We start from the raw sequence: 70,003 nt of genomic DNA, 5'->3' as shown, positions 1-70,003 counted from the left end.
GATGGCACCAAATTGAAAAGCTTCTGCACAGCAAAAGAAGCAATTAGCAACGTGAAAAGAGAATCTACAGGAATTGGGAAATTCTTTACCAGTTACTCTTCCAACATACGGTTAATATCTAAAATATATAAAGAACTCAAAAAACTCCAAAAAAAAAAAAAAAAAAAAAAAACCAGCCCCAAATAACCTATTCAATAAATAGGCAAAAGAACTAAACAGACACTTCTCAAAAGAAGAAGTATAAATGGCCAACAATTAAATGAAAAAATGTTCAACATCTCCAACTATCAGTGAAATCCAAATAACAACTACACTTTCATCACTTAACTACACTTTCATTTCTCTCGAAGTTAGAATGGTAGTCATCAAGAATACAAATAATAGGGCTGGGATTGTGGCTCAGTGGTAGAGCACTTGCCTAGCATGTGTGAGGCACTGGGTTCGATTCTCAGCACCACATATAAATAAATTAATAAACAAAATAAAAGCCCATCAACAATTTAAAATATATATATATATATAAGAATACAGATAACAAATGCTGGTGAAGTTGTGGGGAAAAGGAACTCTTATATACTGTTGGTGGGATTGTAAATTACTACAGCCACTGTGGAAATCAGTATAGAGGTTCTTCAAAAGATTAGAAATGGAAACACCTAATGACCCAGCTATACCTGGGTATTTATCCCCCCAAATTAAAGCCAGCATACTGTAGTAATAAATGCATAACTTTGTTTATAGTATTGCAATTCACAATGGCCAAGTTATAAAACCAGTCCAGGTGTCCGTCAATAGATGAATGGATAAACAAAATGTGATCTATGTACCCCATGGAGTTTTATTCAGTCATAAAGAAGGACGGGCCTAATGTGGTGGTGCCTGCCTGTAATCCCAGCAGCTCGAGAAGTTGGGGCAGGAGGATTGCAAGTTTGGCAACTTAGTAAGACTTCCAGCAACTTAGTGAGACCTTGTCTCAAAATAAAACACAGAAAGAACTGGGGATGTAGCTCAAGGGTAAAGTGCCCCTGGTTAAGTCCCAGGACCCCCTCCAAAAAAATTAATTATGTATTTTCAGGAAAATGGATAGAACCTAAAAAGTATCATGTTAAGTGAAATAAGCCAGACTCAGAAAGTCCAAGGTCATATGTTTTCTCTCATATATGGAGGCTAGAGAGAAAAAAGAAAAGAAAAATAAAAGAATCTCATGAAAATAGAAGAGAGACAGAAAGGACAGAGGAAGGAGACCGGTGTGGGCAGGAGGAAAGGGAGGTAGTGACAGAGGGAAATTGATCGAATTACGTTATTCACAAATATGCCACAATGAAACCCACTATTCTGTATAATGATTGTGTGCCAATAAAATATTTTTTGAAATAAGAGTTAAGATATTAATCTGACTCTCCTCTTAATGTCTGCGGAGTCTGTGGGGATAGTCTCTTTTTTATTCCTGATTCTGGAGATCTGTATCCCCCTCCTAGTTAGTCTTGTTTCCCAATTTAACTCATCTGTTCAAAGAAGCGGCTGTTGGTCTTTATTGATTTTGCTCTTAAGTTTTTTTAATTTCAATTTCACTGAATTCTGCTGTTTATTATTATTATCCTCTCTCTGCTTATTTTAGAACTATTCTATTATTTATTCTTTCTTTCTTTTTTTTTTCTTGGTACTGGGGATTGAACCCAGAGGTGCACTATCACTGAGCTATATCCTCAGTCCTTTTGATTTTTTATATTGAGACAGGCTCTTGGTAAGTTGCCATAAACATAGCTTTACCTACACCCAAAAGGTTTTGAGACTTTTTTTTAAAGTTAAAAGTATTTTCTAATTTCCCTTGAGGTTTATTCTTTGACCTACGGGTTATTTAGAAATGTGTTGTTTAAAAGGGTACACTTGTACATTGCTGGTGGGACTGCAAATTGGTGCAGCCAATTTGGAAAGCAGTATGGAGATTTCTTGGAAAGCTGGGAATGGAACCACCATTTGACCCAGCTATTCCCCTTCTCGGTCTATTCCCTAAAGACCTAAAAAGAGCATGCTACAGGGACACTGCTACATCGATGTTCATAGCAGCACAATTCACAATAGCAAGACTGTGGAACCAACCTAGATGCCCTTCAATAGACGAATGGATAAAAAAAATGTGGCATTTATACACAATGGAGTATTTCTCTGCATTAAAAAAATGACAAAATCATAGAATTTGCAGGGAAATGGATGGCATTAGAGCAGATTATGCTAAGTGAAGCTAGCCAATCCCTAAAAAACAAAGGCCAAATGTTTTCTTTGATATAAGGAGAGTAACTAAGAACAGAGTTGGGAGGAAGAGCATGAGAAGAAGATTAACATTAAACAGGGGTGAGAGGTGGGAGGGAAAAGGAAAGAGAAGGGAAATTGCATGGAAATGGAAGGAGACCCTCAGGGTTATACAAAATTACATACAAGAGGAAGTGAGGGGAAAGGGGAAAAAAAACAAGGGGGAGAAATGAATGACAGTAGATGGAGTAGAGAGAGAAGATGGGAGGGGAGGGGATGGGGGATAGCAGAGGATAGGAAAGGCAGCAGAATACAACAGACACTAGTATAGCAATATGTAAAACAGTGGATGTGTAACAGATGTGATGCTGCAATCTGTATACGGGGTAAAAATGGGAGTTCATAACCCACTTGAATCAAAGTGTGAAATATGATTTGTCAAGAACTATGTAATGTTTTGAACAACCAACAATAAAAATTAAAGAAAAAAAAAGAAAAAGAAAAAAATAGAAATGTGTTGTTTAATTTTCAAATGTTGGGAGATTGTCCTGTTATCTTTCTGACATTAATTTCTGTTTTTGTTCCACTATGGTCTGAGAACACACTCTGTAATTTCAGATCTTACCATTTTTTTTTTTTTGCTTCATACCTTTATTTTACTTATTCATTTGTTTTTTTTACATGATGCTGAGGATCAAACCCAATATCTCACGTGTGCTAGGCAAGGGGTCTACCACTGAGCTACAGCCTCAGCCCCAGATCTTATACTTTTTTTGAGGTTTCTTTTGCGACCCAGGATAAGATTGATCTTTGTAACCCACAATAAGGGGGAAGAGAATAGAAGTTCATTAGATTAGACAAGGGGGAATGAAGAGAAGAGAGGGAAAATGAGAGTAGGAAGGGCAGTAGAATGAATTGGACCTAACATTCCTGTGTACACACGTGAATACATCACAACGAATCTCACCATTGTGTACATCCACAAGACCGGAATCCTACTTAGAATAAGATATATGCCATGCTTGTGTAATTATATCAAAATGGACTCTACTGTCATGTACAACTAAAAAGAAGCAATAAAATAAAAAAAAATTCATTCTGACAATCTCTGTTGTTTAATTGGTGTATCTATACAATTCACATTTAATGTAATTACTGATATGTTTGTATTTAGGTCTACCATTATAATATTTGTCTTATGTTTATTGTATTTCTTTATATCCTCTATTTTTATGGCTTTATTTTGAGTAATCATAACATTCTTTAACATTGCATTGTAATTTATTTATCTATTGTGATTTTATCTATTCTGATAGCAGTTTTTAGCAGTTGTTATACAGATAATAATATGTATACCTAATTTTTCAGTTTATTTAGTCTATCACTTCAGGTGGAATGTAGAAACTTTAACAGACTATTCAGCTCTTTACTAATTACTCTTTTTTTTTTGTATTAGGGATTGAACTCAGGGACACTTGGCCATAGAGCCACATCCCCAGCCCTATTTTGTATTTTATTTAGAGACAGGGTCTCACTGAGTTGCTTAGTGCCTCACTTTTGCTGAGGTTGGCTTTGAACTTATGATCCTCCGGACTCAGCCTCCTGAGCTGCTGGGATTACAGGCATGTGCCACCGCACCTGGCATTAATTACTCTTTATGTTATAGTTGTCTTATATCTTACATCTACATACATTCAAAATCCCATCAGAAAAATTGTTTCAATCATTAAATATGTTTTAATGAACTCAATAGAATAGTCTATTATATTCACCCAGAAGATATTGACCATTTTTTTTCCTCTTCCTTTAGTCCTGATGTTCCAAAGTTCTTTCATGTATCATATCCATCTGACGATCTCCCTTTACAGCAGGTGCACTGGCTATAAATTCTCTTAAGTTTCCTCTCTGAGAAAATGACTTTATTTATACTCATTCTTGAAGCATGATTTTCTTCTGGTTATAGAATTCATGGGCAAGTACCATTTCTCCCAGCCTTTAAAATCTTGTTTCATGCAGCACTCATTCTGTGAGATGCTCCTAAGCAAAAGGGTCACATAAGTTGGAAAACAGCTACCCAGAGCTTTGTCCTCTTAGGGCCATTAATATATTATAGGTTCTGACAAGTTATCTAAACCAGGGCTCCCAAGCCTATGTAAATGTTGGCGTGGTACTTATTTATATTTGGCAGAAGGAAGCATTATGGAAAACGTATTGACATATTAGAAATGCCACAATTTTCTAATGCTGAGGAACTGACGGGGGAGGGAGGGTTAGACCATTAAATCTGCCAAAACCTCAGACTTATCCTCGGGGTGGACCTTGCCACTCAGCTACGCTGGTTCTTCACACTGGCCCAGCATGTGTGGTTTTCGGACGTCTAACATCGGTTCCTCAAGGGCTCTTCCTGGGAACTCATTGTGTGTTTAATGCCACAAGGTCCTAGAAGTCACAAACAGTATTTCTTGGCTAGGTGACCAAGGGCAGTTATTCTACCTCTTTTAGCTTCAGTTTCCCCACCTGCAAAATGGATTGATGATGTAGTTGCTATAATAGAGGCTGAATGTTCCCCAAAAGTCCATCTGTAAAAGCTTGGTCCCCAGGGGGGTGCTCTTAGGAGGCAATGGACTCTTTAGCAGGTGGGGCCCAGTGGGAGGCCTTCAGGTCATTGTGGACATGCCCTCAGAAGGAACTGGAACACCCCCTCTGCTTCCTGGCTTCACTCCAACATTCACTCCTTTTGCTGACCACTGTCTTCATCATCCAAAACCAAAGGGGCCACCCAATCTTGCATTTGAACAGTGAAAACTCTGGGGCAGATAAACCTTCTTTTCTCCACAAATAGCTTGTCTCAGGTGTTGCATTTTAGTAATGTGAAGCTCACCAATACAGGAATCTATCTCATGGGGTTATTGGACACAGAGCTGGAGAAGAGGCTCGGAGTTGATGCTCAGCATCCATTAGCTCTATCAACCAGTCCTATGAAAGTACAACTTTGCTACAAGAGATGGGGCTTCCCCACTTTAAAAGAGAGGACTTTTGCTTTCTCAATGAGGGAGGAGGAGATGAAAGTCTTCCACAAGGCATCAGAGCTGAGTGGCTGGGTACAGAGGGGAGGCTGTCTTCCCTTGAAATACCACTTCCTGTGTGACCCTGGGTATTCTGACCCTCCCTGCCCTGAGAGTGGAAGCCAAGCTGGCTCTGGGGAAAGTGCCCAAGTTTCTGTCTTCAAGCCTGGAGTCCAGGGCAGGTGTGACCTAAGTGCTATGCAAGTGTGGGCTGGCTCGCCCATTCTGTAGTCAGAGAATCTTATACAGGTCTGTGACCACGTAGTCACAGGACCTCAGACTCAAGAGGGCCCTGCACTTGGCATAGCGTTCTGCTGTCACCATCCTGTGATTCCTAACACTATTATCTTTGAATCTGTGTTTTGTAAGTGAAGTCGATAGGACCATTATCATAAGCTGGGGGTGCTTAATGGCTCTGCCACTGCTGCCATCCTGCCTCCCTGGGACAATTTCTTGGTGGTTCCCTCCCCCTTTCCCTGGTGCCCCAGGCCCTGCCCAGCCTTCCCTCTCAACCTGGCAACAAATCCTATCCTCTGCCTAATGCAGTAACCACATCTGGGGGGTCAAGGGAGGCTAGCGTGGGTGCTGGAGGCCAGAGTCAAGTGTGCACACCCTGGGCATCTGGGGAAGGGGCAGGCAGCTTTTAGTTCTGAATCCCAGGGGTCACCTGTGGGGGTGATGGCTGTGGGCAGTGGGGAGGCTGGATCAGCTAATCAGAGCCCCCTGGGCTGGCAGGGGGAGCCCAACAGCCACAGATCCCGAGTCACAAGGTGGTGGCTCCTTGTGAAGGTCTGGATCTTCTTCGAGAGTGTCCCCGCGTCTCAGAGCTGGGACATCTTGACCTTCTACCCTTCTTGACTCCAGCTTGTGTATGCCTCTTCTGTCCAGCCTGAGGTAACTCTGCCCAGAAGGAGCTACTAAACACAAATAACACAACTTGGGTGATCCTGCCGACAAGTTCAACACGCTTATGCGTGCATTTAAAACTGGCATCGCTCGATGTAAAGAAGAACAGCAAAAGTCATGCTAATGATTAAAGTTTTTAATTTTTAAAAAATTTTGAATGAGGCTAAATAGCAAATATAGGACACCATGAAAAGTTGAGAGAAACCTTGGAATAAAGGAAAAAGTTGATGTGCTTCTCTTTTGCCTTGTAAACATGGGCTTGGCCCACATCTGCCCTTTGTACCAGCCCCTGCAAATCCTGGAACCACCCCTCCGTGCCTGGCAGAGACTAACCTTTGGAGATTGGTTGTTAAACTCCATTGAACTTGGAGAGCTGGTCTTATTCTAGCCAGGTCTGAGGCCATCCCTGCCCATAACTCGGGGAAGAGGGCACAGCTATCCTGGCCCAGGGCTGCCACTTCACAGGGACAGGGCACATCTTGCAGAAGGATGCTTTGCTGGAGCCTGACTGGGACACCAATTGCAAGGATGTTGGGAGCAGTGTCCCCCAGGATTGACTTGGGAGCGGGTGAGGCTCCAGGAGGATGGTGCCACCGAACTCCAGACATTCAGGCCTGCAGTCCAAGGCGCCAGTGTGAAAGCTGAGTGCTGCCCCGACTCTGTCCTGTCCAAGTGCCAAAGAAGGGCTGTTTTTTTGTTTGTTTTCTTTGCTAAAGAGAAACTTAAAAAAAAGAAAGAAAAGAAACAAAACCCATCTGATCAGTTCCTATTATGGTTAAAAGTCTTCAGGGGTTGGGGGGAAGGTCTGTAGAAACAGAGAACTGCTCCATAATGGAAAATTTTAGGTTTATGTGGGAATTGTTTGTTCCTGTAAATGATTATTTACTGCTAAGTTTCATTCTCTTTCGCTCTGTCAACACTGAGTCATTTTTACTTCAGGCTTTGTTTTAAGAACTGTGTCATCAGAAAGCTGCAGTTTCCTCTAATCCACTCTTGGGCCCCAAGCTCCTCCCTCCTTCCCCAGGGAAAACCATGAACATGCATTGGCCCTCTCCACAGCTCATGCTTTCTTAATTTTTCAGCAGATGTACCTGTAAGCTGATTTTTAAGTTCATACAATTGCTTTCAAACTGTATGAAAAGTTATGTTAGTCAACTTTCCATAACAAAATACTTGAGGTAATCAACTTAAGAAGAGGAGAGGTTTATTTTGGCTCTCAGTTTTGTAGGCCTCAGTCCGAGGTCAGTTGGCCCCATTGCCTTTTGGCCTGTGGTGAGGAGAACGTCATGGGAGGAGCATGGGAGACCGCTCCCCTCATGGCAGAGGCTGGGAAGCAAAGAGAGAAAGAAGGGGGTATGGCCCTGTTATCCTCTTTAACATGCCCCCATGACTTCACTTCCTCCCACTGGGCCCACTTCCTGAAGGTTCTGCCACCCACCACAGGCTGGCAACCGAACCACTAGCACAAAGGCCTTTGGGGGACACTTATCCAAACCATCCTAAAGTTCTGGAATTTTCTTCACTCATTCAACATTATATTTACAAGTCCATTCATTTTTGAAATGTGTAGATTTAGTTCATTCATTTTTTTCTGTATTATTTTGTACTCCAGTGTATTAATTCCTTCTCCAAGTCACGAACATCCAATGTTTCACAATTGTCAACAAAGGTTCTTGTGCCAGTGGCCTTGTAAGCAAGCGCTGCTTGTTTCTTCTATTTTCCTATTTACAAGAGGGACAATTACAATAAACTGTTTTCTAAAAATTAAAGAAAGCAGAGCTGAGGGTGTGGCTCAGTGGTAGGGCACTCCTCAGTGTTTGTGAGGACCTGGGTTCAATCTCCAGCTTTGCAAAGAGAAAAAAACAAATTATTAAAACTATCTTTATGCCCACAAATTTGCAAACCTACATGAAATAGGCAAATGCCCAGAAAAAATATAACTTACTAAACTGACTCAGGAAGAAATATTCCTCTAACCACTAAAGAAATAAAATCATAAAATATTTTTTTAAAAATCTTTCAACTCTGAAAACAAATCAAAAAACCAAAACAAAAAAACTAAAGTCCTTTCATGGTTTAACAAGAAAGTGCTTCCAGACTGGGAAGGAACACATGATTCCAATAGTTCATAGGGTCTCCAGGATATGGAAAAGGAAAAGATGCTCCCAATTCATTGTATGATGCTCATGTAACTTTAATACCTGACAAGGATTATGTGGGAAATGCAAATTACAGATCAGTCTTTTCATGAACAAGGCTACGGGGCTCCTAAGCAGAACATAAAACCCAATTCAGCCACGCACAAGATGATCTCTTGAGCTTATCTCTACAGGTTTACAACATTAGATCTGTCCCATGATCAGCTTTGTTCCACAAGTGAGCGTTCCAGGGAGTTCTGGGTTTATTTATCACTCATCTATGCCAGTACATCATCATCCATAACATCTTGCAATCTTATGGGGCATGTTCCCCTGTTGGATTTCTTCCTCCCTTCCCTCCCTCCCTCTGTCTCTCTCTTTTTGGTACCAGATATTGAACCCAGGGGCACTTAATGACTGAGCCACATCCCCAGCCCTTTTAAATATTTCATTTAGAGATAGAGTCTCACTGAGTTGTGAAGACCTCGCTAAGTGGCTGAGGCTGGCTTTGAACCCGTGATCCTTCTGCCTCAGCTTCCTGAGCCCCTGGGATTGCAGGTGTGCACCCCTGCATCTACCTGTATTTATTTCGTGCGGCTTCTATAGTCAATTACCACAAACTTAATAGCTTAAATAACTTAAAACAACAGGAATTTATTCTCTCACAATCTCAGATATCCAATCAAGGCATTGGCCAGCAACACTCCCTGTGAAGGTGCGAGAGAAGGCTCTGTTCTGGATTTTTCTTCAGCTTCCGGTTCCTTGGTTTGTGGCTTCCCCACTCCAATCTCTACCTCCGTCTTCACCCTTGATGTGTCTCTTCTTTTTCTTAAAAGGAAACCAGTCATTGGATTAAGGGTTCATTCAAATCCAGGATGATCTCATCTTAAGAGCCTTCATTTAATTACACCTACCAAGACCAAAAAAGTTCATGTCCACCGGTGGGAATGGGAACTAGGTCTTGGAAACATCTTATTTTTTGGTAGTAGTGGGGATTGAACTCAGGGCCTCATGCATGCTAGGCAAGCTCTCTGCCATGGGGCTATATCATATCCTCCGTCCCTGAACATCTTTTGGGGGGACCCAATTTAACCCACAACATCCACATTGATTTTGTTTTCAAAATTGAGTTAGTACTTGGACTTTTACTATTTTAGATGGACTTTCAAATCAATTTTTTCTAGTTGTAAGAAAAATCTCAAATTAGGGCTGGGATTGTGGCTCAGCGTTAGAGCGCTCACCTAGCACGGGCGGGACCCGGGTTCAATCCTCAGCACCACATAAAAATAAAGGCATTGTGTTGTTTCCATCTACACCTAAAAAAAAATAAATATTAAAAAAATTTCAAATTAGTCTTCTATTGCTGCTATCCACAAATTACCACGAACTTGTGACTTCAAAAAAGACGAACATCTTTTTAGAGTTCTTTAGCTTAGAAGTCCAATTTGGGTCTTGCCAGGCTAAGATCAAGATGTAGGCGGGGCTGCATTCCTCCTGGAAGCTCGAGGGAGGATCTGTTTCTTGCTTGTTAAGGGTGTTGGCAGAATTCATTTCCTCCTAGTTGTAGGACTAAGATTTCTGTTGTTTGCTACCTGTCAGCTGAGGCTGTGCCCAAAGCCCCACTGGCTGCCACATTTCTTGGAGTCTAGGTCCCCGATGCTCTCCCCTAAGCAGAGGAAGTGAGTGAAATTGAGTTTTCTGAGGAAGAGCTAGTCCAGGTCTTGAACATCCTAGTCCAAGAACATGGATGTGTGCCGTCACTCTCACCGCCATTTCTGTTATGCCCTGGAAACACCAACGGTTGCAGACAAGCTGGGTTGGAAACATGGCCTGTTTCCCTATGTCCAGGTCACCAGGTTTGCAGGGCCGGCTGTGGGTTGTGGATCAGAGGTGTGTCACGAGAGCACTGAAGCGTGCACAGAGCTGGAAAGGAGCCAGGGAGGCCTAGCTGCTGCACAGATGTCATTTCATAAACTCCTGCAAAGCCAAGAGTGGGGTCCTCACAGAGGTAGCAATGCAGGTGTCAATGAAGTGTCTTTCCCCTGCCATGGACGCAGCATCAGCAGGGTTTAGCATCTTGGCATCCCTGACCCCGGCCTCCACAGCCACCTCCACACCACGCTGCCAGTGTCCTCAGGTCACAGCTCCATGTTCCGGGGGCCGCCACACCTCAACTGAGTTCCCAGTTTCACCTCAAGATGAAAGCTATTGCCATTCTAGGAGGATCTGGAAGACTGGGAGATGGGGGACATTCCTGTGAAAGGGTTTTCTTGCTCAGGTATTCCCAGGTGCTGATGGGACCAGCCAGGGATCAGCCAGGCTGGAGTCCTGGGGTCAGCCAGGGAGCCAAGCATTGGCCTTCACAAACCAAGCAGGGAAACCATTCATGGAAACTGTCACGACGTCCTGCAGTTTGGGAGACAGGGTCTTTCTTTATCCATTTTGTTCATGTGTGTATTAGTCAGGGTTCTCTAGAGAAACAGAATCAACAGGAAGTATGATTATAAAAAGGGGATTTACTAGGTTGGCTTATGCGACCAGAAGCTGGATAGTCCACAGTGGCCGTCTGCAGGCTGGAGAGCTGGAGGAACCCTTAGCCGCTCAGTCCAAGAGGCTGAAGCCCCAGAACAAGAGGGATCAACGGTGCTACCCTAGTCTGAGACCAAAGGCTTCTGGAGAATCATTGGCAGAATCATCTTTGGAAGAATAAAGAAGCCAGAATCCAACATCCTCAGATGATCACAGCAGCAATCAAGAACCCATTCAAGAATCCAGCTTGTATCTGCTGCTTCTTTGTTCTTCCAACTTTATTCCATCCAAGCCACCATCCTATTGGATGGCACTTCCTACCCTTAGGGAGGGTCTCCACTTCAGGTGGCTATCCCACATGTCAATCATTCCTAGACACACCCTCATGACACACCCAGAAGCCTCTTAATCATTGGCATCTCTTCATCCAATCAAGTTGACAATTCAAATTAACCATTACAATGTGTCTTTAGTATCTAAAACATTTTTTTTTCTGCTTATTTTTCTGGGTATGTTCTCTTGGTAAATTCTGGGTTCCTGTTGGGAATGGTGGCACATGTCTGTAATCCCAAAGACTCTGGAGGCTGATGCAGGAGGATAGCAAATTGGAGTCCAACCTGAGCAATTTAGTAAGGCCCTGTCTCAAAATAAATTAAAAAAAAATTTAAGGGCTGGGGATGTAGCTCCAGTGGTAGAAAACTTTGAGTTCAATCCCTAAGACCAGAAAAAATAAATGAAAGAAAATTCCAGGTTTGTAGTGGTAGAACCATAGATTGAGGAGTACATGTAAGGCACGTGTGCATGTATATGTGTGAGTATACACATACACATGTGTGCAAGCATGTGTCTTCACATGTTTAATAAAGGAATCCACTGGGATATCTTTAAACCCAATAGATAAAGCTTGGAGTTAGAAAGTGTTTGACACAGACATGTGTGTGGACAAGTGAATGAAAGTATTTGGTTAAATGCATGACAGTCCCATGGTCCAGCTCATCCTGGCCATCAGGATGGGAGCCTCAGTGGCACTCAGGTGGGCTGGCTCCAGAACCTTCCAGGGCTGGAGCTGAGGTCATTGGGACCAGGAACCAGGAAGGGGAATCTGGAGCTGTGGTGTGGGGGGACCCTCACCACTCACCTCACCTGGAACTGCTGTTCTAGAAGTATCCTACATACTGCTGATGGGGATGAGCCCAAGCAGGGATGAGGAATCTCGTGATTGGGGCGCAGAGACTGCCATCAGGCACTGCCCCCTGCCAGCCGTGTGGCTTTAGCTGAGCAACTTCCCTCTTCTGAGCCTCGTGGACTAGAATAGATGAGACACCTTCCTGGGAGTCTATGACCTCCTTATCTGGTGGCCTGGCACATACAAAGAGTTTAAAGCTGTTCATTCATTATTTATTCAGAATGGAAATATTTAGTAGGCAATTTGTATTTAATTTTGTATTAACTACATAACAATACATTAGTCCTTCTTTGTGACCAGCTCATACAGAAAACAAATGCTGTCTGAGGCAGGTTTTCATCTCCAGGGAATTGCCTGGTCTGTCTGTGTCCAGGCAGGTGGATTTGGCTTCTAGGAGGGAGACTGCCATTTCTGGACAACCGGCTGGCAGGTCTGACCCACATGGGCCTCATAACTGTGCCCGGATGCTCAAGTGTGTTCCCAGCTCAGCTGACTAACGTGGGAGTTTAGAATAGGTTGGGGCCACCACCTGCTCTTTTTCTTCCAAGTTGGATACAAAAGCGGGTAACAGGGGAGAGAGCATGGGGCTGAGTTTGCTGGGGTAACAGGAAGTCCCTACTTATGACTCCCCTAGAAAATGTCAAAAGCATGTGGTAACTGCTGGAAAAAGAAAGAAAGAAAGAAAGGACAGTCAGAGTGTTTGGCTCTCTAGGGACAAGGCATTTTCAGCCTTTGTGTTCCTTGATAGCAAAGGCGAAGTGTCCCACAGGCACGGGCAGCTTCTGGGATCTTTAAACCCAGCATATAAAGCTCAGAGTTGACTTTTTTTCTTCCTCCAGATTTTGTATAGGTTTAGGTTTTCTTCCACATTTTTTATTTGGTGCATTATCATCCTATCTAACATTTTTCTGCATGCCACAAGAAGACCCTCACCATTCAAACCTCAAGGAAAGACACTTTTTCTTTGCTGAGGCTTTTGAAGACCAAAGTCCACCACAGGATCAGGCCTTCAGGGCTGAGTTCCCGGTGACACGTGGCCAGCACCCCTGGTGGGGGTAGGGCTTCCCTGTAGGGCAGCACTTGGGGTGGATCCTGGAAATGTGGGAAACCCTCACGTCGCTCCCTCTGAAAATTTTTGGACTTGTGCAGCAAACTTTGTCAGAGGCGGCTCAGCGTTACTTTTGGGTAAAAAAGACCTGTATTTGAACAATTAAAGGAAGCCATGTAGGGAAAGTGCCTAGAATATAACAAATGCTCTGAAAACAGAGGAAATTCCCTTCTTCCTTGGTGCTTGTTTCTTATACTCTTTTTCATCACAAAAAGAGGAAAAGAAGGACATTGGCAAACAGTCCCCCATCTGCTCCGCCCCCTTCCCACTCCCCTGCATTTCCAGAAATGGTTTTCACCGAGGGGTAGCCACAGCTTCTACCGTTCTGCCTTCTTCCTCTGTTGCTACATAACCCTCCTGTTTTTTTGGCAGCCACATAATACTTGGCACCCCAGCTCTTCAGGAGCAGAAGGCTTTTGAGGAGACAAAGGCATTTATCCTGGACCACAAGCCAATGCTTTTATTTGCAGGGATTTCCCGGGTACAGCAAAGGCCAGATGGGGACATCTAAAGCTAGCCAGAGCTGTCTCTAGGGGAAGGGATGAGAAGAAAGCATTTTCAGGGTGCCAAGCCCCTCCCCTAGGCGTGGCCTCCTCTCCTAACACTGTGTGTGGAGTTGCCTACTGTGTGAGCCCTTTAGTGACTGAGACAACAGCCTGGGTGGGGTTGGCACTATAATATCAACGTGCAGGCCACCTGGCCCCACTGCCTGTCCTTCCCCAACACAAAACTCAAGAACAAGTCAGAAATGTGGACCTGCGGCAGGGACCCCAACTCGACAGACCCATGTTCTGGGTGTGTAAAGAACATGGGATCCAGAGGGGCGGAGGTCCCCACGCCGTGGGCGGTGTATGATATCCCGGGCTTGCAGAAAATGTTCCATCTTTAAAATAGCTGTGTGTGTGTGTGTGTGTAAAAGTGAGTCATTTTTCAAAGTCATTATCCAGAACAGCAGCTAGGGCTGTACCCATTGGAGAAGGGAGAAAGCACTTAATCACTAGTTTTCACCCTCCTCGCTCCCTTTAGGGGCTGAAGGGGTGGAGGGTGGGGAAACCCCACAAGAGAACCAACCAGGAGCCTAAGAGGACTGGGTGGGAAGTCTTCCTGGCCATAGGAGTAGTTATTAATAGGGAAAGTTTGTAATAGGCTGCAGGGTGAAAAAAAATACGTAAAACAACATGCAGGTTAGATTCTAGTTAAAAAACAAAAAGCACATGTGAATGATGGTCGTAAGCTGGGCTCTGCCTCAGAACCATGGGCATTAGCATCCCGTGGAATCCTCCAGTAGTCGTAGGAGGCCCCACCAGAAGACCTCCACTCCACAGTGGAGGATAAGAACGTTGCTTGCTCAGGCTGGGTGCTGAGGCTTGGACCTGGTTTCTCCTGCTTTTAGGGACATCCTTTTCCTTTAAAATGTTTTCTCTTCATTGAATTTATTTTTAATTGCATAAGTACTTTTGCAAGGTCTCTCTCTCTCTCTCTCTCTCTCTCTCTCTCTCTCTCTCTCTCACACACACACACACACACACACACACACACACATACACTTTGTAGAAGTAAAGACTTCTGAATTGCTGATGTCCTCCATGCCCTATCAGCAATCCTGTGGAGGGTACCACAGTAGATCTTTGGACATTTCTCTGATGACTTCTGAATGTTCAGTGAGGTGGTGGTGCGAGGATGAAGGGATCACACCTGGGAAGTTCTGGGATTGGAGACAGACAGCCAGACTGCTCTGGTCACCTAGAGCTGCCACTTTATGACCTCTTTTGATCAGCTGGCAAGCACTGTGGGGGTGGCTTCCTACAAGGACAACTTGCCTTCTCCACTTAAAACAAGTGCACGCCATGGCGGGGACCATCAGGGCTCCTCACACACACTCCACACCCTCCACACGCATCACACACAGATACGCACTCGTATACAGCTTCCATACAAAAATCTCCTAGACAGAAGCGCATTTCCCACGACAGCCAACCTGGCCCGGGGTAAAGTGTCCACACTCTATGAAAGGGCTTCCCTGCAAAGCAGGAGTATTTACAGATACCTGCAGCCCCGGGACCCTCTGAAGAGTCTGCCAGAGGTGGAGGTAGTGGTGGGGCGGTGGTGTCAAGATAAATAAGTAGCCTTCCCTCCAGGATCCTCCCTGAGCCCAAAAGCCACGAGGACCCTCCCTGTTCCTCCAGACCCCTGGCGCCTGCTCACCGCCAGGCCAGCGCCTGCCTGCTGGTTACCATGGGGACCAGTCTGTGGCATCCCAGGCTGAGTGCCCGCCCCTTCTCACTAACTCTCCACGTGCAGGCTTTGTCAGGGCGCAGTGTGTGTCTGCAGCTGTGGCCAGCAGAAGACAAGGGGGCTGCCAGGGAGGCAGGACCACCCCGCAAGCCTCCAGCCGGCTTCAGTTCTGGGCTGATCAGCACCTGGAAGCTCCCTTCAACCCTTGGCGTCCCTGAAAGACGCCCCTGCATCCTACCCCCTGGTGACCCACTCAGGACTCCTCCGGAAACTGTCCCTGGGCAGGAGCTCTGGCCAGCCTCCAAGGTTCCCCTGCTCAGGCCCGTGGGGAGCCACCCGCTCTGCTTGTTTTTTAAAAAAGATTTTCATCCCCAAGGGAAGGTGGTGAGTCTGTTAGATTTCGGGTGGCTTTGGGATACTGTGGGGGTCATTTTGTCTGCTGCTGATTTTCCAGTGGGTGGAACTGGTGGGACCCTTCCTCAGGACAGGGACAGCTGCTTGGTGTGTGATTTGAAGAGGGGGTTTTAAGCAGCCTGTTGCCTTCTGAGCACGCTCGAGTGAGGCTGGGCTCTTAGGAGACCACCATGACTGTCTTTGCTGTGGTCTGGGGTCCCTGGCTCCGGGACAGAATTATCTGTGCATTTATTGAATGATATGTACTAGGTGGGCTGCTGCGATGCGATTTGATTTATTTCTGGATTTCCCCACCCTCACTCCACTCTTCCTATTTTTTCCCCCCAAATGAATGGGAAGGGAAATTAGTGTGCTTAAAAAAATATGCCATTGTCTGTGAGGTTCCCATGGCAACAGTACCCCAGGTCAGATGCCAGGCTTATCTTTTCTTTTTGTTAGTATTACTATTGCTTCTTGACATCTCCCTAAGTGTCACTTCTTATAAGGGAGAATATAAACCAGGGTGAAAAGGGCTCTTTTATATTGCCGTGTGAAAGTTCAAGGTTCATTAAGGAAACTGGCTCTTGGGAAGGTCGGGTTGAGAACTTTATAGAAAGGCTGTGTGGCAGTGGCCTGTTTATAGTTTTGTGCCTCAATTTCTGGGCTCTTTTGCTGTAGTTTTCTATGTCATTTTCCAGAATGATCGGGCATAGAGGCATCATCACCTAAAATCAGTTCAAAGCAAAAAGAATGATGTGTGTGCTTTTCTGTGTCCAAGTGTATATAAACGGATAGGATTGAATTTTGTGAAGTGTGACGATGACAGCGAGCCCCAGTCCAGTGTGGTTGTCACAGACTTTATCTTGTGCAGAAAAGTTAGGTGTTTCTCAACAGCAGTGAATCCTGAATGCTCCCTAGCCTGTGGCTTTTCCTTCTCTGGCTCCTGTGCTGGGGCAAGGGGCATCCTCTGAAGGCCAGCTGGCTTTGGGGCCTGAGGGACAGGATTCCCACCTTGCTCACCCAGGGCTGGCAGCTTGCTCCCACTCCATCTGCTCTGGGATCATGCTGTGTCCCAAGGGCACCTCCTCATCCTCAGGCCTCATGACTCACAGAGACACTGGTCCATAGGTAAGGTCTGAACTGGGATCAAAGGCCTGTTTCCTTATGTACGAAAATAAGGGCTCCTCCTTCCGGGACCTTCATGAGGCTTGTGAATGACCGTAGGCTCCTTTGAGGCTGTTGGGAGCCTGGATCTGTCTAGGTGCTGCTCAGGAAACTGGATCTCGCATGATCTAGGGGGCCAGAGTAGAACGTGTCCACCTGACACTGTGGGGCACATGCCACTGCGGGGTTGGTGCCTGGACGATGGATGGAAATCTGTCCCACCCTGCTGTACAACTATAGACAAGTGCCTCAGGTTTTCCAGCTGTGAGTGGGGTCATGTGTTACCCACCAGCAGCTTTCTATGGGGTAGAGGAACCAAGAGTGTATTTGTGCCAGGTGTGGCTTGCAGCAGAAGCCTGTCATCTACAGCTGTGTCTGACAAGCATTCCCCCCACACGGGAGGGAGACCAAGCACGTCTGTTTGTGAGCATAGGGCCATCTCAGTCCTGCAGCTTCAGGTCAGCGCTGGTATTCATGGTTCTCCAGGACATTCTGGGGCGGGCACCAAGGGAGGTGTTTGGGGATGCTCAGGGATGGGATGGGTTTGAGTGGGGGCTTGGCTCAGTGTTCCCGTTTACCTGGGCCTCAAGGGGTGCATCTGAGGCCCAACATATGGCTGCATGGCCCATGGTCCCATGAGAGAGAAGGTACTTATGTGCAGAGATATGCCTAGGAAGATCAAAAGGGCTAACACTACCCTAGCCTTACCAGCTCCCATCCCTGGGGTACCTGTTACTATCCCGTGTGTGCCATGGAGAATGTAGTCACTTGTTTTACCGTGGCCTTTTGAGTAGTCGAGTAGTTCCCACTGTCCCTGTGCTGGAAGAATCCCGTGTCTCCTGCAGGGTCTCAGTCAACCAACTAGCCAACTGCTGATCAGTGAACCAACTAACAAACCAACTCCCTCCCTCCCTTCCTCCCTCAAGACAGTGCTGCTATAGGAATCCTGAGGTGTCCCTCGTTCTGTCCTTTTTAGTTATCGTCTCCCCTCAAATCAAACCTCCTGGGTCAAAAGAAAACCCTCTACACACACACACACACACACACACACACACACACACGTGCTATTGAATTCTGAATAGGCTTTGGTTAGTCAGGAGCTGAGACTGAGGATTGAATAGTAGAGGGAGGATCCAAGTGATAGTGAAAATACCACTTGGCAGAATTTGATGCCTCGATTGGACAACGAGAGCACAGGAAGGGCCCCTGCATCTCTCTGGGCTCTGGAACATTCCTGGTTGATGCCATGCAGCTGTCCCATAACAATGCCGGAATTATCCTCTATTCAGGGCCTTGATTGAGTGGGGGTGTGGCCACCCCTTTAATGCCTTAGTTTCTATGTATCACTCTCTATTTCGCATGGATCATTTTTTCTTACGGCGTTAAAAAAAAAAAAGTACCAGGCACAGCTTTTGCATAAGGGTAGACACATCAGAGCTTTTTGTTAAAGAAAAAATTGCTTCCACTTCAAGCTCAAATATTACAGCTGACTGCCAGAGCCGCCCTGTAATTACGCCCCCTGTCTGGGGAGTTCTCAAAATGTCACTTTGTCTCAGCGTTGAAGATGGATTACCTCTTGGGTTCAATGCTAAAGGATCCTTTGGCTAAGAGGATTAAACTGTCAAATATTTTTTAATGCTCTTCCCTCTCCCACTCCTCCTCTTCCTCTTTTTCTCCTTCTTCTTTTCCTCCATCTTCTTTTTTTAGAAAAAGAGGAGAAATGAGTTACTCCTTTCTCTCTGCATTTTACAAGCGTTTCTCCAGAGAGCCCCTTAGTGGCCTGGTGTTGAAAGATACTTGCTCTGTGTTGGGGCAAAAGGATCCATCCAACGCCACTGAGCTTGACTGAATTTGCACACAGGTCTCAGGGGTCCAAGATCTGGGCTTGTCCTCCCCTCAACTGCCTGATCAGGGAAGGCCCATGAAGGTAAAGGTGATGTAAAGTTTCAGGAAATATTGTCTCTCTTTGAGTCAAATGAAATTTCAATTTAATGCAATCCCGAAAACTTTTTGCAAAAAAAAAATCTCTTTTTGGAAAGCAAAATTACACTCAGCATCCTTTCTTTTTTGGTTTCTTGACCGCATTTTTCCTTAGAGAGATTTAGGACAGCTAAGTAGAAATTAAAATTTCCGTACATAAACAGACATGGAGACAGCTGGCTTTCATTGTGTGAAGAGCTCTGGGCTGGGAGTCTTGGATGAGCCACGAGAGTTTTCATTCTCTTATTTTTCAACAGATTGGCATTTCTCTTGATGACAAATATCATAAATGTTCTTTGTTGAAATTTATGTGTTATATGAAAATATAACCTCCCCAGAGGCTCACCACCCAAAGACAGCCACATAAGCGGTCCACACTGTCTCTGGAAGATTCTGCTTCCCTTGGTCTATATAAGTCCAGTGTTCAGTAGGGTTTGTCTTGGGGTGCCGACCAAGGTGTCTCCCTATCCAGATGGGTTGGAAGTAACCACTGTGCTTCGCACTCTACTCCTGCCCTGCTAATCTGATATTTCTTTTGTCTTTTTGAAAAAATGAGAATAACTTGGACACTTTGTCCAACTCTTGGAGTCTGAAGGTGTCCAGGAAGGATGTGGGATCTGTGGCTCTCAGTTCCCCCAAATAGGAGGGTGATTGGAAAAGCAGTCAGACTCTGAGCACCATGCCCCTGTTGCTGGAGTGACCGTGACCCTAACAAATAAGAAAAAGGACCTTGCTCAGGAGGAGTGGCAGACTCAAGGGCCTCTAAAAGCCTCCTTCTATGGAACTGTCTTTGGAGCCTGCGGTATGTTCTTCTGTATCTAGTAGCTGCTCCCAAAGGGTTGTTGACTGACTGAGTGAAGGCATCTGACTTGCCTTCACAGCAGCTGCAGACTGCCTCCTGACGAGTGGACGCTCCCAGGGAACATTCCCTAGGAGAGAGGATCCTGCTCCTCCTCGCAGTCTCTGCCCTCCTGCTCTCACTGACCTGACCTGTAGTTCCATCCAGGTCCCTCAGGGTCCCCACCTTTACAACTGCTTGACCTTCACAGATGGGTGTTGGCCAGGACCCCGTCTGTCCCCAAGTCATTGCTGGCTTTCCTGGTAGGGAGGGTTTAGGGGGTCCTTGGAAGGAACAGGGCCTAGGAGAGCCCCCTTCCTCACTGGAGCTGTCTCCCCCATGCAGTGAACTGTTTGGGGGAGGATGAGTGCGTCTCTGAGGTTGAGGGAGCACACGACACTCCTCTGAAGAGCCTCCACCTCCACAGAGTTATTCAGGGTCCTGGAAACTGCATGAACAGATCTTCACTGTGGCCCTCGGGAGTCTTCCATGGTCACTAGCATCCAGTCAGGGTTAAGGACTCAGTTGAACCATTGGGACATGAATGAGAATGATGAGAGAAATCAGAATGTGCGCTGTTCTTCTTGGTGGGTGCTTCTCTTCCATGAGCTGAATCTTCCCTCTTCCAACCCCAGGTCACCCACCCTTTGCTCTTCCTGATGAAAATATTGTGTAGCTTAACTACTGCTGTCTTACAAATTACTCAAAATATATTGGTTTAAAACAGGAGTGATTGATTATGAACTCTCTTTAGTTTGGTGGGCCAGAAATTTGAGTGCAGCTTGGTTCTGGCTCTGGGTCTCATGAGGCTGCCGTCCAGTGGTAGCTGGGGCTGTGGTCTCATCTGAAGGCCTGACTGGGGTTGAAGGTCCATGTCCAAAGTGATTCACTCATTCATGGCAAGTTGGTGCTGGCTCTTGGCTGGGGCCTCAGCTCTTCCCATGTGAGCCTCTCCTCGGGGCTGCTTGGGATCCTCTTGGCATGGGGTAGCTGGCCTCCATCCCATCCCCACCCCCACAGAAGCTGCAGTGTTATGTATTACCTGGTCTTGGAAGTCACCTTTGTTACTTCTGCAGGTCCTATTGGACACTAGTGTCCATGAGTCAGTCCTGTTCACAGTGGAAAGGGCTACACAGGGTGTAGCTATCAGGATGTGGCAACTGCTGGTCCATCCACAATGATTTTTTTTAAGATGGTGCCACCCCCAGATAGAGGCTCCATTTCCTCCCCTTACCCCTATTTAGGAAGAAGAGGACACTTGGCCTTAGTTCTGCTTTTAAGCCATGGATTCCCCAACACCCCATATTCCCTTTTTTGTCCTTCACCTTGTGGGTTTTCACACATGGCCTGCCACTCTGTTACAGTGTTCATCCTGACTTCCTTAAGTCACTTCTGTACTCTTGGTGAGCCCTGACCTTGGTCTCTGGTCCTGATAAGATCCCACCACCAGCCTCCTGGCTTGGGATATCTCAGCAGAGGGCAGCTGTACTGCGCAGTGGTGGCAGACTCTATCCTTCCTGGCTTGGTTGGAAGTGTCTGGATGGTCCAGGGCTGCATCCTGGTGTGTGGGGGATGTCCCCTTGAGGCATGGAAGCTAAGACTTCAGGGCCTGGACACTGGGAAATTCAGCAATGGTGACTCAGATGACAACTGCTGAGATTCCTTGAGCACCTGTCAAAGAATGCCATGGGCCAGGTTGTCATTCCTCACAACAGTTCCAACACATATGTCCTGTGTTTTGCCCATATTATGAAGAAAGAAATGAGGCTCTGATGTACAAAAGGCCATACCACTTGTGAGCCAGGGCTTGAGCCTTTGAGATTCTCCAGCCACCTGTGCCTATTGCTGCTGGTCACAGCAGCTCTGTATCCTCAGATGGGGGCCCAGAAGAGTCAGACAGAACCTAGGGACAAGCTCTGCATCACCTCCATCTCCAGGGCGGACACACAAGACCATCACTGCAGATTTGTGGAGGGGAATGAATGCATGCTCCATCATGCATCTCTAGAGCATTCTTCCAATTCTTTGGGGTTAAGAGGAAGATGACCTGAGAGAGTGAAATGGGTGGCATCTCCCAGCATCCTCATCCCAACAAAAATACTGGTGAACATTTGGAGGAGTTGAGTTGTGGGTATGAGACCCCATTTCCAGCCACAGTGGACATCATTGGGGAACTCACGAAGCACCCCTCTATTTCACACTCTGTTGAAATGTTCCAGGAAGTCACTATGGATTGCAGACATCACCCCTTTCACAGGTCCCTTTATGCCTTCTGTGGTTGTAGCTTGGTTTTATTTGTCACACACCCACATGACATTTCCCTGGTACAAGGCGCTGCCACAGGTGCACTGAGGATGGTTGCTCATGTGACGCCCCTCCCAATACCCCTGCAAGGGCCTATGTGATCACCCCCATCTGACAATAAGGAGACTAAGACCCAGGGAAATTGCTTAAAAAAAAAGAATTTAGAGCTGCATGAATAGGGCATTAGTATAACCGAGTCAGACTTTGCAGTCTAAGCCTTTCAACACCCCTGTTTTATTTTCGATTGACTTTCTCCCTAAGACAACAAGGGAGCCTCTTGGGGCTAGTTAGGGGCTCTGTCTAGGTCCCCTGGTAGCACCTTGAAATAAGCTGTCTGAAGCAGGGCTTCCCTATTTTCCAATCTTCTGTGGCCATTTCATTTTTTCCACCCATAAAGCTCTGGAAGGCTCTGCCAGGGCTTCTGGGCCAACCCTGCTGGGCTCCTCCTCCCCAGAGACGTCTGTGGCTGCAAAGGCAGAGGCAGGAGAGTGGTGGTGGTCCTTACCCAGAACACTTAGGGCCCCTCACAGCAGCCTGTTACATTTTAACCAGTGGATGGGTGCAGCTGTGGCTGAGGATTGCCCCCCACCACCCAGCAAAGAGGGCTCTCCAGAACCACCAAGCCCAGCTCTTCTCATGCTGCGTAATGATACGGAAATGCAAATACGCCATCATTTTGTGACCCTGTGTTGTGAAAATTAGAAAGAGGAAGTCGTGCTTTGCTACTGCATGAAGTTCAGCCCGAGAGGAAGAGACGCTTGCCTGGGAGAATAGCAAGTGGTGAGTGGGGATTGGCTCCGGGGGTCTTCGCTGAGCCCTAAGACTGTCTGGTTTTGTGAGGGAGACTTTGGGGTGGTGGAGGCATTTGGAGCAAAGCAAGAGCCATTCCAGGGAGGCGGATGTTTTCAAGGCAGGAAGCTACTCCGTGGTGCCGAGTGGTGCCTCGGGCAGTGGGACCATAGCCTAGGTGCCTCTTGTGTCACCCCAGGCCTGGGGGCAAAGCCCGGGAAGGCAGCCCCAGAAGCAGGCCTTCCTATTCAATGTGGCTCCAGAAGCTTCCTCTGAAGTTCATAGTTTAGACATTAACAGACATGGCTCTTCTAGGAGGCTCTACCAGGAAGGAGGACTGAGTCTACCAAGGCCTCCTTGGGACCCCTAGCTGGGCCTGGGCAGCCTGGGGCAGTGGGGATGCCACCTTAGAGGCAGGCAGCTCAAGGGCAGGGCCATAGCAGCAGCAGCAGCAGCAGCAGCCCAACTTGGTGGCACAGTAGTTGTTCACATTGTGCAGAGAGGACAACAATGCCTAAGGAAGGGTCCAGGGCAACTTCCGGGATCGGGATCACTGGCCTCTGGGATCTATGGAGCTTGCAGAGCGGGGTCCTTATTATTGGAGAGACCATATCATTTCCATTTTTCTTGAGGTTGGTAAGTGCTGTGGGGGAATGAGCGTCTGGGAGCCAGGCCCAGGGCAATGTCAGGGATAAGAAACTCCCTATCGCACTGTGACTTGGGGCAAATCCCACTCTGCTTCGATTTCCTTGTCTCTTAAATGGAATCTGAATTCCACTGGTTCATTGAGGTTCAAGATGGGAGCAGCTCTGAGGCTATTCAGATTGGCCCTTCCCAGCGCCCAGAGGGGCTGTGGGAAGCCTTTTTAACCAAGAGGAAATGGAGACCCAGCACTCTGACGGCTTGCCCCCAGGCCCCCTAGTCTCTGAGTTGACTGTCTGGGTCCCCACACAAATTTTCAGAGAGGACAACACATTCAGCAGCCTGGGGGCTGGGTGGGGCTGGCCGCAGTGTGGAGGGGAGGAAGTGGTTTGTCCCAGATGGGCTGTTACTAGGGCTGAGGCCCAGGTTCCGGTCTTCAAGGGGACTGTCGCCTCTGCACAGAGACCAGCACCTCTCAAGGTGAAGGGCCTCTCAGAGCCACACTGGACTGTGACCTTTGCACACAGAGGCCTGGAGTTGTTCTTTGAGGTTAGAGCCGAAGTAGCCTTGTTCTGAGAAGCCTCCTCGCAGTGGGAGGGTGTAAGGTTGTGTCTGGCTTTTCTGTCCTGTGCTCTAAAGAGTGGCTCATGGGCTAGAATAATAACCTCAGGAATCTCTGAACCTGTGCTTGGAGCTCCCATAGCACCCTCCCCACCTGCCCCAGGTGGGCCTATCACGATCCCCATTTACAGAAGGGGAAACTGAGGCTCCATAGTAAAAGGAGCGGCCGAAGGAGTCCAGGACAGCACTGGGCAGATGTGAAACCCAGAGGAGACAGGGTTTGTGGAGTGTTCTGCAGCTACAAGGAGGCTCAGGGATGAGTGTGTGTCAAAAACAACGAACAAGGACAAAAGAAAGCACAGAGCCGGCCACTGCAGAGACAGCCTGTCCCTGCCTGTCCCTGCACAGGGTGACTGGCAGTGAGCAGGGGCCATGCCAGCCCAGGAAGGAGACAAGAGATGAGGGGCCCTTCATTCACTGCCATCAACTTCCTCGGGTCACTGGATCCTCCGTTCTGCAGATATTTATGGGTCCTGGTAGGTGACGAGGGAGTCAGTGTCCAGTGGAGGAAATGGGCCACTGCCAGCCATGGATGTGTCTTTGCTGGTAGCAAAGAATAGGGTGGGGAAAGACCCTGTGTGAAATAGGGACAGCCACATGACAGTCTGGGGACAAGCCTACTGCAGTCTGGTGACATGACCCTGTGCACACGGCACCTCCAGCTCTGCAGAGGGGGATGCTTGGCCTAACTGTGCCCTGCTCTTCCTTGGGTTCCCTGACTCAGGTGCTAGGACAGTATCCTCTATAACCATCAACCGACTGTCTGTGTGGCTTCCAGGCCCCCACAAACGGATCCTCCTTGCATCCTACCATCTTTAAAAAAAAATCAGAATGGAGCTCATCTTACCAACTGGGTCGCCTCGTGGCTGTCTGTCAAGAGCCGTCCTGGCCCCACCAGTCTCTGCCCCTCCCCCTCCCTCTTTGCCCGCCTCCAACACCTCAACTACAGCCTCACATCCCCTGGCTTGCTTAATCTTCCTGCCTTCCCTGCTGTCTGCAGTGCTCTTCCCCCTGCCTGTCCAGTGAGGGACAACTGGACTCTCAGGTCTGTGAAGGGGGATAACCTGATCACTTACATCCTGTGAAGTTGGGGGGTCTGCTCAATTAGACCCCATATTCTGTCTGATGATGGACCTTTTAAATCTATGCAGGTTCTGTTGTGGAGGGTGGGGGGTTCTACATTTAGTTCTTACAAGTCAAACCTGGGACTTGGTGAGGGGGATTGGCCATCTGGACCTCCCTGTCTCAGCTGTGGCCTGACTGGTCACTGTGTGTTTAGACAAGATGATGTGATGGCTGGCCTAGCCAGGACTGCTCTGAGGTGGAATGGGGCCTTTCGTGATCTCAACTTGGATTTTGTTATTTTGAAATGTGGACTCAGTCAAAACATATTTTTGTTTAAGGGAAAGAACATTTTAGAGGGGATATAAAAACTCCTTGCTCTGCCAGTTCAAATTAATGCATGTATTTATTCCCCCCAAATATGGAGTCCTGTGTACCAGGCCTAGGGCTGCATGAAGGAGATAAGGCTCTTCCTACGTCACTTACATCCCGAGAGGGAGGAGGATGACGAGGGGGAATCGGTGGGGGAAAGAGATGCTCTGAGGGAGAGCAGGACAGGTAGGGTGGGGGGGTGTCTTCTCTAGGGAGGGCCTGTCGGGAGCAGAGAGCTGGATAAAACAGGGCGTGAGGGGTGCTGGTCCTTGACGTGGTACGATGCATGGGATGGGGCTTCTGGAAGAAAGCTGGTTTCAGGGAGGTGGGTGGAAGGAGAGGTCAAACGGGACACATATATTGAGAATTTTGGTTTAGCTTGGAGGCTGCCAAGAAGTTCTTGTTTTTTTGTCTTGTTTCATTTACTTTTTTTTTTTTTTGATAACGAGGATTAAACCCAGGGATGCTTTACCACTGAGCTACATCCCCAGCCCTTTTTATTTTTTTATTTTGAAACAGGGTCTCATAAGTTGCTTAGGGCCTCTCTAAGTTGCTGAGGCTGGTTTTGAACTTAAGATCCTAATGCCTCAGCCTCCTGAGTTGCTGGGATTATTCATTTACTTTTTTAAAATGGGAATTATCAAGCATTATCACAAGTAGAATGATGTCAGGAGCCCAGGGTGTTCATTGGGAGAAGCTGCCTGAATGTATGGAAAGAATGGAATTCAGAATCTCTCCTCCCTCACGAGGGGGACTAAAGATCTTGGGGGCCACAGGGTAAATTGTTTGTTCCAATATTTATTATGAAAATTTTCAAATATATAGCCAAATATATTCCCTCAAATAATTTTTCAGGGAACAGCTGTGTGTCCATCCTGAGATTCTACTTGCTTTACCATATATCTAGCTACTCGCACAGGGAAGGAATCTTATTCTATTTTAAAGGTTGAATCTTAATTTTTCTCATTTTTTTTAATGTATGACAATGAACAGTAATATTTCATTCATGGCTGTAATGTTGGTATTTATGTTCCTTCTCAATGAAAGAAATCAAAATAGAGACTAAATATAGGAAATGAATATAAAGTATAAATAAATAAAGTAGAAAATTTAAAGAGAAAATAAAAATAGAAAGCAAACAAAAAGTACTAAGTAAACACATAAGTAAAAATGGTACTGCTTTTGGTTTCCTGGACACAGCAACCCTGTGGTATGCTAGAACTGTTTGCTACATTTCCATGTGTCGACCTCCATGCATTCCTGGGCTTACTATCCCTGAGTTTCTGCTCTTCCAACCTCAGACAAAAATCATTATTTCTGGGCCAGTGGCATGATTTTACCAAGTTCTGCTGCAGTTGAATAGAACTTTCAGCCTCTGCTTGTGACAGAGGCCTGGAGATGCTTTAGGAGACTAAGGCTGGGGGACACTGAGTTTGAACCTGGTTGTCTGGACAGTAAAGGGTAGAAACAGGGTCATGCTAGATGCAAAGTCTTGGGGCCAATAATGGTTATGTTGCCTTCAAGATGAAACAATGTATTGAGGTTGGCCATGCCACATTCAGCGTGGGGGGATGAGGGGCTGTCATGTCCCCAGGGAGAGCCCAGAAGACGGGCCTGGGGTCAGAGCAGGGTAAAGTCCAGGCAGGACCATCTATGAGGCTGGGGTTGCCTGGAGCCTCTGGTGAGCTTGACTGACCCTCCTGAATGGGCAGGGCTCTCTATTCCTCCCCTTTCTTCTCCCTCTGGGTTTGTCACCCAATGAGGTGTCCTTGGTCCCAGGAACACGAACTCCCCCAAAAATCAGAGAGCACAGCACACAGCCCAGTGTGGGGCCAGCTCCAGCGGTGTCCCCTGTGGCTATAGGAGCCAATGGGTACCCGCAGAGCTCCTCCCTTCCCACATAAGCTCAGATTAGTAGAATAATACTAATAATAATTATACTACTACTACTACTACTACTAATAATAATAATAATAATTTGTCCTTTGTGTCTGGCTTATTTCAGTCAGAATAATGACCTCAAGACTCATCCATGTTGTCGCATATGTCCCAGCCTCCTTCCTTAAGTCTGAATACCATACCATTGTATGGATAGTCTGCATTTTGCTTATCCATTGGTGTTAGTCAGCTTTTCATTGCTGTAACAAATACCTGAGATAAATCAACTTACAAGGAGGAAAGGTTTTTGGGGGCTCATGGTTTCCAAGGTTTCAGTCCATGGTCACTTGGCCTTATTGCTTTGGGTCAATGGTGGCACAGTACATTAGTGGAGGAGGCCTATTCATTTCAAGGCAGCCAGAAATTAAAAAGAGAGACTAGAAAAGGCTGGGATCCCAATATCCCCTTCCAGGACAGACTCCCAGTGAGCCAACTCCTACCCTGCCTCCAGAAGCTTCTACCACCTCCCAGTAGCACCACAGTCTGATGACCAAGCCTTTAGCACATGGACACTTGAGAGAGATTTAAAATCCCAACTAGAGCAGACTCACCCAGTTTTAAACAGTACAAGTCACTTTTAGAGGTGGAAGTGTGACCTGGATTTGTGAGTATCTGACTGCGGCATCTGAACAGAGGCAGATACACCTTTGTCTCCTTTTCTCTCCATCCAGCTTGCCCTGGTACCTCTTTCCTGTTCTGACTCCCACCCCAATTCCAAGGCATGAGGCACCCCGCTGTGTTCTCAGCAGTGAAGACAGAGAACCCCAGTTTCATCAGTGACTACCCAAGCACTTCCCAGGCTGAGACCCCGAGGTGAGTACTCAGTGCTTCTGGGCACCTGCAGGCCTTGAGGAGGTGTTGATTTGGCTGGCCCTCAGTCATCTTACCTGGTGTGGTCAGGGCAACCTGTGCCTTGCTCACTGCTGATATGGTCTTGCTGGGGTTTAGATGTAAAGCCACCAAACCAAGTCAGCAAAAGCTGAGCAGGATCACAGTGACTTGCAGTGACCACTCTGTCACCATCATTCGAATACAGACATAACCCATGTCTTTATGTTCCTGTCTGCCGTCTCCAACATCTTTTGTCTGCTATGGTCAGTTCCAATTGATGGAGTTTTGTTTTGTTTGTTTTTTCCCTTATTATGGGTTGTATAGTCTCTTTGTGTGTCTAGTAATGATTGATTGGATTCTAGACATTGTGCCTTCTTTTGCTGGGAGCTGGGTTTTGTTTTGTTTTTAAATTATTTGAGTATTTTTGAGCTCTCTTCAGGGATGCAGCTAAGTTGTTAACAGTTTGGCCTTCCTGTTAAGATTTGTTAGGTGGGATCAGAGCAATGGTCACCGTAGGGTTAACCCCCACTCTTAGGGCATGTCCCTCCTGAGTTCTGGCCCTAATGCCCTGGAAGAAGAATATCTGAGTGTGAGTGTAGGTGAGTCTGTGTGTCAGCCTTGGCCTTTCAAGACTGGCTGGTAGGAAGAGGGATTGCTTTGCCCTGTGGGAGCTTCAGGGAATGTTCCCTCTGATCTTCTCAGGCCATTCTTTCTCTAGCCTCTCTTGTTTCCTCACATCGACATGTGAACAGTCCTTGAAGGACCCCCTTCACATCTCCAGGTTCTTTCTCTGTGTGGCTCTCTCCTCTCTAGGGCACGCCCAGCTCTGTCTTCTCAACTTGGAGAATTCCCGTCCCCACTCCTCGGCCCAGCATGGTCTGCAGACAGTGAGTGGGAGCATCAGGGAGGCTTGTCCCATTTGATCCCTCCTCTCAGGGTTCACGGGGCTTTGCTGACTGGCTTACAGAGTCTTGTTCATATCCTGCTGTTTCAGGTGAGAATAAATCTGGTTTCTGTTGTTCCACCTTGACCAGAAGCAGAATTCCTCTGAGCTGGGGTTGAACCAGACTCTGCCCTGCCAGACAGCTGCCTCTTGGACACCAGGGCTGAGCACAGCCCACATTCCATCCGTGTACTTTTATCTCAGTGTCATGTCTGACTTCTGGAAACTTGAGTTTATCTCCCATGCTATGACAAGAATGCAGCAAAACATGTATTTTCTGTTGGGAAATCTTAATATTTGTGTCCATTAAGCTAGCTAAGAATGTGGCAGTAGCCAATGATAAATGTCCACCTGAAGTCACTTGAAGAAAGGTCCACTCAGAGGTAGTCTTACCACAGGAAAGTAAATTTTCAGGAGCTTGTGTGAGTGGGGAGGAGCTTTGCAGGCACTCATTGGCTCCTAAAGTCACAGGGGACGCCCGCAGGAGCTGGTCCCACAGTGGGCTGTGTGCTGTGCTCTCTGGGTGGTGAGGCCACCAGGTGCCAGCTCAGGGAAGACAGCCTGTACCCGGAGGAACCAGTTTCTGCACTGATCACCATTTATTGTGCTTAGCAGTGAGGGAGGAAGCACATAAAGAAGCTTCTGGAAGAAGAGTATCTGAGTGTGAGTGTATATGAGTCTGTGTGTCAATGTGGGCATGTGAGAGAGCTAACGTGTGTGCGCCTTACTGTGTGAATGTGTTTGTGATCCAGGTAGCTACGGTGTGCGTGTCAATGGGAGTATAGGAGCTACTTTGTGAGTGTGAGTGTGTGTGTGTGTGTGTGTGTGTGTGTGTGTGAGTACAGGGGAATGTCCCCGAGGGTGTCCAGGTAAGGTAGGGGTGTGGGCTGGGGAGAGGCCAGGTGGTGCCCTTGGCTCTCCTCATTCTGGGCACTTCCTGCATATTTAAGGTGATCTGTCCTTCCTGGTTGCAGGGCACTGCCCACGCATGGGGTGTGGCCGCTGGTGCCACCCTGTCCTGCTCTGCAATGCGTGTGGCCATAGAGGTCAAGGATGGGCTTTGCCATGTCCTGCGTCCATCTCGAAGACACTTGTGCCCTGCCTGGGGGTCTGCTGCTCTGGGAGGGGCCTGAGCTGCCCTTCTCCACCCGCTGCTTGTAGAACTGGGTCTTGGGGCTGCTCCACGTGCCAGCTGGAGGAGACGGTTTCCATTCTCCTCTGCTGCTTTTCCAGTAGGTCCCAAATGGCTCCAGTTCAAACCTGCTAGGCAGGAGATTTCCATCAAATCGTCCAGCCTCTGCCGGCCAACCCCAGAACCCAACAGGAAGCAGACACCCGCCTGTCAAACCTCAGTGGCATTAGCTAAGAGGTAAGTGACCATCACCCGAGGCAAAGGCCTGAGCCCATATCCTGGGGCAAGACCCACCTTCCCACCTCTCACCTGGCCCTCCCCCTGGGAGGCAGTGGGAGGTCAGGGCTGGGCAGGTTGCTCCTCACTGTGCAGCAGGTGATGGTAATGGCCAGGGAGAGGAGGTGAAGGTGCTGGGGACCCCAGCCTCATCTCCTGGGAGTATCATCAGCTCCCAAAATACTATGGACACAAAAGTGCGTTATGAATGGAAGCCGCTGTGCTTGTGCTCTGGCCGTGGTTGTTTTGAACTTACTGAGCATTGGATGGCCTCATCCCACAGGAACGCCACAGCTACACTGGAGAATGACTTTGTTTTTTAATGTAGAAGAACATGATTTTAAAATAACATATTTTCCCTGTGCCGTTCTCAGACAGCTTATCCAGACAGGACCCCGCTGAAGTCCACCAGGGTGTCGACATTGCGAATGCAGCCCTACCTGACTTTGTCTTGGGGCTGCTTTCAGGGGCTCCCCTGAGCTGGGTTCATTTCTCCCTGGCAGCTTCCCACAGAGCCCACTGAGTTCTGCTTCAAGGATGGAATCAGGTGAGGGATCCTCAATGTCCCCAGAAGCTGTCACCAATGCTGGGCCTGGCAGCTCCTCCCTGGGGAAGCTTCGGGAGCTTCCTATTGGAATTGGCACCCACCAAGGGGATCCTGACAGCCCGGCTGCAGCAGGAGATGGCACTCCAGACACCTGCCCCTTGGGGGAGCCCAGAAGCATCATGAAGATCCCCAACCGGGACAGTGGGATTGACAGCCCGTCCTCCAGTATAACCTGTGAGAGCTTCCCCTGTGAGGAGGGCACTGAGGTCCCCCCAGGTCCTACGATGCTGGGGCTGCACTCTGAGACTGGTGTGGACAGCCAGGCGTTGCAGGACAGCCCCCAGGAGGAGGCTGACAGTGACGTGGGTGAGGAGCCTGACCCCGAGAAGAGCCCTGCTAGAGCTGAGGAGGACACCGGCCTGGCCCAGGTAGGCCTCTCTTCCTCCATCTCAGGTACGGTCGGTTGGGGCCCTCCTTGGGGAGGGTTTGAGATCTGTGGTCTATGACATCTGTGCCTTGTTTTCAAATAAGAAGCACACATGCCAGGGGAGGTTCCTGGGGTGGGGTCTGCTGGGAAAAGCCAGGCCAGCCCCACCTGAAACCTTGGGCAGCGACCTTACGCTTGAGCCTCTACTCCCATGCTGCATGGTGGGCATCCCCCACCCTAGGAAGGGATGATGGTCAGTCTTACTGGTGGTGCCACTCACAGATGCGAGCCTCAAGGAGGGCAGGAGGAGCGCCACCCATTTTCTAAAAGGGGAAACCGAGGCACGGGGAGCACAGTGTTTCCCCAGGGTCACCCACAGGGCATGGCTGAGGCTGAGTGCCCTGTGCTCCTAGAGATGCGGGCAAGCTACCAAATGACCAGGTCCAGGAGGCGTTTGGCCGGGTGGGGCCTGCTGGCTCTGGTAGCAGTTTTGCTGCTAACTGTGTGGGCTTGGCAGGTGAAAGGCAGCTAGCTGGCCTAGGCCACTGTGAGCCAGCTCTGCAGAGGGAAGGCCGGGCCCTGTGTTCATACGGGTGTTACTATTCAGGTGGGGATGTGGCTCAGTGGTTGAGTGCCCCTGAGTTCAATCCCAAGATCAGGAGACAGCTGCCAGTGAAACATAGTTTGCTGACCATAGTTCCCAGCAGAAAGGGGCACAGCATGCCACAGGGGCCACATGGGCAGCCCGAGGGCCAGTTAGAGACAGAGCGCGAGGAAGAACTGTGGGCAGCAGCCTTGCCGTGGTGAGCAGGTGCAGGATTCCTAGCTTGGAGAACTTCAGCAGGCTTTGGGGCAGAAGGCTCTCCCTGGTTCTCTGGTCTCTGGCCCTGGAGTGATGAGCACCGGTGGGTAGTAGCCCAGAGTGAGATCCTCCCAAAGGAGGTGATGGTGTGGACTGGAGTTGGTTGGTTTGCATTTGTAAGGTGTGGTAGAAGGTGAGTTCTTTAGCATCTCTAGGAATTGACCAGTGTAGGAGTGGGGACAGGGGTCAGTCCCTGCAGGATCAGAAAGACTTAGAATACAGAAAAGAAGGGGTGCAGCTAATACAGGTCATACCACCTAAGACTCTCAAAGTGTGCTCCAGCCCAGCCTGGGCCAATTGACTCAGCCTCCTGGGGGCTGGGAAAACTGCAGACCCCCAGGCCTGCCCACTGGGTCTGGGGAAGGCCCAGGTCTCAGTATTCATAATAGAAAGACTCCAGGTGGCTTGGGAGCTGAGGCAGGAGGATCACGAGTTGGAGGCTAGCCTCAGCAACTTAGTGAGGCCCTAAGTAACTTAGTGAGAATCTGTCTCAAAATAAGAATAAATAATAAAAAGGACTAGGGGTGTGGCGCAGTGGTTATTCACCCCTGGTTTCAATCCCCAGTATCAGAAAAAAAGGAAAGTCTCCAGTGCTTCCATTACCCGTAAGAATAACTGTTCGCTGGGCATGGTGGCACATACCTGTACTTCCAGTGGCTTAGGAGGCCGAGGCAAGAGGATCAGGAGTTCAAAGCCAGCCTCAGCAACAGCGAGGCGCTAAGCAACTCAGTGAGACCCTGTCTCTAAATAAAATATAATATAGGACTGGGGGTGTGGCTCAGTGGTTGAGTGCCCCTGAGTTCAATCTCCAGTACTAAAAAAAAAAAAAAAAAAAGAATAACCATTCACCATGCACCAGGGCCTTGGGGCTAGTATTGGTCCAGGAGCCCAGGATCCTGGGCCTTGTCCCTTGTTTTAGTCAACCTTCATCACTACAAATACCTAAGAAAATCAACTTACGAAGAGAAAAGCTTTATTTTGGCTGCTCATAATTTTAGAGGCTTCAGTCCATGATTGTTGTCCTGTTGGTGGCCCATCTTGGCAAGATCACACCGTGAAGCAAAGCCATGCAACTCATGGCCAGGGAGTGAGAGAGACCAAGAGGACGGGACTGGGGTCCCCCAATCCCTTTGCAGGCCATTTCCCCACTGAGCTAAAGACTTCCCATTCCCCAAAGTTTCTACCTCCTCCCAGTAGCACCAGGCCAGGGACCAAATATTTAACACACCAGCCTTTGAGGGACATTCCAGCTCCCAACTGCAGCACTGCCCCACTTAACTTGGGTCCAGTTAGGAGACCTGGTGTGGGACAGGGGGTGACACAGGGGGTGACACATCAAGCTAGTGTACCAGGCTGTGCACTATGAGGAGTTAGCTAGAACCCGAGAGTCATAAGGGAAAGGCATTAGGAAAAGTTTAGGGACACACGCAGCAGCACTCTTCTTGGCCCCGAGGTTGCTCAGATCTCAGTGGACATGTGAGGTTGCCTGGTCAGGTGTGAAGCTGCCATTCCCACAGGGACTGGAGGAGGGCTGGGGACCACTAGGGGATCAGGATGGCTGGGCTGTCACTCCTGGATTCATGGAGGTTGAGCCAATTCCCAGACAGGAATTTCTCCGGGGCAGAATCTCCACCCATTTACTAAAAGGGGATGTTCTTCTAGGGTTAGCAAAATACTTGAGGCTCAATTAGACTTAAGCCTTTAACACTTTGAGTTTCGGTGCTCCCTAAGTGTAGGGTGAGGCGTTGAGAATGATAATTTTTTAAACATTTTGTAGAATTCCCCAGTAACGCCACCTGGCCTTGGACTTTACTTTTTTGGGAAATTTTTGATTTAATGTCCTTACTCATTATTGATCTCAGATTTTCTATTTCTTCATGATTCAGTCTTTATAAGTTATGTGTTTCTAAACATTTATTTCTTCTAGATGGTGCAATTTGGGAGTGTGATTGTTATGGTATTCTCAGGATCTTTTTACTACCGTGGTATCAATTATAGGGTTCCCTCTTTCACTTCTGATTTTAGTTATCTCTCTATAAAAAGTTAATCTAGTTCAAGTTTTCTTAATTTTTCTAACCTTTTAAAAAAAACAACTCGGTTTTGTCTATTTTTTTTCTATTGTTTTTCCATTCTGTTTCATTTATCACTGTTCTGATCTATACTATTTCCTTCCTTTAGCTAGCTTTGAGTTTAGCTTGCTATTCTTTTTCTAGTTTCTTGAAGTGTAAAGTTAGGTGGCTGCTTCAGGATCTTTTTTTTTAATATTTATATTTTTAGGTGTCGTTGGACACAATGCCTTTATTTTATTTATTTAATTTTATGTGGTGCTGAGGATCGAACCCAGGGCCTCACATGTGTCAAATGAGTTCCCTACCCCTGAGCCACAACCCAGCCCTGCTTCAGGATCTTTCTTGAACATTTGTACCTATTTACAGCTAAAATAGTTCCCTCTCAACGGTCAGTTCATAGGTATGTTGGCATTTCATTTAATTTCAATGCATTTTTTAAAATTTATCTTGTGACTTCTTCTTTTAACTATTGGTTGTTTAAAAGTGTTAGTTAATTTGTACATATCTGTGGATTTTCACTGTGCTATTGTTTTCTAGTTCTACATTATTATATTCATCCATGTATTTGCCTGTATTAGAGAACCTTGTATCATCGTGTGCTGTTTATCATCCTTTCATTTCAACTTGAAGGAATCCTTTCATCACTTTTTGTAGAGCAGGTTGAGTGCTAAAGAACTCCCTTAGCTTTTGTTTTTCTTTACCTGAGAAAGTCTTAATTTCTGTTCTATTTTTTAAAGGCAGTTTTGCCTGATGCTATATTCTTTTCTTTTTTCTGCTACTGGGGATTGAACCCAGGGGCACATAACCACTGAGCCACATCCCCAGCCCTTTTTTGTATTATTATTTATTTTTATTTTTTTAAGAGGCAAGGTTGCTTAGTGCCTCAATAAGTGGCTGAGGCTGGCTTTGATCTCGCAATCCTCCTGATTTAGCCTCTAAAGCCACTGGGTCACAGGCGTGCACCACCATGCCCTGCTCTGATACTATATATTTTTTTAAATTATTATTAGATTATCATCAGTTTATTTTAAAAGAGACACGGAAATTATTTATATGATGAAAGATTTCAGAACTTCAGTGGACAGGGCAGCTTCATAGGATGCCATTTCAACAGTGATTTGTTTCAGTCTACATACTTTCCAAGAATGTCACCATCTCTAAATAAGAAGTAATCCTTGTCATCTAGAACTACTTTGGTGCCTCTGTACTCTGGGAGAAGAACTTTATCTCCAACTTTCACGCTAACTGGCTGAATCTCTCTACCCTTTCCTTTAGAGCCTGATCCCACAGCTACTACTGTTGCTTGCAATACTTTTCCTTGAGATTTTTCTGGAAGCATAATGCCTCCTTTGGTTACAGTTTCGGCTGCACCCCTTTCGACCAATACTCTGTCAAAAACTGGAAGAAACTTTCTTGTGCCGCGGCTGCAGAGACCCTGATGCTATATTCTTAATTGACAGGTTTTTGTACTTTTAGCACTTTTTTTTTTTTGGTATTGAGGATTGAACCCAGGGGTGCTTAACCACTGAGCAACACCCCCCAGCTCTTTTTATTTTTTTTTATTTTGAGACAGGATCTCACCAAGTTGCTTAGGCCTTGCTAAATTGCTGAGGCTGGCTTTGGACTTTTGATCCTTCTGCCTCCACCTCCCAAGTCGCTGGGATTGCAGGTGTGCACCAATATGTTTGGCTCTTTCAATGTTTTTTTTTTTTAATATTTATTTAGTTGTAGTTGAACATAGAATATCTTTATTTATTTTTATGTGGTGCTGAGTATAAACCCAGTGCCTCACACATTTGAGGCAAGCACTTTACTACTGAGCTACAGCCCCAGCCCTCTGTCAATGTTTTGAATTTATCATCCCACTCCCTTCTGGCCTGCGAATTTTCCTGGGGAATCCTCTGATAATCTCATGAAAGCCCCTATATATGAAATAATTGCTTTTTTCCTTGCTGTCTTTGATTTTGAATGTTTTGATTATAACATGTTTCTTTTTAAATTTTTTGAGGGGGGGCTGTTGTAGATGGACACAATACCTTCATTTGATATTTATTTGTATGTGGTGCTGAGGATTGAACCCAGTGTCTCACACGTGCCAGGCAAGCACTCTACCACTGAGCTACAACCCCAGCCCCTTACAACATGGTTCCATGAGGTTCTCTCTTGATTTATTTTAGTTGAAGTTCTTTGAGCTTCTTGAATTTTTTTTTTCCAAATTTGGGGACTTTCAGCCATTATTTCTTCAAAATATTCTCTGCTCTTTTCTCTTTCTTATCCTTTGTAGTTCCCACATGGATATGTTGGTCCATCTGATGGACATTAAGTCCTTTCTTTTTTCTTCTACAGTTTTTAATCCCTTTGTTATATTTTCATTTTGCTCATGCATCACTTCCTGGTTTTATTTAGTTACTTCTGTGTCCTTTTAGTTCATTAAGAACTTTTATAAAAATATATATCGATTTGTTTTTCTCAAGAAGCTCATAAATTTGTGGTTTTTAAGGGTTGGTTTGAGGTTTTTATTTTATTCCTCTGATTAGGCCATATTTCCCAGTTTCTTTGTATGCTTGTAATTTGGAGGTGTGTGTGTGTGTGTGTGTGTGCTGAAATCTGGGCATTTAAAAAAACAATTACCTCTCCCAATCTTTATGAAGGAGAAGTCCTTCACTAATCAGTCCAGTTAGAGGTCCTAGAACCTCTCAGACCTTCTCCAACCTCTTGTTGCCTTAGCATCTGCCTGCAGAACTGAGGCTCTCACAAACTGTTAGGCTTAGTTTTCAGTGACTTTCAAAGTCTTGTGCTGAACTCATTAGTTCTGCACTCAGATAAGACAGAGTCCAGTCCCTGGGGCGGCCGTCAGACACACCAGAACCATGGGCACATGTTTAATTCTTTGATTCTTGACCTGCAGAAGGTCCTCTGGTATGGTAGGTTGCCTCCCAGTTGTTCCCTGCTGTGCCACATAGGGAGAGGAGCACTAAAGGGCACTGCTGTGGACTGAATGTGCCCCCCAAATCTACATGTTAAAACTTCATCACTACAGTGATAGAACCAAGAAGTGGGGCCTTCAGGAAGTGAATAAATCACGAGGACAGAGCTTTTGTGGATAGAATCAAGGCTCTTAAAAAAGGGAGGGAGGAAGGCAGGGGCTGTAGGTCAGTGCAGAGCGCTTGCCGAGCACATCTGAGGCCCTGGGTCCAATTTTCAGCACGGTAAAAATTAAGAAGTAATGAAATAAAAGGAAGTTTGTGGGTCCATTCTCTTCTGCTCTTCTGATATTTGAGGACACAGCATTCACCCCCCTTTTGACCTTTCATCCCTCTGTCACGTGGGGGCAAGCCTTCAAAGTCATCATTTTGGAAACAGAGACTGTGACCTCATCTGACACCAAACCTCATTATTGATCTTGATCTTGGACTTCTAGCCTGCATAACTGTGAGAAATAGATTTCTGTTTTTTATAAGTTACCATTCTCAGATATTTTGCTATTGCAGTACAAATAGACGAAGACAGGCATGCCAAATGCCACCAATTTTCCTACACTTTCCCCTGGAATCCCTTCTTGATTTTACAATTGTGAGTGCTGTGGCTTTTCAACTGGCCTTTGTATTTCTCCTAGAGGTTTGGTAGTCTTTTATATTATTGTCAAGTCTGTGTTTCTGTGGAGGAAGGAGGGTCTGCAACTTCTCAGACTGCCATCTGATATTGCTCTGCAATTACTTTTTAATTTTTTTTTTTTTAACTTTACAGTGCTGGGGATTGAACCTAGGGCCTCACACATGCTGGGTAGACACTATACCATGGAGCTACATCCCCAACACGGCAATATAGATTTTTCTGTGGTCACTACAGCTTTTTTGTAGTCAAAGCTCCAGGAATGGAGAGTCATCTCTGGAGTACAGTTGTTTGGGGGGGACTGGTTTGGGGAGGATTGTGCTTTTCCTGAAGCCCTCCCTGGAAATAGCATCTATGAGAACTGACGCTGCATCCCAGTCCTAGTGGCCTCCTTTGGTCCTCTTGTCCCCTGGTCATCCTGGCACACTGCAGGTAACCCAGCTGCTTTCCTTCCCCTTGCAGTGTTCTGACCCGCAGAAGCTGTTCAACATCGCCCAGGAGCTCCTGCACACTGAAGAGACCTACGTTAGGCGGCTGCACCTGCTGGACCAGGTAGCCCACAATTGAGGGGCCCGGCTTTGTCCACTTGCAGAATTCCTATGGGCAGTTTGAGAGACAAACTCTTCATCCTTACATTGATTGAACATTGCATTTGGAGTAAAAAATGCTAAAACTTTGAAAAATTTAAGTCCGGTCTAGAAACCAACATTTTTCTTTCCATGCCTGTGGCTGTGGGGTAAAGGTTCTGTCCAACCACCTTTGGAACTCTTCTTGGTGGTTGCATGATCTGAGTTTGTAAATGGCTGCTGGGCATTTTTCTGCATAAATAAGTTGGGGTGGGAGTGCCACACATCAGAGTTCACGAGGTAACATGGGGCCCCTGAGCACAGGAAATAAAGTGCCCGTGGAAACCAAGATTTGACAGGGTGCATTGCTTCTGCTTGAATCTCAGAAGCCAGAGAAGGAAATCTTGACTTTTCATTTCTTGTGAGAAGGGGAACAGGAAGATGTCTTGCTCCTTCCCCAGGGACTGCCCCCTGCCTCGCTCACAACTCTCAGCTATAAATAAGCTTGTGTCAAGACCATGAGTATTTATTGAACCAGTTTAATGACAAAAAGAAGACAACAACTCTGGCATTCATTAAGAAAAACAGGGTGGGGACACTGCCCAGGGCCCCCCCGCTGTGACAGATGCCTCTCACGGTAACTGCCCACCATGGTCCGTGCTCCCTGGTTGACATGGGCTTCTTCATGCCCAGGTTTTCTGCACCGCGCTGACGAAAGCGGGGATCCCTTCGGAAGTCACTACTGGCATCTTCTCTAACATCTCCTCCATCTACCGCTTCCATGGTCAGTTCCTGCTGCCCGAGCTGCAGCGGCGGATCACGGAGGAGTGGTGAGTACCAGCCATGGCCCCCTGGCTCCTTGTGCAAGAACCAGGCAGCACCTGGGGGGGCCTGTCTCGCGGTGGCCTTGGTGCCTCCCTTCTTGGCCTGGTCCTAGGTCCGAATCCCAGCCCCACTCTTCCTTGCTGGTGACCTTGATGGGCCACATAGGGTCTCCAAGCCTTAAATTTTGAGGAAACTGATGATACAAAAATGAGAGGATTTTAATAGTCACAGGGATCCATGGAATGTAAATGAGACTCGATATCCAGAAACACAAGATGGTGAACAAATAGTGCTAGTTGGTTTTATTTTCCTTTCTAGCATGCACTGCACCTTGGCTTTAAAAAGGAATGAGATTTCCTCCCCATCAACAGTAGATTATAGATCTTCCTCCTCTGCTGATCCTGCCCCTCTATTGCTTTTGCCCGTTCTTAGCCAAGGGACAGCTTGGTTACAAGACACGATTAGTGACACATCACAGACGAGGCCCCCCAACCCATCATTTCTCCTTGTTATGTGCACCCCCACCCCAAATTCTGGGAAACCTAAAGCTTGGCTTAGGGCCCCTGCTGTCCACCTCCTTCACAAGCCTGGCTTCCTCTTGGTGTCCCCAGAGCCCAGGACCAGGGGACTTGGCTGGGGATTCTTTCACCTGTAGCCCAGGGGGGCGCTGAGTTACTTTGTGAACATTCAGGACAGAGTCCAGCTGCAGAGCAGGTTACACTGTGTCCCCAAGGTCAGGATTGGGTGGGGCCTTGATGACAAAGTCCTTGTGTGTTAGAGACAGATTCTCCTTTCATGCCACAGAGATTCAACCATAAGGGCCTAACAGGAGCCTCCTCAGCTCCCTTTCTGGTGCAAGGGACCCACCACTTCCCCACCCTCCCCTCCCTGAATTGCTAGGCCTTTCAATCAAACCCACATGCATCCTTTCAAAGGAGCACCACAGCTAGGCCTTTGTGCCTAAGGCTTCTTTCTTTCTTTGTAAGTATTTACTTAGAATAAATCCCCAACAGAGAGCTCCAAAATCAAAGGCTATTAATATACTTTTTTACTTCTTATGACTTATCGCAAAGCCCCATCCAGAAGAGAAGCAAGTTCGTATGATCGTGAAGTGCTGCTCCCTGGTGACTTTGTCAGCATTGGACAGAACCATCGTTTCTAACCTTTGCTCACTTAAAAGGTGTAAAGTTGATCCTCTTATAAACTGTGACCTGTCACCCAAGGGTGCTCCTGTGTTTGGGCTCTGATTCTCAGCCTGAGCTGTCAAGGTGCTTTATAGACATCTTCCCCTCAAATATCCAGTAACATGTTATATTCTACCCTCCAAATAGTGGAGGGGAGGAAGCCGGCTCAGAGCAGGTGACCAATGTGCCCACCGTCACACAACACAGGGACTCAGGTTGTTGCCCTTGCCTGCCCCGTATCCCTCTGTGCAGTTCATGGGTGAAGTTCATGTCCATTAACCTCGGGAGGCCCCTCCCACCCAGGCTGCTTCTCTGATGACCCTACTCCTCTACCAAGGGACACAAACCCTCGGCTTGGGGACATCCTGCAGAAGCTAGCCCCGTTCCTGAAGATGTATGGCGAGTATGTCAAGAACTTTGACAGGGCGGTGGGGCTGGTGAGCACATGGACCCAGCGCTCGCTGCCGTTTAAGGACGTTATCCACAGCATCCAGGTAGGTGGCCGCAGGGTGTGGGCACAGATGTCCTCAAGGCTCGTGCTTCTGGGTGCATTTGGAGCAGAGAGAAAATCAGTAAAATTATGGGATGGGTCCTGGTGCTCTACAGACGCTTCGCTCTGACTCCCAGGGACAAATCATCATTCCCATTTCACAGATGGATAAATCATGGCTTAGCAGCACAGATTATTATTTGATAAAACCTGGATTCAGAGATCTGTCTCTGACTCCAAGTGTCCCTCGATGTGTAGGGCAGGCATTTAGCAGGTGTCCTATTATCTTTTTCTTTGTCAGCAGTAGCCTGTTTATAGCACCCTTGTCTCCTGCAGTGTTGGTCTTTTTCTTACTGATTCACAAGGTTTTTGTATATTAAGAACATCAACTTTTATCTGTCACCTTGACATGATTTACTTTTGCCCATGGATCTTTGATTTATTAGCTTTACAGTGAGGATGGCCATACAGAATTTTTGGTTTTTAAGTACCTATATTCACCACAGGTTCAAAAGGTAGCTTTTTAAAAAGATAGACCAATATAGTGTCCAGATGGACTGTGGTGTGTGGGAAGAACCCAGGTTCATAGCCAGCTGCTCATCTCAACACCACTAGTGACCCTGAGTGTGCATGCACACACACATACACGCACACCACACGCCTCACTGTAGCTTGAAGGGTTCCTGGGCCCTGAATGCTCACCACTGGGTATTTGGAGTGGCCCCTAATACCTTTTCCCTAGGCCATCTGTCATGAGGTCACCATGGTCTCCTAGTGCCCCTGACTCAGTAGCAGAGTCAGGCCCCAGAAAAGACCACCATGTCCTCTCCCTGAGCCCCTCCCCTTTGACCCTTCTCCTTGTACTTCTTGGCTGGCTCCTCCCTGGCTTTCACCCTGGCCATCCCCACAAAATTGCCATGTCCAGCCTCAACCAGCTGCATTTTTGCTGACACAGCAGCTCCCCCAGGACACTCTCATCACTGCCCAGCTCCCGTTGTCCACTGATGCAGCCAGGCCTCCGGGGCAGACAGGGCCCATCCTGAGCGGGGTTTCTCAGAGGGTAGACTATTCAGCTGGTGGAGGAGATCAGGACAAAAGTCCACTTTCCAGGACACAAGTTGCAACATGCTTCTGTTCCCAGGAAGCATGTTCCCCTTAAAGTCAATGTATCATCAATTATTCAAGGGGTGAAGGAACCCTGGGGTCTCCTCCGCTCCTCCCTGGCCCAAGCTGCACATGGCCTGCATGTCCTTCCTTGTCCTCATGCTTAAGTTTGCCATTTTCTTTTTTTCTCTTTCCCCTCCTCCGCCTCCTTCTCTTCTTTCTACATTGTCATCATCATCATCTTAACACCATAATTGAGAAAGCTGACCTCCATCTAAATTTGCATTGGCCCGTCGACATCTGACTTTGTTATTTTGAGGAAGAACAGAAAAAAATATCGGGGTTCATTTGATTTGTTCCCCAGGTTGTCTGTCAGCTGTGTCTCCCCTCTGGGTCTCAGAATGCAGGAGGAGGGGAGGGATACTCTGGGAGCGTGCTTTCTTTTTTTTTAAAGTTTTGTAGTTGGACACAATACCTTTATTTATTTATTTTTATGTGGTGCTAAGGATTGAACCCAGGGCCCCACTCGTGCTAGGCAAGCGCTCTACCGCTGAGCCACAATCTCAGCCCTGGAAGCGTGCTTTCTTCCTGGGAGATGTGACACTACTCATGCAGCCATGTACCTTGACATTTGTGCGCTACAGAGTTCAATAAGCAGCTCCTTCCTGAGATGAAGACAGACACTCAGCCTGGCATAGGCTGCTGTCCCCCATCTACTTTAGGCAGACATCGTCCCAAGCAACATCTGCCTGGGGACACTTGCTAGCTGTCATGGCCCACAGTCACATGTTCCCACACCTGGGCAGATCTCTGGTGCTGAACCAGGCAGGCTGTGGGAAGGCTCCACCCCTTGGAATCAGCAGGGTCCAGCCATTCTCTACAGATGACATTGCCCCGACCCCCCCACCCCCGCCTCAGGGACCTAAACCATGTAGACATTGTTGTTCCTGGCATCTGGTGGGTGGAAGCCGGGGATGCTCTGACGTGCACAGGACAGCCCACAAAGTCTCCCACCCAAATGCCCAGAGGCCAAGGCTGAGAAGCCCTGGAGTGCTCAAAACAGGATAGCATCACAGTCAAGTTTCCTATGGCCTCTGGAGATTTCCCTCTGTGCAATCCAAGGCATATTTAAAATAAAACATTTGTTTTTAAATAATCTTAAATATTTACAAAAAAGTTGCAAAAATGACAAGCTGTTACAAACTGGTAGCATTTTGTCCTGTCCATCATTCTCTCTTTTGTTGAGTCTTTGAAGACAGAGTTATAGACACTGTTAGCCTTTTCCCTTAAATGTGAATGAGAAAATGTTCTCTTGCATGACCCCAGCACAGTGATTAAACCAGGAATTTTGCACTGGTGTCACACTGCTCTGTAAGCCACACTCAGATGTCACAGTTGACCCAGTGAGGTTCTTTTACCCACCCACCCTCCCTCCATTCCTTCCTTCCTTCCTTCCTTCCTTCCTTCCTTTCTTCCTTCCTTCCTTCCTTCTACAGAGTGTTCACTATCAGATTTGTCTGCTTTCTTCAAAAACAGGCCTCTGTCCTCATCTTCTTGAGGAGACCAGGCCAGGTATTTGCAGAATGTCTCTGAGCTTGGGTTTGTGAGCTGTTTGTCCAGGATTTGACTCATGCTGTTCCTTTTTGAATTTCACTGGAGCAAGGCTGTCTCACTGTGTCCTTCCTGGCCACACACCATTCCCATTTGTCCCACTTCTAGGGATGCTCATTTGATTAAGGTTCATGTCTCTCCATCATGAAGTTAGATTTTTTTCCCTCCCTATTATTAAGTTTCTCCTAGGAAGACACTTTGATGTTATGCAAGTACTTTATTCAGCATCCTTGAAGATTGTTAAACCAGGGTGTTCCTAGCCCTGTTGTATCCAAGGCATTTTTTAGCTTATCTGAGCTGAAAATTGTGTCATTCTGGGCCCTGAGGCAGGTGAGGGTCTTGAGTTGCTGGCAAGGGGATGGGGAAGCAGGTGGACAGTGTGACAGAGGCAGCAGGTCCTCTTAGCCAAGGTGCACAGCCCTGTGAGCACGGTTGGAAGAGGAGCAAATGAGATGGCTTGGGCAGGAATCCCCAAGTGGGGCAGAGATGATGGGGACAGCATTGAGCCCTTCATGTCTGGGGCTTCTGTGCTGCATAGGTGTCCAGATCTCCCAGGTGGCGGTAGTGAGGAGGTGCTGGGGGGCTGGAGGAGGGGGAGTGTGGTTCATATGCAGGGCCAGGGAGGTATGCAGGGAGCATGAGCCCTGCTGGGCAGGGGCCGGGCCACCAGGGACTTAGCACTCCACCTACCCACCAGGTGGTTTGCTCACTCCAGTGGGGTTTTTTGTTGTTGTTATTGTTGTTGTTTTAGGGTACCAGGGATTGAACCCAAGGGTACTTAACCACTGAGCCACATCCCCACTCCTTTTATTTTTTGAGGCTGGGTCTCACTCACTTGCTTACAGCCTTACTAGTTGCTGAGGCTGCAGTCCTCCTGCCTCAGCCTCCCGAGTCTCTGGGATCACAGGTGTGCGCCACTGTGCCTGGCCACTCTTGTGTTTGTAATGAAAAAGTCTGTAGCACTCTGAGCAGCTCTAGGTGTGAGGAGAGATGCTGGCCTGATTCCCTGTAGGGAGAGTAAGGAACAGCTTTCTCCATCTTCCAGCAATGGGGAGAGGAGGTCAGCTCAGACCCACGCATAAGCATGGTGTGGAAAAATCACTCTAGCCAGCAGGGGGCAGTCTTGTCCTGATGTCCATTTTTCCATTAAGGGTGTGAGCTCTGGGCCTGCAGCCATCCCAGTCAGGGTTCTGGTCCTCTCTGAGCCTTAGCTTCCCCAATATAAAGCGTGGTCGGTGGGGCTGGGGTTGTAGCTCAGTGGTTGAGCATGTGTGAGGCACTGGGTTCGATCCTTAGCACTACATTAAAAAATAAAAAAAATAAAGATATTGTGTCCATCTACAACTAAAAAAAAGAATGTGGTCTGTGCCAGTCGTGCCTTCAAGGGCAGACCGCTCCAGGCAGCCTCCTGGGTCTGTGGTGGCCAGCAGCAGGAGCAGGGCCAGTGTGGACGTGCATGTCCTCAGGGTGCCCCGCACTGCCCTGTGTCCCCACAGAAGCAGGATGTGTGTGGGAACCTGACGCTGCAGCACCACATGCTGGAGCCCGTGCAGAGGGTCCCCCGCTACGAGCTGCTGCTCAAGGACTACCTGAAGAGGCTCCCCAGGGATGCCCCGGACTGGAAGGATGCGGAGAGTGAGTGGAGGCGGCCGTGAAGTGAGGGGGGCTGGGATGGGACAGGGACAGCTGCAGAAACCCCTGGGGTGGGGGAGAGGGAGAGAGGCAGAGAGTCAGAGGCAGAGGGGGAGGGAGGGAGAGACAGAGATAGAAACAGGATGGGGAGAGAGACACACAGAGAAGGGGAGATGGGGAGAGAGACAGAATCACAGAGACACACAGAGAGAATCCCTCGAGGAAGTGACTTAGTAAATCTCCTCCACCAGACTTATGAGGGGGACTTATTTATTATGTGCTGCCAAACACTGGCGCCATCCAGAGTGTAGGCCCCCACAGGACCTGGTGGGACTGGTGAGGGCTGCTCCTGGTCCCCTAGCAGTGACCGTTGTGGCTGGTGGCAGACAGGACAGGAGTCCATGCAGGAGAGTGGGGTCCCACTTGATGTGGCCCCAGCAGGCTGCCAGCAAACGAGGTGTATTTGCAGGGCCATGGCCCCACCCTGTGCCTGGGCTGGGTGTCTGGAGCAGCCTGGGCACCTCAGAAGGGCTGTGGGAACCTCCCCACGGAGCAGCCGCCCACGGCCCCAGAGTCAGCCTGTCCTGAAAGTGTGCAGAGCCACTCTGTGCCCAGGGTGACTTGGTTCCTCCTCCTGCAGGGTCCCTGGAGCTCATCTCCACAGCCGCCAACCACTCCAATGCTGCCATTCGGAAGATGGTGAGTGAGGGTCTGGCTGGGGGGGGGGGGCGGTAAATGGCAGAGCAGTGCAGGAGCCAGGGCCCGGGGGGCTGTTTTAGAGAGCACATTTACCCTGTCCCCAGGTGCCTCCCCACAGGGCACCTCATCCCTGCTCCAGGTTGGCCTCTTCAGGGAGCACCTTTGACCCTAGGTGGTCAGGGGCCCTGTCTCGTGCTGGACAGGCCTGTTCCTTACTAGATCTGTGATCTTCAGTCAGTTATTTAGTGCTTGCCCCTTACCTTCCCCATCTGTGAAATGGGGACACTGATGGCACTTTTCTCACTGGCCACAGGAGGATTGGGAGAGTCACTGCTCATTCTGTGTTTAAAACACGACTTGGCCAAATAAGTGTCAGCTGTCATCATTGTCATCATTAAATTACTCGTTCATTTCCTGATAGTGTATTTTAGTCTCTTTCACAGGCTGTCTCTGTACATGCCCAGCTCTCCAGTGGTACCAGATATATACCCAGCCCCCCAAATATGTGCCAAGTGTGTGCCCAACCCCCAGCACCTACCAGGTACATACAAAGCTTCCCTAAGACACACCAAGTGCACACCTAGTTTCCCTAGTACACACTATATGCACATCCAGCCCACTCTATTACATGCCAACTGTATACCCCAGCCTCCCTAATACACATCAGGTGCACACCCAGTTTCCAAAATACATGCCAGGTGTATGTCTTGCCTCTGTAGTACATACCAGGTAGGTGCTTAGCCCCCACTTAGAACAAGCCAGGTAGGTATGCCCAGCCAGCTCTAGTACAGGCCCCAGGCATGCCATGCCCAACTTCCCTTGAATTTGCTATGTATAAGATTTGCCTCCAATACATGCCAGGTGTAAGCTCATCCCTCCTGGTACATGCCAGGTATAAGCCCTGCCCTCTACTAAGGGTACACACCCAACTTCTCGGTATATATACCAGGTACCTGCGCATCCCTATTTCCTGCAAAGTCCTCAGCCCTGCCCTGCTGTTCCTTTAGAGTCCCCCACATCCTTCCTATGTTGTTTGGTCCACTTGCATTTACCTGCATCCATGCCAGAGACAGAAGGGTGAGCCAAACCCACCTGAGCCTAGGTGTGCAGGCCAAGATCATTCAAGTCCAACAACAGGAGCGGCTGAGGCATGGCAGCCCCAGACCCAGACCGTGTTGCTACTGTCAAGTGCCGTCAGGCTCAGCCCTACCTTCTGCTGCACTGACCTCCAGCTCAGAGCTGAGACCATGAGCTACTGACCCTGTCCCATCACACCTCAGGGTTCTGCCTGGCCATGTACCACCCAACCAGTGCTTAGGAAAGGTGATATGTGGATTGCGGCCACTAAACTGACCTCTTCATGTAATTGTCTGTAAACTGAAGATAATCATGGTGCCCACTTCACACAGTTAATGTCAGAATTAAATGAGTTAAACACATAGCAAAGGAGGTAGCTGTTATTTATTATTATTATTATTATTGCTTGCGTGATGAACATCTATTCGTCCTTTAATACCCAACTCAAATGTCCCCATGTCTCCCTCCCATGCCATTGTCAGCAGGCCCATTACCCTATTGGGTTCTGGGTTGAAGTTGCAGTGAAGACTCTGTTCCTCTGGGTCCCCAGTAGCCCCTGTAGGCTTACGCCTGCCTGAATTCTGTGTCTCTTGCAGGAGAAAATGCACAAACTCCTGGAGGTGTACGAGCAACTGGGTGGAGAGGAAGACATCGTCAACCCGGCCAACGAGCTGATCAAGGAGGGCCACATTCAGAAGCTGTCGGCCAAGAATGGCACGGCCCAGGACCGCCACCTCTTCTTGGTGAGTCCAGCTGCCACCCCAGCCATAGAGCCCTTCACCTGCCCCTTCAAGTCCTGAAAAGAACTGACAGGGCTCAAGGACATGGCTCTCCTGTGTCCTCTCCTGTCAGGACTGAGGACATCATCTTTTGCCAGTGGCTCTTCCCTGTCTGCTGCAAAGATCTCCTATTTTTATCTCTTGTATCCATCCCTGTCCTCTGTGGGGATTGGGCCGTCTCCAGCAACCAGGAGAATGCAAACTGGAGCCTCATGTTGTGATTCCAACTATCCCAGAACCAAACTCTGATTTAGAGGGAAGGGGAAAGACAGGAAGGAATTACAGCGAGAGATCCACTCCAGGCCCCTGGTAATTTCCTCTAGCTTCTATTCTTCTTGAATAAGCAGTTAGATCTTTGCAAGTTCCTTTCTCTAAGTAAGTTTTAGAAATTCACATTCAGCAAAACTCAACTTTGCTGTGCAGTTCTGACTTTGCACAAATTCAGTTGATGTAACCATAATCAAGTTACCGAAGAATAGGAGCACTGTCCCCCAATTCCCTTGTCCTGCCCCTGTGGAGTTTAGTGTTCCTGCAGCCCCTGGCTGTCATCAACCTGTTCTTGGTTTCTATAGCTTCACTTTTCCAGAACAGCACATAAGTGCTCTGAGACAAATCTGGTTTCATTCATTCAACAAGCGCATTGCTGGGTTTCATTCATGTTTGTGTATCAGTGGCTTATTCAAAAGTTTTGCTTTCTTATTACACAATTAGCTCATATGCCTGGTGGACAAATGAAAACTAGGAATGGGACAATAATAAATCTATTGTCCACAATCATCTCCTTGCTCAAAGATAGATGTAACCATAGCTAAAATGATTGCACACATCTTTTTTTTTTTTTTTTAATAGGGTTTTACTAAGTTGCCCAGGCTGGCCTCAAAATCACACTTCTCTCACCTCAGCCTCTTGAATAACTGGGATTACCACCTTGCCTGTCTCAATTTATTAACTTTTTATTTATTTAATCTCCTTTGTGGTACTGAGAATCAAACCCAGGGCTTCACACATTAGGCAAGTCCTCTGCCACTGAGCTACACCCCAGCCCCCCTCTGCATCTTTTAAAAAATATGCTTTACTTTTTGACCTTAAAGAAAAGGGCTGGAGTTGTGGCTCAGCGGTAGAGCGCTCGCCTAGCATGTGAGAGGCCCTGGGTTCGATCCTCAGTACCACATTAAAAACAAATAAACAAAATAAAGGTATTGTGTCCAACTACAACTAAAAAAATAAATATTAAAAAAAAGAAAGAAAAAGGAAAAACTTAGAAGGAGAAAGTGTCCTGTGGCCACTCACCATGTTGTCCCTCTTTCAGTTCAACAGCATGGTCCTCTACTGTGTGCCCAAACTGCGACTCATGGGCCAGAAGTTCAGTGTCAGGGAAAAAATGGACATCTCTGGTCTCCAGGTGGGTGAGCCCTTGTCTCTCAAGCCTGCCCTCCCCCACACTGGGGGTGGGGCACAAATAGGGGTGGGGACGCAGGCTCTGGCCACCAGCTCTATATGTAACCAAGGGGTGGCTGGGACATCATCTTGGCCCTGGTATCTTGGGCTGGGTGGGCAGGGTTCCTCACTCTCTGGTTTGGCCCATCTGCCTGGTCGCTGCTGGCCCCATGTTGAATGATGGGCTGACACAGGAGGTGATTGGAATCTCAAGTGCACAGCCTCAATAGCCGCCGGGGTTGTCACCTAAGGCCAGACCTCAGGGCCTCATTTAGAGGCCAAAAGGTGATGCTCAGGTTATAGGAACAAATCTGAGGTGGATCGTGGGTCTGCTTCCCTGGCCTGGACCCTGGGCCCTGAGCTCTCTCCTTTCCTGAACCCTCTTGGAGCCAGCAGAGGGCTCACAGGTGCCTGTGTGTCCTTACTATACCCTGGCTCTGTAAGCCTGTTCCATGTCTCATGGTGGCAGGTGGAATGGATTCTGGCCCCTGTGGGGAAGGCTTTGAATTAGCCAGTGCTCCAAAAATATTGGCTACATGAAAGTGTTTAATCATTTCCAAAGTAAAGTTCCTGGGTGAGGGAAGAAAAGTAAAGTTTTTTCTTAAATGACACCAAAAAATAAAACCCCTTCTTTCCTTGAAATTCTCTGAATCTAGGTTAAGAAACCCAATTATTACAAGTGGCTAACCAGAGAGGGGGAAAATACCTTTTTCCCTAGTTAGAAGCAACCATTTTCCCAGTGTTTCTCTATAAGAAATCAGTTCTGATAATGAATTTGATGTGTTAATGCAGTACTCAGCCTGTGGCTGGGAGAGTCCAGAGGTTCTGAGCAGGATCCAGAGTCTGTATTCCTTAAAGCCTCCAGCTGGCAGGTGGAGGGAGGAGGTGGATTCTGACGGGATTGAGGACCACAGGGACCACCAGTTCTGTTGTGTCACTGTGCTCTGTGGTCTAGTGCTGAGGATGGAATCTGAGACTCTAGAAGGAAACATCACTATTTCATCCGCTCTCTCTGGGCTCATGCTCTTCCATTTTTGTTTTTACACTGAGGATGCACCTGCCCACATGGACTCAGATATCTGTAAGGGGGTTCAGGCCTGCCTAGCTCTTCTCATAAGATCCTCAACCCTCCTAAGGAGTGTACCTGCTGCAGGGAGGTGGGGCCTGGAAGTGCTGGTGGGAAAGGCTGGGCTGGGACTGGCTGGGGGCCACCTCTAGAGGAGGCTGATGGGCAGATAGGTTGGGTCAGGCATGTGATCAGCCATGTTCCAAGCACAGGGCCCCAGCCCTCTTTGGGCAGGGCAGACAATCCAGTATCCCCCATGGGTCAGCTCCTGCAGCAGCTGTCAGCAGCCACCATGACCTGTCACCTCTGACATCTCCCTAGGGAAAAATTTCAAAGATCATTTTCCATGTGAAAAAAAAAAACAAAAAAAACTTGCATGTGGCTGGTGCTGAGGAAGAGCTGGAATGACGGGCTTGAGTTTGTTTATGTTTTGTTCTTTGTTCTTTTCTCTTGTTCCTGCAGGTGCAGGATATCGTCAAGCCAAACGCAGCACATACATTCATCATCACAGGAAGGAAAAGGTCCCTGGAGCTTCAGGCCCGGTATGGCTCTGGCCTCCCTAGTGTCTGCTGCGCTCTGAACTTCTTTGACCTCATTGTCGCAAACGGTGTATTTTCCTAAATGCAATGACCTTTCAATATATTTTTATTTTTTTTTCTTTTATTCACAATTCAACGTTTTACTACACCAAGGGGAGATCAATAAAAATTAGGCCTCTGCCCAGTTCCTGTTCCCCAGGTCCAGCAGACATTCTTAACCCTTGCTTAAGGATGCTTCTGGAAGTTTCTACACTCACCTACTTTTCAAAATTTTTATATCAGGATTATTTTTTTCAGTACTGGGAATTGAACCCAGGGCCTTGCACATGCTAGGCGAGTGCTCCGTCACACAGCCCCATGTACTCTTTCAAAATCACCTCTCCACATGGGATAACCACAGATGCTATTCCCAGATAGCCTGGACCGCATCTTCCATTTTTCACTAAATTTTCATGATCGTCCCCTATCCTCACACCATTTTCTAAAGCAACATTATTCTCCCTCATTATCATTAACAGGTTCCCATGGATAGGTCCCTGGACCTCCCTGGGTCTCACCCTGGCAATTGGTGACAGTGTCCTCATGCTTAGGTTTTTGTGTGTATGTGTCATTGTATCTATCTGATACATTTCTGACAACGTTGCTAGTTAAAGTGCAGTGTGTCTGTTCAGAGGCTGTTGTCCCATTGCCAGGCTTGTGTTGTGAGTGTGTGGCAGATCCAGCCTCCCACACCTCACCCCTGACTTGAGAGTCTGTAACCATCTGCTAAGGCCCAGGGAGGGGTTGACTGGCCTTGCTGCAGCTGCCCTGAATGGCAAGCCTGGTCCTACCTGGCCACGATTGTTTCGGGCCCTGAGAGCCAAACTTCCACGCCTCAAGCCTCAGTTAGGAGAATGAGTGGCTGGTGTGTGCGCAGGGCGGAGAGAGACTGGCGGTCTACAGTCAGTCTCCAAGACCAAGTTAGTAAAATACTATTCTTGTTTTTATAGGACAGAAGAAGAGAAGAAAGAATGGATTCAGGTAAAGCTTCTAAATTTTTGAAATAACCAGATCCCCAAGTTATTGAGCAATGTGACCATTTCCTGTTGGAACAGAGAAGGTGGCTCTGTGACCATCTCCCCCACCCCCCATTGCTTCTCCCAGTGTTCTGCCCCTTGAAGTTAGGTAGTGACTGGCATGTCTTCATAAGCACCTTCAGATGCCACAAGACTTTCAATCCATTTGCCATTTTGAACTCCTCCCCCATAAATAAGTAGCCACAAATGGGCCCAGAGGGGCTGCAGGTAAGAGTCCTCCTTCAGAGGAGGTCTCTGTGGTCCCAATGGCTCCAAGGGAGAGCTATTCATTGAGGGAAAATAAAATGGTCCCAGGTGTGGGCAGTGTTCCATGAACACCCAGACCCCATCCTTGAGGACAGAGGCAGGCAAGTGCCCCCCACAGTGTCCAAGTCCTCCTCAAGCTCTGATAGCCCTATGACTCTGTCCTGGGTCCAGGTCATTCAGGCCACCATTGAGAAGCACAAGCAGAAGAGCGAGACCTTCAGGGCGTTCAGCAGTGCCTGCAGCCTGGACGAGGACTCGGGCCTCTGCCCAGATTCCCCGGTGAGTCAGCAGCCTGTGCCAGGAGGGTGGGGATGGCTGGCTGCCAAGGAGAAAGGGGCAGGCATCCAGGAAGGGAGCTCAGACATGTGTTCACCTGCCCGCCCTTGACGGAGTGCCCCCTGCAGCCTGCTGGGCTCCACAGTCTGGGGGTCCGTGCCTGTGTGGAAGAAGTACCTTATTGTGTTTTGCCATCTGCATGCCAGCCCTGTGCGTGGAGGGGTCTTGTCTTAATGCCCATGGAACCTGAGTTTCACAGAAGCTCAGGGACACACCTAGATCACTGTCATCTCATCGCCATCATCACTGAGCCCCCGTGCCCTTCCTATATGCCACTGTGACCAACCCAGGATGTCCAATGGCTGCAGACATCTTTCTGCAGTTGTAAATTCTCCCCGAATTCTGCCCTCATGCTCCGGGAAATGTCAGCTCAGAGCCCTGTGGAGAGAGTATTGAGGGCAGCTCTTCTGATTCCCTGGGGAGCTGCCCTGGGGGACAGGGGGTAGACTCCATGTGGATTTGGGTCGGTGCAGGAGGCCTGCTGCAGGGTCTCCACTGAGTAGCCAGGAGGAAAAGACAGGGCTGAAGCCAAGGCAGAGCCTGGCCATCCCTCCTATCTGGGAGAGAAAGTTGAACAAGGAGGTTGATCTCAGCCTGCTGTGAGGAAGGCCTGGAAGTGTCTGTTCCTGGGTAGTGTGCTGGGTGGGGGCTAGGGGCATAGCAAGGACCCCTGGGAAGAGGAAACGTGATGCCCTGGGTCCAGGCTCTGTGGAGGTGCATCCAGGATGGACCAGCTTGCCAAGCCTTGCTTAGCAGCCCCTTCTGTGGGAATAGCTCCACCCCGAACTCAGATCACAGACTTTATTAGACTTTGCTGATTCTTTCTCTTGCACCTCCTACCCCAATGCACAGAGGTGCTGAGTTTGAGGAAGTGACCCCCTGCTGCACAGAACATGCAGCCATGTGGCCTTGGAGCCACCTTACATTCAGCCTCTGAATTCCTTTCTAGATGGTGAGCACAAGCTCCATGGAGCCTGCATTGGTGACCGATGGCAGTGGGGGTGCCATAGGGGTAAGTGACCCACACCCAGCAGTCAACAGGGGAAGGAGGTGTCAGGGGTCAAGCAAAGCTCAGGGGTCAGCCTGCCCCTCCCCCCAGTGTGTTCCGGGCCAGGGTGTGCAATTGGAAGCTATGTCTGAGACCAGGCTCTGGTGACTTGGATCCTGGAGGTGGTCACTGCTGGGGCTCTTGGTAGAGGCCACGAGGGAGTCTGTTGGTGGTGGTCACATGGCTGTGTGACTGTGCAGGGAATTCTCTGAGCTCTACATGAACATTTGTGCTTGTTCCGTGTAAAATTTAGGCCTTAACAAAACATGTAATCATACTGAACCCAGGTCCAGAAGATCATCCACGGAAAAACCAATGTCAAAGAGACGAGTGTTGGGGAGAAAGAAAGGCTTTATTCAGCCGCCAAAGAATGGAGAAGTGGGAACTTTGCTCACAAAATAGCTTTTCCATTTCAGGAACTTGAGGAGTTGGAGATACAGACTAGGAGGAGTAACAGGGCAGAGGGCTAGGCTATTAAGGGAAGGACTGTTTTCGTCTAAATATCCTGGAGGAACTCTGGTGCCACCTCTTTTTACACCTTTCATGGTTTGGTGTTTCCAGTCATGGTGGCTGGCAAGTGCCGTTAGCCTTGAAGGAGGGAGGGGGGGAGAGACAGACAGACAGACAGACCAGGCAAGTCTACCCTACATTGTAGTTTGGGACAAAACACTTTTCAAATGACCAGCATGTCCACATCAAGAGCTGAGTATAAAAATCTGACCCAAAGGTTAAAATGGAACAAAGGGGAGAGGCATAACATGAAGGCCAATGCCAAGTGTTCTCATCTTGTCCAGTCTCCCACAGAACACGTGCCAGGCCTGGATGAGGAGTCAGAGTTTTCAGCATAGGCTGCTTTTCAGTCCCTAGAAAATAACCTGGGCAGCCATAATCACAATAGTCCACATGTCAGAGCTGTTACCTACAAAAAAACCTACTGGGAGACTGATAATGATCGCCCAGTTGTGTGACCTCCAGAATTAGTGATTTTAAGTCAACTAAGAGCAAGCGAAGCTAGCAGGTTTCTTTAGGTTCCCCCTGGTAATGTAGCAGCAAGGTACCAGGTCCTTAGGAGGACCCCAGTAAAGCATCCTGGCCTCAGACTCTCACCCTAAGCTGGTGCTCTCACCTCTCTCCTCCTGTGTTCTCATCTCCCTTAAGTCAGAGCAGCCCCCAAGGGTGACACTCAGGGCCAGGCCATATGCCTGCCAGCCAGGGACTCCCCTGAGAGGCCCCTCTCCCTCCATTTAATGTGGGAGATGAAAGAAGCGCAGTGAAGTCCCCCAGTGACTTCCTGCTCCAGTGAGCACCAGCACCTGGAGCCATGTCATTAACTGGGGCCCGACACTCACTAACACTGATGCCACAGGTAGCCCAGGAGCACCCTGGGTGGCTGCTGCGACCAGAGTGCTGGTAAGGCCATTCCTAGGCACCTTGCTGGGTCCTGCTGTACTCCGGGCTCAGGTTGGCTATCCCCAGCCCCAGCCTAGACATGGGCTCCTCCCCTCCCTGGGAGTCTTCCAGACACCACCACAGAGTACAGCCCTACATTCTCTGCACACCTGCCTCACTCCTTGTACTTCCTCTCTGTCTCCCTGTCTATCCTCCTGTGTCTCATGTCTGTCTCTGTCTCTCTTTCACACACCCCAGACGTCTCACTGCTCAGGGACAGGTGTGGGCCTACCTGGATGAGGCCTAGGCCAGCTGAGGACTCAGCCTGCCCATTCATGGCCAGCCCTTGAGGTCTCTGGTATCGAAGTCCTGTTGCTACTCTGGAGTTGTGTCACAGCCAGTCCCACTGTGGGGGAGGAAACAGGTTCAGGGCAGTGAAATGTGTTGGCCCTGAAGCAGATGTCAAGGAATCCCTGTGGGGACAGGGCCACCTGGTGGTGAAGAGCAGGGAAAGGCTGGGAGGAGAGGCACATACCTCTTTGGTAGGGTGACATCACTTACCACTTCACGGAGCAGTGTGAAGCCCTGGCCAGGTAGGCCTGCCTGGGTGGCCTGGCTGGTGTCATCCCCTTCCCTGGGACCTGAGCTTCACCAGGTCTCATGGGTGTCTGGATGGGCGTCAGACAACCCTGTGGAAGTTCCTGAGGCTTCAGGGAAGGCTGGGGCCTTTCAGGGGTGGGACGAGGAGGCGAAGGGGGACGCTCAAGACAAGCAGGCAAGAGGAGAGACCCCTTCCTCAGTGGCACTGCTGCCTGCCCACACAGCAGGCATCCTGGGGGTCAATTCTGTTGAAACTGAAAGTCAGAAAGTCAGAGGGTGGTACAGGCACCGGCAGGGAAACGAATGTCTAAGCTCCCAGCTGGCTGCCTGGCTCAGCTCTTGTCTGGTTGTACCTGCTTCCTGCCCTGCTCCCTGAGATGCCCTGGACTCCCTTGCTCTGCCAGGCCCCGAGCCTTTGCCCCTTTGTCTGCTCTGCCCATGTGAATCAGCTCATGGGCAACTTTTCATATTGCTCAACGGTGTGAGTGAGGCTGATGGTACCCAGACCCATGTGGTTCCTGGTCCCTTTCCTGGATTTATTTATAGGGATTTACAGTGGGTACTTGTGAGTGTGTGGCTGCACCCACAGACTGTGCTGCCAGAAGGGTGCATGCTCACAGTCAGCAGGGGACTCCACAGCTCACACAACTGTGTGCGAACACTCCCAAGCAGCCCACATCTTCATGATGATGCCCTGGACTGGATCCAGTCTTCAGCCTGGGATGGGCCTCAGGAGGCATCACTGGTCACTAAGGCATATGAAAGCCACTTGTTTAGTGCTAGGGGTTGAATCCAGGGACACTTTACAACTGAACAACATCCATAGCCCCCCACTTTTTTTTTTTTCAGACAGGTTCTTGCTGAGCTGCCAAGGCTAGTCTCTAACCTGCAATCTTCCTGCCTTGGCCTCTGGAGTAGCTAGGATTGTGGGCACCCTGGGAAGCCACCAGTTTCTTATTTGTGCTGCTTTCCCTGGGGCTGAGCCCCCACGCCATGGAGATGGGACCCTCAATGCCCTAGAGATGGAGAAAAAGCAGAAGTGGGTGGGGTTGTGGTCAAGGAAGCCCTGGGTGAGGAGGACTGGGTTGTTTGTAGGAAAAGCCACGCTTAGGTCTGGCCCAAGGGGCATGGGGCAGGTGGAACAGTCCATGGCAAGGGCTAATTGGGGGCCAGTGCCCAGATCAGAAGTGTTCTAGCTGGAAGGAACCAAAAAGGTCATGTTTTAAAATGGTTTACCCTGTAGAAAGACACGGACTCAGAATTGGCCAAGGAGTGAGGCTCAGGCAAGTGTTACCTCCTCCAGCCTCAGTTTCCCCTGGAAGGAGAGAGGGAAGCTGTTGGGTGCCTAATACAATAGGCGCTTCAATGCCTGCCCACCTCCTTACGTCAATCCATGCCTGGCATCTCCCTGGGTAAGACTGTGGTCACTATGGTACTCGTGGCCAAATGACTGCTTGGTCTACCCCACTTGCCTTCTCCTGCCCAGAGAAGGCTCAGCCTTCTGCAGGTTCTGTAGCATTCACCCCATGACAGCCAGGTTCTTGGGGTCACAACTGCAGTTCTGGTCTCCTTATCTTTGTCCCTTCACCTGCACAAACCTGGGGCCTGCCCCACCTCCAACAATAGGCCTACAGCTGAGGCGTCCCCTGCCCCCAGTAGGTATCACTGTGTGTTTCCCATGGGTGTCTCCACCCCCACCGCATCCCCAGCAGAGCTGAGCTGAGCTGAGCTTTCGGTGAGACCTGGGATGGCTCAGGGTGCGTCTGTCGACCTGCACTGAGCAAACAGGGTGGGACATATATACGCACAGTGGGCATTTACAAGGTTCTCAAAAGAAAAATTTAATTCTGACACCGAAGAGTGATCTTTGCTCCAGAATTCCAAATTTAAAAGCTTTTTCTTAGCATATGTAGAAAGGAAAATGAATCTACCCATGGTACAGTGGTTTCATTTCCTGGGCTGAGATGTCTTTAGAGGTACTGTCCCTCTAAGACCCTCTTTCCAAAGGGAAGCCAAACCCCAACCAGGAAGTTTTGTAAGGGGCCCCGCAGAACTCAAAGCCTTCCTCATTCTGCAAAAGTCCCCTTGTGTCCACAGAAAAGTCAGAGTGCAAAAGGTCCCAGGGTGCCAGACCTACTGTGGGTGGTGACACAAAGACCCAAGGCACCAGCAAGGACCCCACCCTGGCCACCCTTGTGCCAAGGACTCCCTCACAATGCGGGACTTGCTTTTCCTGGAGGAGGCCCACCTTGTGCTCCAGGAAAGAGCCATCCCAAGAAGAGTAGAGGGGCCCGGCCTGGCTTCTGCTGACCGCCTCCTGTAGGAAAGACCCTGTGCCGTGCCCTTGGCTTGTGTCCACCTGGATTTCTCATGCTGTGTCATTCCGCTGTCTGATATAACCGATGTGACTCCATCAGGGCCACTGATTGGGGTCTGAGTCTGTCTTATGGAGCTCTCCCCCCAGTTCCCTGATGTGCAGCTAACTCCAATGAAGAAGAACTGCTTAGGGAACAGCCCTGTTGGCCCTTGGTGGAGACCAACTTCTGGGTCGACGTTGGCACATTTTGGGTGGTTTGGGCGGAATTACTTAACCAGTTATCGGGGCCAACATCCTGGAAAGACTTGGGTCCAGCCTTCAGACATCCTGACACCTGTGCAGAGAATCTGAGCCTTTTCCTTGGGTCAAACTGCCTGGTAACCTCTTCCAAGGGGGGAGTGTGGCTGGCCAGTAGACCCATCCCTGGCCACACAGGTGGCTTCCTCCCCCTCTGGTCACTGCAATCTACAAATCAAACCAGATCTCTGCGTCGAGAAACTAGTGTGGTCAGGGGCAGAGCCTCATCAGGGATGGGCCATGGCCTTATTATGTAGGAGCCAGGAAGTGCTAGGGCCCCCGTCCTAGGGCTTGGCTTAGCTCTGTGGGCTGACCATGGCAGACTTGCCTGATGAAGGAGGCTGTCAGAACCCAGGGCACTGTCCCCAGCCCTGAGTAGGCCTCCTTGCCCCAGGAATTTTCTTCTGAACTTTGGCGGGGTTGGGCCTCCACTGATCCTGGGGGCTGAGCTGTTGGCCACATGCCCCATCATGTCACAGCTTTCCCTCCATCCCCCTGATTCCCTGATGGCCCCACAGCTTCCTGGGTTCTCAGCTGCCTACCGGGTGCCATGGAAGGGTCCGCTACCCTAGGTCCCTGAGAGTCACAGGTCCGAGCTGTCTGGCCACCTGACTGCCAACCACTCCTTCCACCTGGCCCTTTGATTTCTCACCTGAGAAAGAGGAATGTGGGCACCCTGAAGGTGGGCAGGGGACAGAGGCTGCAGAGCCATGGCAGACCCCGGAGATGGCCCCCTTCCTCTATGCTGTCCTTTTCCTTCTCACTGTCCGTTCCTTGCCCTGGGCCTCAGTTACTCGCTCCACCTTACAAATGAGGAAATGGAAGCTCAGAGAGGAGAAGTGACTCATCCAGGGCCTCTTGGCTGATGAGGGCCAGGGCAGGAGCCTGGGGACTGTCACTGGTCATAGTCAGACAGGGAGACTGAGGCTCAGCTGCAGCCTCGGTAAGGCTGCTCCTGTCCTCCATGCCACCAACCTCTCTGGGAAGTTCAGGTAGCATTGCAGGAGACAGAACAAGGAATCCAGCCCCTGAGCAGGGCCTGGGCTTGCCCGGTTTCCTCTTGTGTGCTCCCACACGCTCCCACACTGATACACAAGCACATATGGATGTTTTAGGCACGTGGCAGAGGGAGGACCTGCCTGAGTGCCCAATTCAGAGCTGGATGAAAGATGGGCTCAGAATCTCCAATAGCTGCAGGGTCGGAGATGGGGACACCCCGGTGCCTGGTGCCACATGCCATCTGTGCAGACTGCCATCCCAGTATGCACCATTTCCCTCCAGCCTGGGCTCCGCTGATATTTTTTCTCAGACACACCAGATAGTCACTGGCCGAGTTGTTCCGAACATAAAGTTCTTGATCCACTTGGACCGTTGCTTGATGGGATGTGATGCACGGGGGTGGACCCTGGGGGTCAGCGCAGGAAGGGGGATCTGGCCTCCTTGACTCTTTAGCTCATTCCGCTCCTCAGTGGGGCAGCGTGCTGCAAGACACTCGTGGAAGCTGATGGCACCGTGTGCGTCTTTGTAGCTCGAGTCCAGAAAACTCTCGTCGAAGGCCAAGCGCGACAGGGAGAGGCAGAGCTGTAAGAGCTGCGGCGAGGCCTTCAACTCCATCACCAAGAGGAGGCATCACTGCAAGCTGTGCGGGGCAGTGAGTGGGGGCCACAGGGAGGGAGGGCTCCGACACCGAGCAGGGGTCCCTTGCCAGGTGCTCACAAGTCCTCAAGGGCAGGAGCTGAGCCCTGCCAGCCAGCGGCAGATGCGGCGCATGCGTGCAGCTGGTGAGTTCTCAGAACCACGTGGCAGCCCCATAAGGACACCTCCAGATCCCGCCTCTTGGACGCAGATGTCCTTGAGCATGAGATTGTCCCTCTGCAGTAGAAGCTTGATCCCATTTCTCCCGTCAGCTCCAGTGACTGACAAACATTCTTTGCAACGAAAAAGACGTTGGAGTTGGAACCACAGCGCCCCTAGCTGGGCGACCTTGAGCACAAAGGGATGGTAGTGTCCTCGCCCGAGGAGCAGAGGAGGGACTGGCGGGGAGGGGTGTGGCCACGGTGGAGCGCTCTCCCGCTGACCCCCGCCCCAGTGCCCAGGGCCCCTGTGAAGAGGGACATCTCTGACAGACCCCCACAAACACCCACACCATCTCCATCCCTCTTCACTCACCTCCAGATCCCTTGCTCCTGAGAGTGGACTATCGGAGCATGTAACTGTCCCTGAGGAGCAGGTGCCCTGGAGCGCACCTGTAATCCCAGTGACTCCAGAGGCTGAGGCAGGAGGTTTACAAGTTCAAGGCCAGCCTGGGTAACTTATTGAGACCCTGTCTCAAAGTAAAAAAATAACAGGGGCTGAGGTTGTAGCTCAATGATAGAGGACCCCTGGGTTCCATCCTCAGTACCAGGGGTAGGGGAGGGAGGAAGAAACCAATGATTCAAGTATTTTTGGGTTAAGGTATTAAAATTACATCTGTTAGCAAGTGGATCTCACCACAGATAACTTGGAGATGTTTTTTCAAAGGGTGGCAACAGTCTGTTTCTTGCAGGTGTTCCTTGTCACGCCTTTATGTAAAACCTTGCCATGCTGGCCAGGGTCTAGAAGAGGAAGGAATAAATGGATGAGTCCTTGGATGGGTGGGTGGGTGGGTGGCTACATGGATGGATGGATGATGGATAGATGGGTGGTGGGATGGATGGAAGGGTGAATGGCTGAGTAGTTGGGGAGAAGGGTGTGGGGAGTACAGGATGGCCCATAGGCTGTGGCTCAGGCCCAAGCTATGCCTGGGTCAGGGAAGCCAGCAAGGTCAGGTGGAAGATGGAGCTTCTGGAAGGTTTGTACTGTGGGTTCCTGTGCTGGCATCTTGGTGGAAAGCAGATGGGAGACAGCTGGAGTCTCTCGCGAGGAAGGAATGGAAGAGGATGTGAGAGGTGCTTATCCAGAGCCTGGGCTGCCTTGGAAGGGAGGGAGGAGCCCAGGTCAGCTGACTGAGGTGGAGTGGGGAGGGGCCTGGCATCTGACAGTGCGCAGGACAGGTTGGGAGGGCTCAGCTGGCTGTGCCCAGGGAGGGAGCCGTGTGGGAGCCCCAGTCTAGATGGGGGTCAGGAAAGCAGGGGAGATGGCCCAGAGAGGAGTGAGCATCTCAGGAGGGGTGGTTCCATGCTGCAAGGGCTCTCAGGGCTGAGACCAGCATCATCCTTGACCACAGGGAGGCCAAGTTTGGTGTGACCCAGGCAATGTCAAGTCAGGGCATGGAAATGCCCAGGGTTGAAAAGAGAAGCTGGGTCAGGAGGAGAGGCTCGTGTTCTGGGGAGACGACCCAGTACAGGGAGGAAGACTGAGGCAGAAGAGACAATGGGACAAGGCCCAGAGAAATGGAGGAGTCTGCCAGTGGGGATGGGGTCCAGGGTAGTGAGAGCTCTGGAAGAGTCCCAAAGGGGCACCCGTTGGCTTATTTCCATGTTCTTCCGTATTCCATTTTATGCATGGATGTCCTTGTTCATGCATCATGGACACTTGGGTCACCTTCATCTTTGAGGGATTGTGGACAGTGCTGCTAGGAGCTCTGCACCTGTTTCTTCCAGTTCCTGTTTTTGGTTCTTTTGGTGTATGTCCAGAGGGGTTTTGCTGGTTCCTGTGGTAATTCTATGTTTAATTTTTTGAGCAGGAACCACACTGTACCATAGCAGCTGTGCCATTCTACATCCCCCTGATAGTAAAAAGTTTCCAATTTCTCCATCTCACCGACACTTGTTATGTGGGTGTGTGTCAGGGGGGGGGGCATCGGGATCTGAACCCAGGGGTGCTCTGTCACTGTTACATCCCCTGACCTTTTTATTTTGAGACATAGTCTTGCCAAGGCTGGCCTCAAACTTCGAACCTTCTGCCTCAGCCTCTCGAGTCACTGGAATAACAGGTGTTCATCACAATGCCTGGCTATTTTTTTTTTTTTTTAATAATAGCCATCCTGAAGGGTGTGAGGTAGTTTCTCCTTATGTTTTGATTTGTGTTTTCCTGATGACCAGTGATTTGGGGTCTTCTCATGTGCTTGGTGGCTCAGCCCATTCTTTTTGCATACAGATCCTTGAACTCTGGGTCATCCAGGTAAGGAGGACAGGACATGGGGGCACCAGTCTTGCTCTGCCCTTAGAGGGGGTTCCTGGCCCCCTCCTCATTCTAGGCCAAGCCGTTACTCCTCCCACGTTGTTGAGTCTCTCCTTCTCCTCTGCCTGGGTTGCGGGGTCACAGGTGCTCTGTGTCTTGCAGGTCATCTGTGGGAAGTGCTCTGAATTCAAGGCTGAGAACAGCAGACAGAGCCGGGTCTGCAGAGGGTGTTTCCTGGCAGAGCGGGTAGCCCCTGCAAGTCCCAGTGCTGAGGCTCCTTCTGATTCCAAGCAGAGCACAGAGGTGGGTGGCCCTGGTTCCTCAGATTGGAAATGATGGGGAAGGGGTCTCAGTGGACTTCACAGGTCCTGGAACCGGGGAGAGCTAGTTGGAGTGATTGCCAATTGAAAGCAAAATATCATACAAAGTAAGTGCACATTGGGCTTCTCAGGGCGGCTCAGGGCGGAGGCTTGAGAATCATTCTTACCCAGGGGTTAGATGGGAACCCGTGTCAGCTCCACTCCCTGTGGCCCTGATTAGTATGGAGCTGCCCCCAAGTCCAGCACTGAGGTCTACCCGATGGCCTGCCTCCCTGCTAGTCCTTAGGACAGGCAGGTCCTGGAGGCACGTGGGAAGTCCCAGCTCCCCACCCTACTTCCCCTGAATATGGCCACTTTTCTAACACAGTCCCTACTTTCTGAAGTCCTAGGAAATTTGAGAAAGGGAAAACATGCTTTTCCAGAAAAATGTATTGCCCTTTCTCTCCACTTGACACACTATGATGTTCTCAGCGCCAGCTTCAAGAAGTTGGGTCTCCTGGGAACTGTTTATAACATTGGTTTTCCTCCTAAGGCTTCAGTTGGGTGGCCAGATAGGCTGGGGTCAATGTGTTGTCGAAGCTCCTGACCATCCTGGCTCGTAGTTGTCAGGGGTCCCTTCTCTGGGTTTTTGCTCTAAGAGGTCACAGATGTAAGGATATTAGGACCAGGGCAGAATGGAGGCCCAGTAGGATGCTCCGTGCCCTGCCCACCTGGGCCCACCTTGTTCTGCATTGTCAATACTGACACGTATTCTAGGAGACCTGTGGAGGGTGAGCTCAGGCCTCAAAGGGCCACCAGGTCTTAGGAGACCAGATCTAGCAAATGGTGTTGGAACCATGTGTAGATGTCTCAGGGACTCCTCTCCATAGCAGCTCTAGAGCACATCACAAGGACCTGTGTGTGAGGCAGGTGAGGGAGTTGTATGTGTGTGTGGCATGGGAATTGTGTGTGTACGCTTGTGTGGTGGGTGTGCTTATATGTGGCACGTGGTGTATGAAGAACTGAAACAGGCAGGGTCCTTTGCATGGTGACCCACACTTGGTACTTACTGTTAGGCTTTTCTCCTGAGGTTTTGACCCAGTGGCCTCACTCCCCATGTTCTACAAACTCCTCATGACTTTATGGCACCTGAGCCCCTCGGACTGCCTGGAGTGACCCCTGGAACCAAGTGAGGCCGGACCCAGCCTCCCTCCAGGTCTCAGCCGCATCTCTGTGGCCAGCTCCTTCTGAGCATCTCTGGCCCCTCAAGGGAGAGACCTCTACAGTTCAGTGACCTCACCTGTCTCTGTGTTCCTAGAAACCACCCGCTGTGGATCCCCAGCCCAGCCTCATCTGCGGCCCCCTGTGGCTGTCAGACAATGGCACATCCTGGATTGAGGTATGGGCCACCATCCCCGCATCGGACCCCCGGGTGCTGGACCTGCGTGGCAGCAGCGAGGTATGTGTTCCCTGCCCCAGGTCATTGCCTCTCCTCACAGCCCAGAATCTCAGGCCTGCAGCACTCACAGCAAGTCTGGGTCACCCTCCTGGGGCTGACCTATTCTGTGGTCTTAGGCCTCAGTTTTCCCAGCTGCCCAGAATAACCCTCCTCCCCACCCTGAGGAGACAGAACCCCGTGATGCCAGGACCCCAGGGCCAACCAGGGGATGAGGGGCAGGCAGGGTGCACAGAGGGCTGGCCCCTCCCTCCCACACACACTTGTTTGTTCACCTGCTCATTCGCCCTGGCTGGACGCAGCTGGGAGTACAGAACGTGGCAGGTGCAGCTCCAAAGCCCACATGCCCCCTCGTTCATCAGGAACTCTTGCTCAGTCCCTCTCAGTCCCAGTTACTGACTGCCCATGTCACAGGGGCTCCCTGGGACTTGGGAATCAGAGGGAAGCCATGGGGCCTGGGGTTCTGGTGAGGTGGGCAAGGCCCCCTGCCAGCGTCCTCCCAGGGGCCGCCTGTCCTGCTGTCGAGGAAAATGCGGGCATGTCCACAGGTCCATCCGGCTCAGAGTTGGCCTGGCACTGGGCATGGCAGTCTAGGGGCCTGCTCAGGTGGTGACCCTCTCTCTTGCAGCAGGATGGCCGGCTGCCGCACGCCATCCCTCTGTCTGGCTGCACGGTGGGCACTCCAGACCCCGAGGAGGGGCTGACAGCGGGACACCTGTGGAAGGTGCAGCAGGGTCAGCAGCGCTGGTACTTCAGGGCCCCCTCCAGGGAGCTGCAGCAGAGCTGGCTGGGAGCCCTGCGTGCTGCTGCCCACGGGGACACCACCCAGGAGAGCCCTGGTGCCCCGCAGCCCCAGGCCCCGACTGGCACAGCTTCTTCCTGAGCAAAGCTTTGCTCTCTGTGACAATGACACGTGGAGCCTCTGTTCTCCTGGGAGGCAACGTCTGACCACATGAAGAAGTGAAGCACTGTGGGGGTGGGGCTGTGGGAAGTCCGACGGCTCAGACCCTGGAGGGTCTCTCTGCTTTGATGAGGAGAAACTGAGGCCCGGAGAAGACCACCCGCTTGCCCAGAGTCACCCAGCACGTCTCAGGAAAGAGCCCAAGCCTGGCTCCAGCCCAGCAGTGTGACGGGAGCAGGGAACGTGGGCTACTGCCAAAGGCAACGTCCTCTGAGTCGGTCCTGTGGTCGCTTTGGCTCGTGAGACAGAGGAGGCTGTGTGGGTGCTGCCCAGCGAGGACCACTTCCCACCGGGTCTGCCGTTGCTCCTGGAGTGGGCAGTGCTGCCTGGGGTCTGCCCTGGCCCCTGTGGAACTGGACTGGGACTTGCTTCTTGGGGCTCTACCTTCCTTCTCTGCCCTCTCCGAGGCTCTGCCTCACAGCTCGCCGCCCTGTCTGAGCTACCTACGGAGGGACCAAGGGGTGGACCTGCCCTGTCCCACAGGACTCACAGTTCCTGAGCAATCACACTCAGAAACACTGCTGGGAGGCTGGCCCTGGCCCTGTGTGGTGGGCGTGGGAGACTGTGGCTGTCCCCTTCACGGGTGGATGCCGTGCTTGTCTGTGTAAATGAACACTGGCTCTCAGCACGTGGGCACAGCCTCAGGGCCCCCCCAGGAAGGTGATGACGCAAGGGTGACAGAATTGCATGGGCTACTCCCTGGCCCAGCACTTCTACATCTCTGGTCCAACCAAGGGTGTTGGGGTCTTGCGTACAAGACGTGGGGGACATGACAAAGGTCATGAGGTGGGGGTACTGTGCATCAGAGCCCTGGGGACCAGTGGGAGGGGGGGAGTTAGAGACTGATGACGGGGGTCTAACAGCCACACAGCACTATGAGGGGACGCCTGGGCAGACGTGGGGTGCCCACCTGGGAGGCTGAGAGGGTGGGCATGAGCCAGAAATGGGTGATTGTCACAGGTAGATGGGGACACAGGTAAGGTGGGGCCGGGGCATAGTGAGCTGGGGTGGGGCAGAGGCAAGGTGGGGGAACAGAGTGGGGGAACCGGCTCCTGCAGGAGATTCCTGGGCTGTGTGGGGAGGCCCCAGGACACTGTGCGTGGAGTCCCTGCTACACCTGGCCGTGTGCCTGGTGCTCGCTGTGCTGATGGGATGTTCTGGTCTTGCTTCACCCTGAGGAAGCTGAGGCTCGAGGAAGCAAAGCAGCTCCATGCGCCCACCTAGGAGCTGGGGCCTGGTCCTTCTGACTGTCTCTCAAGCAAATGCATCAAGTGCCCCACCCAGCTTGGGCCTGGGCAGGGCTTCAGGTGCAGGAGGTATGAGGGCCCCACGTGGTGGCTGGAGCAGCCCCGATGTCACTTTCCTACTCTCAGCCTCTTCGAGGCTCACACCCTCGCTTGGGCCTAACACGGCTCCACCTGCTCCCATAGCTGCGTTCATTCCTGCCATCTCATCACCACCCCAGGATGTTCCCACTTGAGGGGGGGAAACAGTCACGGACAGATGAAGCCTGTGAGACTCACGGAGCCATCAGCTGGAATTGGCCCCCTGGGCACAGTGACTCCAATAGGGAATGCCGTCTGTGGGGGTCCAGAGACTGCTGTGGGGTTCCCAGGGTGGGGCCCGTAACCCCAACCTCTGTCTCCAGCTGCAGCAGCCCAGTGGGGACGGGAAGGGAGACAGGGCTCCAGGACCTCACAGTGGCTGTGCGGGTGAACCGAGGCCAGTGCTGGACAATGTGGGGAGCCTCCCCCAGTGTGGGCCTGAGAGACAGAGGGAGCTTCCAGTGTTTTCTAGAGGTGAAAGAAATCCGGGGAAAAAAAGAAAAGAGAAACAAACAAACAAAAAAAAGGAAACCCGGGTATTCTTTCTTGTGAAATATCCTGATAAACGTTAGCCGTTGCTGCAGTCTGAAATCACCATGTTCCCAGCCACCCCTGGGTGGCAGAGGGTACAGCTCAGTCCACAGAAGGTAAAACTGCCAGGAATCAGGGGCAAGGTGCCGAAGGGCACTCAGCTCCATGTCACTGTGGGCCTGAGGCAGGGCCTGCTCTCAGGCTCTGTCACTCACCGCGCAGACCTGCCGGGTGCCAGTGGGGCCTGGTCTGGAGGCCGCAGGCTGCTCTTCCTATTTTTGCCAGATTAGGAGACCAAGGCTCCAACAGGGGCAGTGAGGGGCCTCTGCCTGCAGAGCCATAAGCCACTCCACTGTGGGTCTGTCCCCAGAATCCCCTCAGCTGGACACCCTGGCAAGAGGGCTGCTAGGAGCATCTGCCTCAAGCCTCCGTACCCACAAGTCTGGGCGACCTGGGCCTCAGTCACCTGCTCTGCCCCCATAGCCCAGGCCCAGGCACACACCACTGCTCACCTGTGGAACAGTGACAATTAGCCAACCATGGGCAGGTGCTGGCTCTCCGCCTCTTCCCTGTCCTTCCTCCTCCTCCTCCTCCCCAAGGCCAACCCCTCCCTCACAGGCACAAGAGGCCACCCCTGGCCTGGGAAGAAGGGCCCCAAGTTGAGCTGGGGGAGGTGGCTCCCGGGGTCTCAGAAACAGGATCCATGGTGTCCTGTGCCCATCCCAGCCCACTGCCTGCACGGCCTTCAGGTTGGCAGCTCCTGGTGCCAGTCCAGGGACAGAGCTTAGAGATCAGGACTCCTGAGCAGAAAGGTTTCCTCAGGTCCAAACACAGGAGAAAAAAAGAGAAAAACAGAAGAGAGGAGTGGACAGGCCCACAGCAGAGATGTTGGAGCTCAGCTTCTGCTGTAGGTAGCAGAGGCGGCTGACGGCCTCATCTGGCACACCAAGCCCAGAGTCAGGTGCTGGCTGCATCTGCAGCGTCCCGGGAAGAAGATGCAGCCCACAGTAAGGCCTGATGCAGCTAGGTGCCCGATACGTACTGCCTGAGAAGAGAATCATGATTCAGAGGGTGTCTTGGCAGTAGTGAAACAGGACCAGGGAGAGGAGTATACTCACCTGGGGTCACACAGTGAGTTAAGGGCTGGCCAGGATTCACTCACTCACTCACTGTCCATATCATGTTGCTTATGTGCCAGGCACTGCTACCACACCTTCTGAGTGCCAGCCCTATGAGAGAAGCAAGTGTACTTTGGATGTCACTTGGGTTCTTGGAACAAGGGGAATTGAATGCCACCTGTACCCCTGGCCCTGCCACACTTGTAGCCTGGTTTCCTCCGGCTGCCCCACCTTCAGAGCCCACAGCTTCCTTCCACCTTGCACCTGCTCTGCTCTGGGCCCGGGCTCTGCCTGCAGGTCCTCCTTCCTGGAGGGCCTCCCCAGAGGTAATCTTCCTGCCTCAGCCTCCTGAGTAGCTGAGGTTACAGGCCTGGGCCACTGTGCCTGGCTCCACTTCTTGTTTGGCTCCTTATTCTCTTGTTTAGCCTGCTTCTCCAGGGAGAGCAGAACCTCTGAGAGGGCAGGATGGGGCCCCTCCAGCAGAGCCTGGCACAGAGTAGGAGCAGACAGCCTTGGGAAGGCCCGTGGTCCTCCCACTGTGTCGCACGGCCTCTGGACACTTTGGGTCTGGAATCCTCATCTACTGATGGGGAAATGGAGGGTGCATGAGGTCCAGCACTCTCCTGCTTCACTTCTGGGTCCCATCAACACCAGCGACACCTCCCTCTCAGATGCCTGATTCCACCCTAGAGACAGGCACATTGAGACCCAGACAGGCCACCACTCTCCCAGGACAAGGCAGAGGGGGATTTGGACCCAGGTGGATTAGACACCACCTGGGCTTGTCTCCCACCCTCCCATGGAGGCAGCAGGTCAATTTGAAGCCCCAGATCTTCATATAACCCTGGACACCGCCCCCCACCAGCCACCTGTGGAATCCTCAGGGTCTCTGCCTTAAGTAGGGACTTCTCCTACCTCCTGGAACCCAAGCCCCTCTGAGCAGCCTGTCCTGACCTGGCTCTGGGCATCTGGGGAGGAGGATGGGCTCACCTCTGTCTCTGCAGATGAGTCTCCTCTAGGTCCTACAGGGAGAGCCATGAGCCCAGCTGTCAACTATGAGGGCTGCATCATGACCCCGTGGCCTGATCCTTTCTGATACCTGCCCCCAGTGGGCAGGGCAAGCTGTCTATGCAGGTGGAATCCGGCACAGGGTTGTGGGGTTCAGGCCCACCCACCCTTCTTGGCATCTCCCCCTCTCCCTGGGTTGAGGCAGCCATGGTCCCTAAGGGTGCCAAGTGGCCCCTGCAGCCGCCGGTTGCCCCTGCCCACCACACCTCTCACATGGTCACGGATCCTACATCCATTCATGAAGGAGAAAACTAAGAGGAGATGAGACCCAGCAGAGGCCACAGGCTCCTCCTCAGAGACCAGGCTCCTCCCCAACTCCAGGGATGCTGGATGAGGCTGGGCTTGGAGTCTGGGGGACCAAGGATGGAGGCCGCTGGGTCAGGGCAGGCCTGGGGAGGCAGCTGGCTCCCACCTACATTCTGAGCATTCCATCCCAGGCCTCCAGCCTCGCTGGCCCCAGGGCCTGCTCCACCCTGCCTGCTGCCCCTGAGAGTTTCTGGGCTCTGTGCCTGCTGCCAGCCGGGAGCTCCGGCTGAGGCTCTACAGTCCTCAGGAAGGCTGCATCTTAGCCACAGCAGCGACAGCACGGGGTTCCACGGGAGCCTCA

General features: G+C 50.0%; 2 protein-coding genes across 13 annotated transcripts; one reads left to right on the top strand and one right to left on the bottom strand.

Annotated features, from left to right (window-relative positions):
• The first annotated feature begins 22,546 nt into the window (after nt 1–22,546).
• Fgd3 (FYVE, RhoGEF and PH domain containing 3) lies at nt 22,547–65,979 on the top strand. 12 transcript variants are annotated; one of them, XM_046457705.2, is made up of 19 exons: nt 22,547–22,876; nt 28,192–28,333; nt 30,528–30,663; nt 31,077–31,677; nt 38,682–38,771; nt 39,479–39,615; nt 41,132–41,288; nt 45,496–45,634; nt 46,272–46,330; nt 48,004–48,150; nt 49,496–49,588; nt 51,152–51,231; nt 52,218–52,248; nt 52,722–52,829; nt 53,836–53,898; nt 60,066–60,188; nt 62,801–62,941; nt 64,256–64,396; nt 65,025–65,979. In XM_046457705.2, the coding sequence occupies exons 4-19, from the start codon at nt 31,240–31,242 to the stop codon at nt 65,274–65,276; spliced, it is 2,199 nt and encodes a 732-aa protein (XP_046313661.1). In that variant the 5' UTR covers nt 22,547–22,876; nt 28,192–28,333; nt 30,528–30,663; nt 31,077–31,239; the 3' UTR covers nt 65,277–65,979. The 12 variants fall into 12 exon arrangements, with proteins under 12 accessions (XP_046313661.1, XP_046313662.1, XP_046313659.1 ...); XM_046457703.2 differs by having other exon boundaries at nt 22,548–22,876; nt 30,531–30,663; nt 65,022–65,979; XM_046457699.2 differs by having other exon boundaries at nt 22,548–22,876; nt 31,206–31,677; nt 65,022–65,979.
• LOC131424663 (10 kDa heat shock protein, mitochondrial-like) lies at nt 35,654–36,751 on the bottom strand. The gene is made up of 2 exons (XM_058583460.1): nt 36,747–36,751; nt 35,654–36,031 (listed from the first exon to the last, which is right to left on the bottom strand). Exons 1-2 carry the CDS (start codon nt 36,749–36,751, stop codon nt 35,731–35,733), a joined length of 306 nt encoding a protein of 101 aa, XP_058439443.1. The 3' UTR covers nt 35,654–35,730.
• Nucleotides 65,980–70,003: the final 4,024 nt, after the last annotated feature.

The sequence above is a fragment of the Marmota monax genome, unplaced genomic scaffold (assembly GCF_021218885.2).
Source record: "Marmota monax isolate L192 unplaced genomic scaffold, Marmota_monax_Labrador192_F-V1.1 WCK01_AAM20220418_F8-fsc00231, whole genome shotgun sequence".
In the NCBI taxonomy this organism is placed as follows: Eukaryota; Metazoa; Chordata; class Mammalia; order Rodentia; family Sciuridae; genus Marmota; species Marmota monax.
Note: the sequence above shows the minus strand (reverse complement) of the source record. Positions and strands in the feature narration are given on the sequence as shown.

Bases quoted from the DNA above. Each gene is read 5' to 3' on its own strand.
- Fgd3 (XM_046457703.2), top strand. From the start codon at position 31,240: ATGGAATCAGGTGAGGGATCCTCAATGTCCCCAGAAGCTGTCACCAAT. The intron at 39,616-41,131 runs GTGAGTACCAGC...TCCTCTACCAAG, and splicing joins CGGCGGATCACGGAGGAGTG to GGACACAAACCCTCGGCTTG. The intron at 52,830-53,835 runs GTGAGTCAGCAG...ATTCCTTTCTAG, and splicing joins GCCTCTGCCCAGATTCCCCG to ATGGTGAGCACAAGCTCCAT.